Here is a 71,294-nt window from a genome sequence, read left to right on the forward strand (position 1 = left end):
TTTTGGTATTCCATCGGATTTTCGACAATTTTAGTTCTTCCTTTTTGATATGGATGCCTTTTATTTATTGCTTTTGCCTTGTTGAACTGACTAGATCTTCCATTATAATGTTAAATAAGAGTGATGAGAATGGATGTCCTTGACTTGATCCTGATCTTAGATAGAAAGCATTCAGTCTTTCATCATTGAGTAAAATGTTCCAGGTTTTTCATAGATGTCCTTTAACAGGTTGAAAAAGCTCTATTTGGGTCAGTTTTGGAATCTCATCAAATGTAGCAAGAAAGGCTGACAAACAAAGCACTGTTTTCCATCCTGACGGAGAAAGCAAGTGAGGGTGAAGTCTTAGATTCTGGAGACAATCCAAAATAAGAAAATGTCCCTAAATTTGTCATGCAAATAAAAGTGAGGAGTCACAGGATATTGTTCACTTTCATAGTTCAAGACAAAGTTAAATTTCCTCTGTTCGCTTTAAAATGAATGTGTTTTCTGCCACAGTGGCAAAGAACTAACAAATTAGCAGTTAAGTTTGTAAGAGATCCACGGAATATATTAAGACATTGCAGACGTTATCTGTTTTACCAAGGACTCAAAGAACAACTTGAACTTCTATGATTTGCCGGATTCACGGGCAGACTGTGGGCTGCCTTTCTGCTAGTTAGATTATTTTACACACGAAACTATCATGGAAAAATGATCAAACAAGCAGTAGTTTATGCACACAGAACTATTTGTCTAGAATTGAAGGTAAGCTCAAGACAGATGGAGAGTGGGACGCAAAGATCAACTTCGCTTCCACAAACAGCTGAGTGCTGAGTGACCCCTAAAATGAGCTAATACTGGGCAAGGATATTGTCCTAGACCTCAGAGTTCCCCTTTATCCTTGGATTGTGTTGTATAATGCAGCAGTGGGTTTGCTTTGTAAAAGAGAAACAGCGAAGTAAAAAAGGAGAAGACATCTGTTACTTCTAGTGAGTTAAGCCTTCTAAAAATATTTCCCTTTTAGTGACCACTTGTTATTTTGACCGTTTGATCTTTTGCTTTGGAAATAGGACCTTTGAAACTCTTCTACGTTCCTCCCTGTGTTTGTAAAATGATGATAATGCCTACACCACAGAAGAGACTCCATTTTACATCCAAAGCTTTTGAAGATAAGGGGTTGAAGTGACTGAAGGAGAAAACATTCCAATTATTCTTGCGAGGCCTAAAGAATTATGGTTTTTCATCTAAAAATTTATTTAGAATCATTCCACTGATCCTAAAGAAACATACTTTAAGTTTCTTTATTTTGAGACAGTCTCACTCTGTTGTCCAGGCTGGAGTGCAGTGGCACAATCTCAGCTCACTGCAGCCTCCGCCCCCTGGGATCAAGCGATTCTCCTGACTTAGTCTCCCAAGTAGCTGGGATTACAGATGCGTGCCACCATGCCTGGCTTATTTTTGTATTTTTAGTAGAGATAGGGTTCCACCATGTTGATTAGGCTAGCTCCAAGTCCTGACCTCAAGTGATCTGCCCGCTTCAGCCTCCTGAAGTGCTGAGATTACAGGCGTGAGCCATTGTGCCCAGCCTAAGTTTCAGTGATCCCCACAATCCATAACATGTTTAATGATTCAGTGAACTGTTGTTGATTCATCGAAAGGAAGGAAGACAGTCTCCCAGCAATCAGCCACTTTGCAATCAGTTTCACCTCAGTCACACTGGTGCCTGGACTAAGAGAAGAGCTCATGAGATTTTTTTTTTTTTTAATGCCCGCATGATTAAGGAGTCTTGGACGTATACATGGCTTTGCAGGAAACTGTTCTATGAAGTGATTGGACTGAAGTCTGTCATAGCATTAGGAGGCACAAGCTCCTTATCTTGGTGCTGCATCTTCCTCCTTCTCATCCTCCTCTTCCTCTTATTCCTTTTCTTTCCTTCCTTCCTTCCTTCCTTCCTTCTTTCCTTCCTTCTTTCCTTCCTTCCTTCTCCCTCCCTCCCTTTCCTTCCTTCCTTCCTTCCTCTTCCTCCTCCTCCCTCCCTCCCTTCTTTCCTTCCTTCCTTCCTTCCTCTTCCTCCTCCCCCTCCCTTCCTCCCTTCTTTCCTTCTTTCCTTCCTTCCTTCCTTCCTTCCTTCCTTCCTTCCTTCCTTCCTTCCTTCCTTCTGCCTTCCTTCTTTTCTCTCCCTCCTCCTCCTTCTTCTAATTAGCTTTCTTCTCCCTCTTCCTATTATAAAAATAAATTATGCTCATTGTAGAAAGTGACAATATAGTGTGACTATGTGCTCTTGCTCTGGAATGAAACTTGAGCTGAAAATCTGGTTCTATTGCTAACTAGCTGCATTACCTTGCAGAAGTCACTCATCTAATATGCCTGTGCCTCAGGTACCCAAGTGTTAATGGGTATACTAATGCTAGTTACTTCCCAATGTCGATGTTGCGTGGATTTTTTTTTTCTGAGACGAAGTCTTGCTCTGTCACCCCAGCTGGAGTGCAGTGGCGTGATCTCAGCTCACTGCAACCTCCGCCTCCCAGGCTCAAGCAATTCTCCCAACTCAGCCTCCCCAGTAGCTGGGATTACAGGCGCCCACCACTGCACCCGACTAATTTTTGTACTTTTAGTAGAGATGGGATTTCACCATGTTGGCTCGACCATGGCTGATCTCGAACTCCTGACCTCGTGATACTCCTGCCTTGGCCTCTCAAAGTGCTGGGATTACAGGTGTGAGCCACTGCACCTGGCCTGTTGTGTGGACTTAATAAGACATTCATGTACACACATTGTACAGTGCCTTGCACATAGGGAGAGCTCAAAATATGGTTTTATCAATAAAATCAGAAAATATAGATAACCAACATTATAGTTCAACTGCTGGGAAATAAACTTTACCTCCAGGTACATTTTTACATTGTAGTGTTTTCAAATGAATGCTACCAAGTTAATTAATCAATATTTACTTAGCCTAGCACTGTGGTATATAATGAGAGGCACATAGTTATAATTTAAGCCAACATTTCCTGACTGTCTCCTGTGCTAATAATTTTTCTAGTATTCATTCATTCATTCATTATTGACTTATCGGAAAAGTGGTTTGGGGCCGGGCATGGTGGTTTGCCTATAATCCCGGCACTTTGGGAGGCCAAGGTGGGTGGATTGCTTGAGGTCCAGAGTTCAAGACCAGCCTGACCAACATCGTGAAACCCCACTCTACTAAAAACACAAAAATTATCCAGGCCTGGTGGTGGGCGCCTGTAATCCCAGCTATTCAGGAGGCTGAGGCAGGAGAAAAAGAAAAGGAAAAAGAAAGAAAAGTGTTTTTTTGGTTATTTTGCATTTTCTTTGTGCCAGATAGTGTTCTAGGTATCAGAGGCACAACGGTGAACAACAACAATAATGGAAAAAACCTCAGAAATAAACAAACCAAAAAAATGCACTTATGAAGCTTACATTTGTATGAGAGAGAGGGGGAATAAACAGACTAGAGAAATTCATGTAATACATCAGATCGTGATAAATACGAAGCACAGGGGAGTAGGGGGGCGGCATGGGGAGAGTTGCGATTTGAAGATGGCCAGTGGCTTTTGAGCACAGACCCAAGGAAGTGGGGCAGCGAGCTCTGAGGCTGTTTGGGGAGGTCTATGTTTTGGGTGGAGGGAACAGCCAGCCCTGAGATCGAGGTGGGCCTGGCTTATTTGAGCAACAGCCAGGATGTCTGTGGCTGGAGAAATGTGTGAGCAGGAGAGAAGAGCTGAGGTCTGAGGCTGACGGTAGCCAGATCTAAGGAGCTTGCATGCCCTTGCAAGGCTTCTCTGCCCCATGTACACAACCTGATTGGTTTCTGGCCCGCTTTGACCTGTGAAATGTGACAGGAAGTGCCAAGTGTCCCTCTCAGGAAGAAGCTTTAAGAGCCAGCATGGGGCCAGGTGCAGTGGCTCACACCTGTAATCGCAGCACTTTGGGAGGCTGAGGTGGGAGGATCACTTGAGGTCAGGAGTTCTAGACCAGCCTGACCAACATGGCAAAACCTCATCTCTATTAAAATACAAAAAAAATTAGCTGCGTGATGTGGTGCAAGCTTGTAATCCCAGCTACTTGGGAGGCTGAGGCAGGAGAATTGCTTGGACCGGGAGGCAGAGGTTGCAGTGAGTTGAGATCATGCCACTGCACTCCAACCTGGGCAACAGAGTGAGACTCCGTCTCAAAAAAAAAAAAAAAAAAAAGAGTCAGTGTGGGCTTCTCCATCATTCCTTTCCCTCTGCCACACGGTCCTATAAAGAGGCCACCTTTTAGACCTGAGCTCTGAAGTGAAGAAACTATGGAACTAGATTTCAGGCTCCCTGATGGATATGCAGTGTGAGAAAAAGGCTTTCAGAGGGTTCTTTCTCTGTCCTGTGTCTGGATTGGGCTTGTCTTGAAGCTGTGTGTGTAAAGCACTTTACACAATTTTAAAATAGTTTTATTTTATTTTTTAAAAATTTGAAAAAAAATCACTCAGTCAGATTTTTACTAAGGCTTGTCTGAATAAGTGTGGGCTATTTCTAAACCCCAGAGGTGGGACTGACCAGATTGAAGTTATTGGTTAAAGATTTAGGTAGCTTTCCTGGGAGAAATAGGATAGAGGTTAGGTAAATATTAAGTGAGCACCCATCTTGAAAGTGTATATATATGTGTATATATACATATACATATGTATATATGTGTGTGTATATATGGAAAGTATATATGTATGTGTACATATACACGTATGTATATGTATATATGTATATGTACATACATGTATATATGTATATGTACATACATGTATATATGTATATGTACACATATATACATATATACACTTTTCATATATACACATATACATAGTTACATATACACGTATATACACATATACCTATATACATATAATATGTATACATATATACATATATACTTTCCATATATACACATATACATATGTATACATATATGTATTATTATAATATATGTATATGTATATGTACAATGTATAATATATAGTATATGTATTTTTATAATATGTATACATATGTATATGTGTATATATGGAAAGTATATATATACACACACACTTCTCTTTTTGAGAAAGAGTTGCCCAGGCTGGAGTGCAGTGGTGCAATCTCAGCTCACTGCAACCTCTGCTTCCCAGGTTCAAGTGATTCTCATGCCTCAGCCTCCCAAGTACCTGGGATTACAGGTGCGTGTCATCACACCCGGCAATTTTTTAAATTTATTTTATTTTAAAAAAATTTTAAGTAGAGACGGAGTTTCGCCGTGTTGGTCAGCCTGGTCTTGAACTCCTGACCTCAAATGATCCACCCGCCTTGGCATCCCAAAGTTCTGAGATTATAGGCGTGAGGCACCACAACTGCCTGGAAAGTATATTTTTGCTCCAAAGAGGTGTGGGATATTTAGATATTACCAGGGACTCATGGAAGAATGGTAATTGGTCCCTTAAGTAATATAAAGGGGTGTGAATCTTTTCTTTTAGAGAGAGGGAATGCCATTTGCCCTGATTACGCAACAGGATTTGGAGGAGAGTTGTTTAGAAGAGGAGATGAGCACAGAATAGGCAGCTTTTGCACCCCAAAGGGAAATGTATCATTTTACTTGCCACTTGAGAGTTTCCCTTGGCTTTGTCTTGTTGATGATGATGTCTGGTTTGGAAGTCAACCAACCTGAGCAGAGAGCCCTTCAGCTCAAGGCCATCAGGGGTTGGGATTCTGTCCCAAGGGCCCATTGGCCCTCTGGGCAGTCCCATTTCACTGGCCGAGCTTGTGGCAGAAGGGGCAAGCCGTGCAGGGCCTTTCCCTGTTTATCCCATTGGGGCACTTTGCTTTCCAGTGTCCTGGTTTTTTGTACCTCTGGCAGTTACCTGGACGAGTATCCTTAGGGCAAGTTGGAGAGTGCTGGAGAGCTTGTAAAGCAGCCAGTTGTTGAGGCTGCCTCTTGTCTCCACATTTCTCCTGTTTCTTAGCCCTGTCCTCCTATTCTGATCTGGGTTATAAAAGACAGAGGAGGCGAATCTGAGGACCTCCTGCACAGGGGTGTTGGGTTCCATGGCTGAGTTTTGTAATTTCCTTCCAGTTTAGGCCAAGCAGTATTACAAAGGAAAACTTTTTTTTTTTCCTTAAGGTTTGGGGGAATAAAACTTCTCCCAGTTTTGGGGATGCATCTGAGGGGTATGTCCTGTGGTATGGAGACACGATTACCCACCTGCGAAGAAAGAACAGAGGAGAAAAAGGAAAAAAGAAAGCATTCCCTCTACTTTCCTATTATCCTGAATGGGGCATCCTTCATTGTCCTTTGGGTTCCAGAATGAAGCAGTCTTATCATGTATCCTTGGTCCCAACTCATCACAATTACCCACTTGAGAATAGAGGAGATACTGGAGTGAAGAGTGGGTTCTCTGTTTATCCTTGAGGTTCCAGAGTGAACTGGTTCTACTGCGTACCCCTAACTTTGCCTTCATCTCTGTCCTAATGGTAATCTGTTAGCCTGGGAGCAACCTCCATCTCTGTCCTATGGGTCTCTTGTGCCTGCGGCCGTGGACCAGCCTGCTTCTTGTCTCCAAGACCTTATAATGACTCTCACTCAGAGCATTTTTAGCAAAAAAATGATTATTTCTTTCTTTCTTTCTTTTTCTTTCTTTTTTTTTTTTTGAGAGAGAGAGTCTGGCTCTGTCACCCAGGCTGGAGTGCAGTCGCAGGATCTCAGCTCACTGTAACCTCGGCCTCCTGGGTTCAAGCGATTCTCCTGCCTCAGCTTCCCAAGTAGCTGGGATTACAGCTATGTGCCATCATGCCCAGCTAATTTTCGTATTTTTAGTAGAGATGGGATTTTGCCAAGTTGGCCAGGCTGGTCTTGAACTCCTGAGCTCAGCTGATCCGCCTGCTTCAGCCTCCCAGAGTGCTGGGATTACAGACGTGGGCCACCGTGCCCAGCCAAAATGATTATTTCTTTTCTCAGTTGCTTAGTTCCCATGTTCTTTAAGGAGACAAGAAGCCTGTTTTTCAGCTCACTGCCGCAAAGGGGCTGGACTTCCCTCCCTGCAAGCTTCAAATATGACCTTGCAGGTCTTGATGCTAATTGAGAAGGGCGTGGAAGTCATTAGAGAAGTGGAGGCTCCAGGAGGAAGTGGGAGGAAGTGAGAGGAACACTCGTGGAAAGCCTTCATATGCTTGCAAAAAGAGCAGCCCTTGGATTCGAGAGGGCAATGTTCATTTGCTATCTTGACATAAAGCAGCAACCTCTGGAGGAGTTGGGGCTTGGGGTAAGAACTCACAAATGGCAAAAGCAGAATTTTGCCTCCTCCCAAAGTGGTGTTAACTCAAAAAACAAAACAAAACAAAGCAAAAAAGCCAGTAAGTGGGATCCTTAAAGGGCCAGAATAAGGCCTCACGGAGGCGGACAAACTGCTTCAAAAGCCACCAGAAAACTTGGCCCCGAGGCATAACAGGAACGAAAAGCATATGGTAAGTCATAAGGAGCTGGCAGGACCAGAGTTAGTGTCTATCCTGGTCATGTGCCAGCAGACAGGGGAAGAGTTGGAGGTCATCCAAGCTATTAGGTTAAAATCAAGTATAAATCTCAGGGTATATCCTCAAGGAAGCCTGTGTCTTTGCTGCCGTGCAAGAACCGCAAGCACACGAATAACAGAGAGCGTGTGTTTAAGAAATCGTGTGGTATTCGAAGTGAAAGCCAAGTGGCCAACTTGCCCCTGAGGCCGATGGTTCATTCGGCGGGTGCCCAAGGCCTCTTTTCAGAAGACACAGAGAAAACAGGAGAACAGGCATTGCGGGTTCTTGGGAAAGAGCCGATCTTACATGAAAAAGCAGAGGACACCCCGGAAATTGCACGGTTTGAGGCTTTAGCTCTACCACCCTCATGAGCCTCTTGTCCAGGAGGGTCATTAGTGCCTTAGTTCTACTTGGTGCAGACCCCAAGTTCCTTCCCACCGCTGTGAGCCAGCCGTCGGGGTGAGCTGAAAATCAGCCATGGGAGCAGAGCCACTGTGGCCGAGAGGAATTGTTCTGGGCATTGGTTAGAAAGCAGGAGAGTGAAAGGGAGAAGAAAACTGTACAGGGCTTGAACGCCTGCAGCCGAAGAAGGTATAGAGGTCTCTAACCACTAGGGAACACATGTGAGCTATGCAGCACCAAAGTATGTTAGCGCTTGGGAATGTATCCAAGTCACACAGCACCCAAGTATGCTACTGGCGGTGAATGTGTATCAGTATGAGCGTGCAGCAACCTCAATTCCTGCCTCCTCAGAAGAAAGAATTTGACTGACGGGCATAAGGCAGAAGGAGAGACTGAGGCAAGTTTTTTAAACTTTAGACTCCATCCAGGTCCCTGCAAAGGATATGATCTCATTCCTTTTTTATGGCTGCATAGTATTCCATGATGTATAGGTATCACATTTTCTTCATCCAGTCTATCATTGATGGGTGTACAGGTTAATTCCATGTCTTTGCTATTGTGAATAGTGCTGCAATGAACATACATGTGCATGTATCTTTATGATAGAATGATTTATATTCCTTTAGGTATATACCCAGTAACGGGATTGCTGGTCAAATACTATTTCTGCCTCTATGTCTTTGAGAAATCACCACATAGACACATGGTGGCAGGGAACAACACACATTGGGGCCTGTCAGAGAAGTGGGGGTCGGGGGAGGGAGAGCACCAAGAAGAATAACTCATAGATGCTGGGCTTAATACCAAGGTGAGGGGATGATCTGTGCAGCAAACCACCATGGCACACGTTTACCTATGTAACAAACCTACACATCCTGCACATGTACCCCTGAACTTAAAAGTTGGAGAAAAAAGAAAGCTTTAGAGCAGGAACAAAACGAAGGAAAATACATTTGGAAGAGGGCCAAGCAGGCAACTTGAAAGGCAAGTGCTATGTAATATTTTTTTAAAAGTTAAGTTGTTCATATCAAAAAACTAAATAGGGAGAAGGTCATGGAATAGCTGACTCCCCGCCTACCCACACTTTCTTACTTTTCTGCAGCCAAGCCTCGGAGTGGCCACTCCCTGTGCTGTAGCAATCGCTTCCCATTTTGTCTCCTTGCCAAACTATTCTTTGCACTGATGCCAAAGATATTTTTCAACATGCAATTTTTTTTTTGACACAGAGTCTTGCTCTGTCGCCTAAGCTGGAGTGCAGTGGCATGATCTTGGCTCACTGCAACCTCCACCTCCCAGGTTCAAGTGATTCTCCTGCTTCGGCCTCCAAGTAGCTGGGATTACAGGTGCATGCCACCATACTCAGCTAATTTTTGTAGTTTTAGTAGAGATGGGCTTTCACCATCTTAGCCAGGCTGGTCTGGAACTCCTGACCTCATGATCTGCCTGCCTCGGCCTCCCAAATGCTGGGATTACAGGTGTGAGCCACCGTGCCTGGCCCAACATACAAATTTAATGGTATCTATTTCCTACTTAACGCTCTTGAGTGGAAAAGCATGAAAATAAATGGAGAATGTGGCAACATCGTACATCAAAAATTTTGAGAGACAATTCTTCACAGCGTTATAAATAGTTTCTAGGTGGGAGAATTATGGATGATTTTAATTTTATTTTTTGTATTTTTCTATATTGAACATATTTAAAAATATGTAATAAAAAATGCCCTTTACTGACTGCCTGTTCTAGTTGCCACAGATTAAAGATGGCCAAAGAGCTTTAACACTCTTTCCATTGACGGACTGGGTTTAATTCCCTTCCCTTGAATCTAGGCTGGCCTAAGTAATTTGTTTGAATAAGAAAATATGGGCCAGGTGTGGTGGCTCATGCCTGTAATCCCAGCACTTTGGGAGGCTGAAGTGGATGGATCACTTCAGATTAGGAGCTCGAGACCAGCCTGGCCAGCATAGCAAAGCCGCTTCTTTACTAAAAAAATGCAAAAATTAGCCAGGTGTGGTGGTGGGAGCCTGTAATCCCCGCTACTTGGGAGGCTGAGGTATGAGAATAGCTTGAACCCAGGCATTAGAGGTTGCAGTGAGAAAGATAGCGCCACTGCACTCTAGCCTGGGAGATAGAGGGGGACTTTGTCTCAAAAAATAAATAAAATAAAATAGCAGGAGTGCTGTGCGGGGACTTCAAGGGTAGGTTATAAAAAGCCATGCAGCTTTTGCCTGGCTCTCATGGAACATTCTGTCTGGGAGCCCTGACCACTGTGGAAAAGTTGGATACCCTGAGTCTTCCATAATGTAAGTGCCTGGCAAACGGTGTCAGCTGGGCCTGGTATATTAATCTTCCCCACCAAGCAGAAGCCGCTTGGAATCCTTCAGACCAGCCCATCCTCCAGGTGAATGCCACCCCTGACCTCAGTGGACACCACATAGAACAGAAGAATCCCCCAAGCTGGGCTTGCCAAATGTCCTGCTCCACAAAATGAGATATAATTATTGTTTTAAGCCTTATGTTAACTTGTTAGATAGCCATAGATAATTGGAATTCTATTAAACAAAGGAAGGCTTCTCAGGAGGGCTAAGATTCTCCTAGATCTGGCCTCTGTCTACCTTCCCTTCCTACTGTACTCTTCTTTATCTCTCAGGCTCTTCTTTTTGGGACCGGGTCTTGCTCTGCTTCCCAGGCTCGAGTGTAGAGTATTTTAGCCTCAAAATCCTAGGCCTGAGTGGTCCTCTTGCTTCAGTCTCCCAAGTAGCTAAGACTACAGGTATGTGCCACCATGCCTGCTGAATTTTTTAAAAAGTTTTTTTTGTAGAGATGGGGTCTCGCTATGTTGTCCAGGCTGGTTTCAAACTCCTGGCCTCAAGTGATCCTCCCACCTTGGCCTCCCAAAGTGCTAGAGTTACAGGTGAAAGCCATCACACCTGGCCCCAGCCTTTTTCTAGGTTCCTGAACCAACTATGGTCTTTACCTTGGTGCCATTGTCTATGCCAGCTTCTTTTTCTTATTTATTCCATTTGCCTGGACTGACGTTCCCGTCCTTACTCCATTCCTCTGTCCTCACCAGTCTGTCACACCACCATCTTCCTGGTAAATTCTTGTTGAGCTTTCAAAATTTACCTCTGATGGTGCTTCTGGAAAGACCTCTTTGCATACAGGGTTCTATATCTTCTCTGTGCTAATGTTTCTATTGCACGTGCTTCTCTTATTATATTCATTTACTCATCAAGTACATTGTAGCACATTTGTTCTCATGTCTATTTCTTCTGCTTATCTGTGTATTAGTTTCCTTTTGATGCTATAACAAATTGCAAAAAACTTAGTGCTTTAAAACCATACAAATTTATTATCTGGAATTCTGAACCTTAGAAATCCTAAATGGGTCTCATTAGGCTGAAAGCAAGGTGTTGACAGGGCTGCATCCTTTTCTGAAGGCTCTGGGGGACAATCTGTTTTCTTGCCTTTTATAGCTTCTAGAGGCAGACCACATTTCTTGGCTTTTGGTCCCTCTCTGTCTTGTCTTGTCTTGTCTTGTCTTGTCTTGTCTTTCTCTCTCTCTCTCTCTCTCTCTCTCTCTCTCTCTTTCCTTCTTTCTTTCTGTCTTTCTTTCTTTTTTTTTGATGGAGTCTTGCTCTGCCACCCAGGCTGGAGTGCAGTGGAACCATTTCGGCTCACTGCCACCTCCACCTCCTGGTTTCAAGCAATTCTCCTGCCTCATTCTCTTGAGTAGCTGGAATTACAGGTGTGTACCACCATGCCTGGCTAATTTTTGTATTTTTTGTAGAGACGTGGTTTCACCATGTTGGCCAGGCGAGCCTCGAACTCCTGACTTCAAATGATTTACCTGCCTCGGCCTCCCAAAGCACTGCGATTTCAAAGTGCTGTGGCGTGAGCCGCTGCGCCCAGCCCTCTCTGCATTTTCAAAGCCAGCAATGGCCAGATGAGTCTTTCTAATGCTGCATCACTCTGATACTAGCTTTCTATCTTCGTCTTCCACATGGAAGGACCCTTGTGATTACACCGGCCACATCCAGATAATCCAGGACAATCTCTCTATTTTAAGATCATCTGATTAGTAACCTTAAATTCATCTACAATATTAATTCCCATTTGCCATGTATTGTAACACTTTCACAGGTTTCAGGGAGTAGGACATGGACATTCCTGCGGGGGGTCATCATCTGGCTGACTGCGGCAGTCTGTGAGCTCCTATGGTAAAAAGACTGTGACCTCTGTATTGCTCTCCCTGAATGCAGAGCAGAAACCTGCTATGTAGTATATGAGGAAGACATGATCTTTGTTCAAATGGAGTTTATATTCTAAAAGAAGGGGTAAACAATTTTTGATCTACTACCTGTTTCTGTACAGCTCGTAAGCTTAATGTTTTACTTTTTTTTTTTTTTTTTTTTGAGACAGGGTCTCATTTTGTCACCCAGGCTAGAGTACAGTGGTGCAAACACAGCTCACTGCAGTTGACCTCTCAGGCCCAAGAGATCCTCCTGTCTCAGTCCCACAAACAGCTGGGACTATAAGCACACACCACCATGTCTGGCTCATTTTTATATTTTTTGTGGAGACAGGGTTTTTCCATGCTGCCCAGGCTGGTCTCGAACTCCTGAGCTCAAGTGATCTGCCTGTTCAGGCCTCCCAAATTTCTGGGATTACAGGTGTGAGCCACTGCGCCTGGCTGTATGTTTTTCAGTGGCTAAACAAGCTTGAATGGAGAATGATATTTTCTGACATAAAAATTAGATGAAATTTAAAGTGTCCATAAGTCAAGTTTTATTGGAACACAGCCATGCCCATTTATTTATTTGTTGTCTATGTTGCTTTCACACTATAGTGGTGAAGACCTTATGGCCACAAAGTCTAAAATAATTACTCATTTGACCCTTGATAGAAAAAAATTGCTAGTCCCTGCTCTAGAGGGAACTCTAGAACTTTCTGTGAGAGTGGGATTATGCTATATCTGGACTGTCCAATATGGTAGCCACTAGCTACAGCTGGCACTTGAAATGAGGCTAGTATCCCTAAGGAAAGGACTTTTAAGCTTTATTTGATTACAATTAATTTAGATTTGAAGAGCTACCTGTGGCTAGTGGCTACTGTACTGACAGCCCTAGGAGATGAGATGATGATTATGAAGATGCTGATAAAAATATGATAATTTGCCATGTGCCAAATGCCGTGCTAAGAGAACAAGGGTGATGCTCTTAAAATTCTCATTTTAGGCCGGGCACGGTGGCTCAAGCCTGTAATCCCAGCACTTTGGGAGGTCGAGACGGGCGGATCACAAGGTCAGGAGATCGAGACCATCCTGGCTAACACGGTGAAACCCCGTCTCTACTAAAATACAAAACTAGCCGGGCGAGGTGGCGGGCGCCTGTAGTCCCAGCTACTCGGGAGGCTGAGGCAGGAGAATGGCGTAAACCCGGGAGGCGGAGCTTGCAGTGAGCTGAGATCCGGCCACTGCACTCCAGTCCGGGTGACAGAGCGAGACTCCGCCTCAAAAAAAAAAAAAAAAAAAAAAAATTCTCATTTTACAGATGAAAAAACCTGAAGCTTAGATGGATCAAGTATGTTGCCCAAGGTTACACAGCCAGAGCGGGGCAAGCTGGAACCCAGGGAGGTTGACTCCTGAACTGTTGCTCTAACATTAGGCTGTGCTGCCTCACGAAAGACAAGATGCACAGACATTGAATTGTAACATGTGAGAGAATGTAATGAGTGCTATGAAAGAAGCAACAGCAAGGCAGAGAAATAATTAAGGGGAAAAATTTCTGACTAGGGAGGGAAAAGACACCTTCTTATGTCATGGGTGCCAAACTACTTAAGATGGGCTTTAAAATTTGGGCAGGATTTTGACTGACACTTACATGTTTGTAAGCTAGGTGGATGCAACCACCTAAACAGACGTGTGATGGGGGAAGTAGAGGAGGGGTTAAGGGATTGGAAAGCAGTCCACTTTGAAAATTCATGCCAGACTTTTGCTAGCAAAGGGCCCCAAGTTTTCTTGGCAGCTGGTGCACTTCCTCTTTTCTCTCCATAACAACCACGTAAATGACCTTGCCTTCCTTTTCACTTTGACTGGAAGTTTAGCTTCAAACTTGAGCTTAACTTGAGCAAGAGCAGAGAACCACACAGCTTGAATATTTGAGTTTCTTCTCCTTTCCTCCCCAAAAGTTCAATTTCTGCTCTAATGAGTGCTTTCTCTGGTCTTAATATTTGTTTTTATCCATATTTTAACATCATTTCATTACATGTTTATTTCTTGCAATGCCCCCGGGCCCATAAATTCACACGTATTTGTGAATACGTGTGGGTATAAATGACGGAATAGGTTCCGGTTGCAGGAGGATGTGAATGCAGGGAGATAAGTTTGAAAAGATAAGTTGGTGTCAGGCACTGGGTACAGTCAGGGTCAAGGAAGCTAGTGGGTGCTCCTGCCCTTGAGAAATAGTCTGAACCAGTTAAGTGCCATCCCCATGCCCTTATCTCCTGTAGCCTTAGCTGCAATGCTGGCAGCTCCCCACTCAGTTCTTGGAAACCTGGCAATTGGCCCTAGTTCCATCCCACGCCACTGCCCGCTTGCTTCCTCTGCTAGCTCTGATGTCTGTCTGTTGGCATCTTCTTGGAGTATTAACTCCCAAACATCCTCAGTTTCAGTCTTGTTATTGGCATCGGGGGACGCACCGGCATCCTACAACCTCGCCAAAGCACAGGCCGTTCAGATCCGTCCCCTCTTTGAAGGTCTTCGGTAGCTCTCAGGTGGAAGTCCAAGTGCAGTAGCTTTGCTTAGGGTCCTCGTTCACACCCCAGCGCTGCCTCTTCCTCACTACATGACTTGGGCAAGTTGCTTAACTTCTGTATGCCGGAGTTTCCTTGTCTGTAAAATAGGAATAACAGTAGCACCTACCTCAAAAGGTGCTGTGAGGGTAGGCTGTGGGAATCTATGTGAAACATGACAGCGGTTCCTAGCACAAAAGATCTCTCCATGTGTTGTTGTCACTGTCATGAGCTCTTCCGACTCACCTCTTGCCAATGCCCTTCACACAGTTTCTGGCTTCACATCCAATGGAACTACTTGTAGTTTCCTAAATTTGAGTTTTCTAAATTCAGATGAACCTGAATTTGCTCATCTTTGGGTGTTTTGCACATTTCCTCTGCTGGAAAGTGTTCCTTCTCCCTCTTAACCTATTCTTCCTCATTCTTCTTATATCAGAGAGCAGGGGTGTCATGGAGGTAGAAGGGAGGAAAAGAGGAAGAGAGAGAGAGAGAGAGAGGGAGAGAGAGGAGGGATATAAGTAAGCAAGACAAACTCAGCAACAAGGGATGAGAAAATATTCAGAAATTGGGTGCTGAATTGCATTCCAGAATCCAAATCTAGGAGCAGGCAGGGCCGGGACAGCAAGCCAGGCTTCTGTGCAGATGGGCTGTCCATCAGGGTTGCTTACTACGGCTTACTAATGACCATTATTAACACCATTGCATGTAAAATGCTTATTTCAAGGTAGAAAATGCACGTTGGGTTTTTCAGAATAGGTGTTCGAATTTCTTCTACAATTTTCTTCAGTATACAGAGGAGAATTGCTTGTGTTGGTCCTCTACATTTGAGATCGCCACTGTGCTGTAATGAGTTATAAGTGGTGGCCAGTGATCACAGCTCCTTGCTGTGGGCTGCCACCCCAGCCGGTGGTGTGGGTGAATCAGGGTTGGTCAAAGTGTGGCCAGCCAGCCCAGGCTCTCCATGCAGTTATGACTTTTGACTAACTGACCATGGTCACTCTTTCATGGCCTTCCCTTCTTGGATGACATGAAGAGCATACATTAACTAACAGGTCACTTCCTAATCATCCAAACAGGAACCTAGAGATTTTATAATGTTCTTTTCCAGGACAGGATATGGGACTTATATCATCCAAAGTTCTTATTTGCAAACAAAGAAACATAACCTAGACGATCTAAGTAGAATCAGAATTTATTGATTTATATACTGGATGACTCACAGAACTTCTGAGAAGGTATAAGAACAAGGCTTGGGGGCTGTATCAATTGGAAACAGTTCTCAAAATCACACTGAGATGGTTTGGCTATGTCTCCACCCAAATCTCATCTTGAATTGTAGCTCCCATAATTCCCACGTGTGTGGGAGGGACCAGGTGGGAGATAATTGAATCATGGGGGTGGTTTCCTGTATACTATTCTTCAGGTAGTGAATAAGTCTCATGAGATCTGATGGTTTTATAAGGGGAACCCCCTTTTGCTTTGTTCTCATTTTCTCTCTTGTCTGCCTCCATGTAAGACATGCCTTTTGCCTTCTGCCATGATTGTGAGGCCTCCCAGCCACATGGAGCTGTAAGTCCATGAAACTTCTTTTCCTTTGTAAATCACTTGGTCTTCAGTATGTCTTTTTTTTTTTTTTTTTTTTTTTTTGTGATGGGGTTTTGCTCTTGTTGCCCAGGCTGGAGTGCAAAGGCGTGATTTTGGCTCACTGCAATGTACACCTCCCGGGTTCAAGCGATTCTCCTGCCTCAGCCTCCTGAGTAGCTGGGATTACAGGTGCCCACCACCATGCCCGGCTAATTTTTAAAATATTTTTAGTAGAGATGGGGTTTTACCATGTTGGTTAGGCTGGTCTTAAACTCCTGATCTCAGGTTATCCACCCTCCTCGGCCTCCCACAGTGCTGAGATTACAGGTGTGAGCCACTGCGCCTGGCGTCAGGTATGACTTTATCAGTAGCATGAAAATGGACAAATATATACACTGTGAAAGTGCTCAGGTAAGGACACTATCGAGGATTCGTTCCCTGAGATGGGAGTAGAAAAGCAGTTAATGGAAACAACACAGTCTTCACATTCTGTATATTTTCCCTGTGCCTTTTGATATAAGTTCCAAATGAACATTTAGCAGCATGACAGCTTCTTGATTATTTATTCTCTCATTTCTTACTGGTTGGCCAATGCACATAGGTCCAGGTGGAGAGAGCTCGGAGCATACTCCTCCTCGACGGTGGATCAGAAGTGTCATCTTGGTTTCCAGTATCCTGCCTGAGCTGTGAATTGCCCTGACTCTTCATTTCTCACTCTGACTCTCTGCAGCATCTGTCTGCTTCTCAGAACACTTGCTTCCCTTGGCTTCCGTGACCTCCTTCCTCTCCAGGTTTGCCACCTGCTGTCTAAATGTTCCTTCTGGGCTCCCTTCCTCCCTTTAACCTCTCACTGTTAACCTTACTTATGGTTCTATGTTCAGCTGCCTTTCTTCTTCCCACTTCTCTCTCAATAGCCTGTCCCAGAAGGGGTTGCATTCACTCCTATGGCTTTGTAATCAATAAGTTGATGATTTCAAAACCCTCAGCATTCTCTCTCTCTCTCTCTCTTTTTGAGACATGGTCTTCCTGTGTTGCCCAGGCTGGAGTGCAGTGGTATAATCATGGCGCACTGCAGCCTTCAACTCCTGGGCTCAAGCCATCCTCCCACCTCAGCCTCCCATGTAGCTAAGACTACAGGTGTGCATAACCATGCCTGGCTAATTTTTAAATTTTTTGTAGAGAGGGTCATCTCACTATCTTGCCCAGGCTGGTCTCAAACTCCTAGCCTCAAGTGATCCTCCCTCCTCAGCTTCCCAAAGTGCTGGGATTACAAGCATGAGCCACCATGCCCAGACCTCAACTCTCTTAAATTTCCAACCAGCAAGGAAGCAACTAGATGGCTCTTTGTGGATGTTCAACAGCCCTTCAAACTGAACACATTCCAAATGGAACCCTGCTTCTTCTCCTGTGTTCTCTGATTCAGTGAATAGAATCAGAGAATCTATTCATTGTCTGAGTTAGAAATCTAGGTATCATCTTTGAGTCCTTCCTGTCTCCTCCTTATCCTTCACATTAATTCCTAGGTTCTCTCACTCTTATTTTCTTAATATCTCTCAAATCTGCCCAGCTTCATTCACCTGCATCAAAATCTTTTACTTTTAGCTATCGCCATCCCTTACTTGGATCATTGCAACAGACTCCTGAGAAGTGTTCAGGCTCCAGGCTCCAGAGAGCCCTCGCAGTCCCTACTCCTGTCCTTGCTTCATTAGAATCCAAATGATAAAATGTATATTTGGTCACATCTCCTCCCTGCATGAGACCATTCAGTGAACCCCCATGGCTATAAGAAAATTTAAACTTCTAAGTCAGGGGTTGGTAAACTATGGCTCATGGGTTGAGTCACCTGTTTTCATGCAGCATGAAAGCTAATAATAGTTTTTACATTTTTAAATTATCGAAAAAAAATCAAAGAATGTGACACATGAAAATTATATGGACCTTATCCAAAATATACAAAGAACTCTTAAGCTCAGCAAGAAAACAAACAACTCAATTAAAAAATGGCTAAAATGGGGCCGGGTGCAGTGGCTCATGTCTGTAATCCCAGCACTTTGGAAGGTTGAGGTGAGTGGATCACCTGTGGTCAGGAGTTCAAGACCAGCCTGACCAACATAGTGAAACCCCTGTCTCTACTAAAAATATAAAGATTAGCCGAGTGTGGTGGCAGGCGTCTGAAATCGCAGCTGCTCTGGAGGCTGAGGCAGGAGAATCTCTTGAACCTGGGAGGTAGAGGTTGCAGTGAGCTGAGATTGCACCATTGAACTCCTGCCTGGGCAACAAGAGCGAAACTTCGTCTCGGGGGAAAAAAAATTTGAATCTGGTTCTGAGCTAAAGTTAAGTAAATTCTTAGCTAAGAAAAAATTGGAAATCCATCATCTATATTAGCAACAGATTCTCAGAGTAAATTCTTAACTTCTATGATTTACGATAATTGAGCTGGACTTGATCATACAAGTTAGTCTAATAATGTATTGTACCAAAATGTATACTTTATTGGGTAGAGTCAGAAGCGTTCATGCTCACAAGCTTTGGGAAAGTGAAACATAAAATCATTTTGGATTAAAAAAGAAATGGCCAAAAGACCTAAACAGACACCATCTCAGAGAAGACTCACAGATGGCAAATAAGCACATAAAAAGATGCTTACCAGCATATGCCATTAGGGAACTGTAAATTAAAACAAGGAGGAACCACTACACATTCAACAGGATGCCTACAATCCAAAGCACTGACAAATGCTGGCAAGGATGAAGAGCTACAGGAGCTCTCATTCATTACTGGTGGGAATGAAAGATGGTACAGCTACTTTAGAATCTAGTTTGACAATTTTTTTTTTTTTTTTTTTTTACAAAGCAAAAGGTACTTTTACCATGTGATCCAGAAATTGAACTTCTTGCTATTTACTCAGAGAAGTTGCACATGGATATTTATAGCCGCTTTATTCATAGTTGCCAACACTTGGAAGCAAACAAGATGTCCTTTAGTAAATATGAATAACCAAACTGTGGTACATCTATACAGTGGAATATTATTCAGTAATAAAAAGAAATGAGCTATCCAATCACAAAAAGACATGGAGGAATCTTAATTGCATGTTACTAAGTGAAGCAGCCAGTTACAAAGGCTACATAGTGTATGCTTCCAACTATATGGCATTCTGCAGAAAGCAAACATATGGAGACAGAATATATAAGGAGCTCAAACAACTATACAGGAAAAAATCTAATAATCCAATTTAAATATGGGCAAAAGATCTGAATAGACATTTCTCAAAAGAAGACATACAAATGGCAAACAGGCATATGACAAGATGTTCAACATCACTGATCATCAGAGAAATGCAAATCAAAACTCCAATGAGGTAGCATCTCACCCCAGTTAAAATGACTTTTATCCAAAAGACAGGCAATAACAAATGCTGGCAAGCATGTGGAGAAAAGGGAACTTTTGTACTCTGTTGTTGGGAATGTAAATTAGTACAACCATTATGAAGAACAGTTTGGAGGTTCCTCAAAAAGCTAATAATAAAGCTACCATATTATCCAGCAATTCCACTGCTAGGTATATACCCCAAAGAAAGGAAATCAGTGTATCGAAGAGATATCTGCACTCCCATATTTATTGTAGCACTATTCACAATAGCCACGATTTGGAAGCAACCCAAATGTCTGCCAATAGTTGAATGGATACAGAAATGTGGTACAAGGCTGGGCGCGGTGGCTCACACCTGTAATCCCAGCACTTTGGGAGGCCAAGGCAGGCAGATCATTTGAGGTCAGGAGTTTGAGACCAGCCAGACCAACATGATGAAACCCCGTCTCTACTAAAAATACACACACACACACACACACACACACACACACACACACACACACACATTTAGCTGGGCATGGTGGTGCACACCTGTAATCTCAGCTACTCGGGAGGCTGAGACATGAGAATCACTTGAACCCAGGAGGTGGAGGTTGCAGTGAGCTGAGATTGCGCCACTGCACTCCAGCCTGGGTGACAGAGTGAGGTTCTGCCTCAAAAAAAGACATGTGGTACAAATACACAATGGAGTACTCTTTAGCCATAAAAAAGAATGAGATGCTGTCATCTGCAACAACATGGAAACAACTGGAGGTCATTTTGTTAAGTGAAGTAGGCCAAGCACAGAAAGACAAACTTCACATGTTCTCACTTACTTGTGGGAGCTAATAATTAGAACAAGCGGATTGATGGAGATAGAGAGCAGAAGGATTGTTACCAGAGGCTGGGAAGGGTAGTGGTGGAGGGGATGTAAGGATGGTTAATGGGTAAAAAGTAGTTAGAAAGGATGAGTAAGACCTAGTATTTGATAGCACAATAGTAAAAAATAATTTAATTGTACATTTAAAAATAATTAAGAGTATAATTGGACTGTTTGTAATGTAAAGGATAAATGCTTTGAGGTGATGGATACTCCAGTTAACCTAATGTGATTATTACCCATTGTATGCCTGTATCAAAATATCCCATATACCCCATAAATATATACACCTACTATGTACCCACAAACATAAAAAATAGAGAGAAAAGCATAGGGAGACAGTATAGAAAATCAGTGGTTGGACAGGCGTGGTGGCTCTCACCTGTAATCCCAGTAATTTGGGAGGCCAAGGCATGCTTTCTTGAGCCCAGAAGTTTGAGACTAGCCTGGGCGACATGGCAAAACCCTGTTTCTACCCCCCAAAATACAAAAACTAGCTGGGCATGGTGGTGTGCACCTGTAGTCCCAGCTACTTGGGAGGCTGAGGTGGGAGGATGGCTTGAGCTTGGAGGTTGCAGTGAGGCAAGATTGTGCCACTGCACTCCGGCTTGGGTGGCAAAGCCAGACTCTGTCTCAAAAAATATATATGTATATAATAAAATAAAATGAAAATCAGTGGTTACCAGGGCCTTAGGGGAAGGAGAGAGGGATAAACAGTGGACCACAGGGGATATTTATGGCAGTGAATCTCTTCTACAGGATGCTATAATGGTAGATGTAAATGTAATTACACATTTATCAAAATTCATAGAATATACAACAGAAAGAGTGAACTCTAATGTAAACTATGGACTTCAGTTAATAATAATGTATCAGGCCAGGTGAGGTGGCTCACGCTTGTCATCCTAGCACTTTGGGAGGCCCAGGTGGATGGATTGCTTGAGCTCAGGAGTTTGAGACCAGCCTGCGCAACATAGTGAGACCTGGTCTCTACAAAAAATACAAAAATTGGCTGCGTGTGGTGGCGTGTGCCTGTAGTCTCAGCTACTTGGGAAGCTGGGATAGGAGACTGGCTTGAGCCCGGGAGATGGGAGGTTGCAGTGAGCTGAGATTGAAATTGTGCCACTGCACTCCAGCCTAGGTAACAGAGCCAGATCCTGTTTCACACACACACAAGTATCAATATTGGCTCTGCAAGTGTAACAAATGTACCACACGAATGCAAGATGTCAATACAAGGGAAAACCACGTATGGAGGGATGATGAGGTGGTATCTGGGAACTCTCTGTACTTTCTGCAATTATTTTGCAAACCTAAAATTGCTAAAACAAAAAGTCTATTAATTAGGATAATTATATCAATTTCAAATTCAGTGGTCATAAATTTTTATTGGAAGACACCCATGCCCATTCATTTACATATTGCCTATGGCCACTTTTGTGCTACAATAACCAAACTGAGAAGTTGCCACAGTGACCAGATGGCTTACAACATCTAAAGCATTTACTATCTGCCCCTCCCCGCTACCACAGACCATTGATTATTCCTCCAGCCTCACACCATCTACCATCTTATCCTTAGGCCATCTCGAAAAATATTTTCCTTAGAAATCCATGCTCTCTTACCCATCAGTTCCTCTACCTGAAATACCAGGCAGGACTAACTGGGTACCATCATGTCCCAGACACCTTTTTTGGCTGGCTTTTTCTGATCACCTATGCCTGAGTTAGATGGCCTTTCAATGTACCCCCCAACCCCATCCCCATAATTTGGCCTTTCTATTGAAAGAACTCATGTTATTGCTGGTCCCTTCAGACTGTGAACTTTTTTTTTTTTTGAGATTGAGTCTTGTTCTATCACCCAGGCTGGAGTGCAGTGGCCCGATTTCAGCTCACAGCAACTTTCGCCTCCCTGGTTCAAGTGATTCTTCTGCCTCAGCCTCCAGAGTAGCTGGGACTACAGGCGTGCACCACCACATCCGGCTAATTTTTGTATTTTAGTAGAGAGGGGTTTCACCATATTGGCCAGGCTGGTCTCAAACTCCTGACCTCGTGATCTGCCTGCTTCGGCCTCCCAAAGTGCTGGGATTACAGGTGTGAGCCACTGTGCCAGGCCCAGACTGTGAACTTTTAAGTTTGAGGTCATGGCTTATTTATCTCTGCATCCCTGTTACCTAGTACCTGTTAGTATCCACTAGCATGGATGATCAGGAATCATTTTATAAGGTATTCTAAACTTGGAGTCCATAGATGAATGGGCTTTAGGATCTGTGACCCCCTTGAAATGGGATGAAAAAGGCTGTGTGTGTAAGTTTGTTTGGGCTTATTTCCTGGGGAGAAAGCCCATTGTTTTCATGAGCTTCTCAAAGGGAACCATGACCAGCCTCCAACAAAGAACAAAATGAAGAATTCCCGGAAGAGTATAGGTACATGGTCAGTATAGTGCCAACCTGGATAAATTAACAAGATTTGCTGACTTTGTCAGATGGACAAAAACAAAGAAAGTTACTAATCCTAGTCAACAATCATACCATCCATGACACAAAGATCTGTGTGACAATAGCAAAGACATGGAATCAACCCAAATGTCCATCAATGATAGACTGAATAAAGAAAATGTGGTACATATACACCATGGAATACTATGCAGTCATAAAAAGGAATGAGATCATGTCCTTTGCAGGGATGTGGATGGAGCTGGAAGCCAGGAACAGAAAACCAAACACCTTATGTTCTCACTTATAAGTAGGAGCTGAACAATGAGAACACACGGACACAGGGAGCAGAACATCACACATTGGGGCCTGTTGGGGTGGCGGGGAGGGGGAGCATCAGCTAATGCGTACGGAGCTTAATACCTAGGTGATGAGCTGAGAGGTACAGCAAACCACCATGGCACACATTTATCTATCTAACAAACCTGCACATTCTTCTGCACATGTATCCCAGAACTTAAATTAACAAACGAACAAACATACATACATCTGAAAAAAAGAAAACCACTATCTTTTCATATTAAAAAAAGAGATCTGTGTGGGTGACTGACTCATCCTTGTTTTTTAAAGCCTCAAATCCATAACAAAAGGTCAGCGTTGTTTAAAAACAGCTTAGACCTAGGAGATGAGTATTCAAAGGAAGAACATTTTAGAAGAGATTCATACAAATATCTGGACTTCACTGAATACATGCTTGTGATAGTTAATTTTGTGTCAACTTGGGTAGGCCATGCTACCCAGTTATTGGTCAAATACAAGTCTAGATGTTGCTGTGAAGGTATTTTTTTTTTGTACATGTGATTATCATTGAAGTCAATAGACATTGAGTAAAGCAGATTACCCTCTTTAATGTCTGTGGGCCTCACTCAGTTGAAGGTCTTAAGAGAAAAGACTGAGGTTCCCTGAGGAAGAAGGAGTTCTGCCTTGGACTTGAGACTGCAGCATCAACTCTTCCTTGGGTCTAGGCTGCTGATCTGCCCTGCAGACTTTGCACTGTATATACCCAAAGAAATACAAATCATTGTATCATAAAGACACATGCATGCTTATGTTCATTGCAGCACTATTCACAATAGCAAAGACATGGAATCAACCTAAATGCCCATCAATGACAGTCCGGATAAAGAAAATGTGGTCCATATACACCATGGAATACTATGCAGAGATAAAAAGAATAAAATCATGTCTTTTGCAGCAACATAGATGCAGCTGGAGGCCATTATCCTACGTGAATTAACACAGGAACAGAAAACTACCACATGTTCTCACTTATAAGTGGGAGCCAAACATTGGTTACTCAAGGACATAAAGATGGAAGCAGTAGACACTTGGGACTACTAGAAGGGGGAGTCAGGGAGCAAGGGTTTAAAAATTATTGGGTACTATGCTCACTACCTGGGTGTTAGGATCACTTGTACCCAAAACCTTAGCATCACACAATATACCCTGGTAACAAACCTGCACATGTATCCCCTGAATCTAAAATACAAGTTGAGTAAATAAGTAAATATGCTATTTTTGATGAAGATATGTTTTAGATTAAGATATTTTTACTTGGAACACTTTAGTGTTAGACCGAAGTTTGCCACCTTTCTGGTTTCTTGGTTAATATTTTCAATTAATGCTCAAGATAAACACCCCTCGTTAGTTTAAATGAGCATTTGCCAGTGAGAAAAGTAGGAAGACATTTTGGCATTTGGGTGTTTGCTGGAATTAATTACATCTGAACCCACAACTTTGGGTCTCCTAGGAAGTATAAATACTCAGTACCATTGTCCACCATAAGTAGGAGGTGATGGACTTGAAATTGGAAATATGTGGATCTGTGTTTAGCCATTGGAAACTTTAGGTACGAGAACCACCAAGAAATGGACCACCAGAGTATTCCTTCCTTTCATGTTTTAGCTTTCTTAGTTCTATTTCTACTTATCACTCGTATTTATTTTGCTTTTACGGTTTTTGGTATTGTTTCACAAACATTGTAACAGCAATTGTGAAATTCCTTTCTCTTTTTTTGAGTGGGAAGGTCTTGCTGTGTGGCCAGGGCTGTAGTGCAGTGGTGCGATCATGGCTCACTGCAGCCTTGACCTCCTGGGCTAAAGCAATCCTCCCAGTACATGCATGGGTCACCACATCTGGCTAATTTTTAAATTTTTTTGTTTTTTGTAGAGACAGCAGTCTCACTGTGTTGCCCAGGCTGGTCTTGAACTCCTGGGCCCAAGCAAGCCTGCAGCCTGGGCCTCCTAAAGTGCTGGGATTACAGATGTTAGCCACCACTTGAAGAGGAAAATTTACTTATAATCCCACTACTCTAGAAACGTATTTTTAAACTGAGTTTCTCAAGGACACAGGCCAAAGGAAAGGCTGACAGACCTTTGAATCAAGGGCAGAAGGCCTCTGGAGAAGGGAAACCATACAGAAACTACAGTGGAACATCGTCATTTCTGAAAGGTAATTTATGAATACCAACAAGTTGGTATTCTCACAGCGGCACAGTGGTACTGAAAGAACATTTGCACCATTTGGAAAGCACTGAGGCTATTTAGTTTTTCGGAACAGCTGTCTCACTGAACTCTCCCTGGGCTCAACTGTCTACTGCTCATTTCCCTTTATGTCTCCTAAAGCCCCAGCATATGAGGATTTGGCACCTAGAACAAGGTTGAGTGTGACTGACACAGGAAACGGCCCGTGGCTGGACTGGCGCCTGCATGCAGCTGAATGGGGACACACAGCCAGGCCTCAGCAAGGAAGCAGCTGTCACTCAAAGCGCTCAGCTCAATGTCACCAGCTTGCTTGTTTCCTTATTCTTAGTGTCTTAACTGCACTTAGAAGGTAACACTAATGGTGGGATATAGTGTCACTCTGACTTAACCTTGTACTTTGGGTAGCTCTGCAGGAAGAGGGAGAAATGGGAAGTAAATTAACATTCATTTAATATATCCCACACTGTACTGAACACTATATATATGGAGAGAGAGAGAGAGAGAGAGAGAGAGAGAGAGAGAGAGAGAGAGATATCCTGCAATGGAGAGTGATTAAAGTCAGTGCCTGAGTTTAAGCCACGCTAGCTGTGTGGCCTTGCGCAAGTCACTTAACTTCTCCATGTCTCATGTTTTTTTCTGTAACAATAACAATATTACCTATGTTAAGAGTTATTATAAAGATAAAATTATTTAAGTGTAAAGCCCTTAGTTCAATGCTTGGAACACAGTAAGCGCTATATGTGTTTGCTGTTATTACCCTTATTAGTGAACTTTAACACAGTCCTGTTCATCCTTTTATGACCGAGGAACTGACACTCATGGAGATTAAGTCAATTACCGGACATGGCAGAGCCTGAAACCAAACTCAGATTTACCTGACTGCAATATTTTCTTCCCATAACATGACGGGGCCTGCTCAATGGTATCAAATTTCCTCTACTGCTTGCCAGCGTAGGGTTCAGTTTATCAACTCTTCTTTGTACTGTCAAGAGTGAAATCCTATACGACTGTGGCTCTGTCTTTAATCCCCAATTCCGATCATCCCTGGAGAAGGGCCAATGGTCAACATTTGGGGAGTCAGTGAAAGGAGTAACTTCAATCCTCCATTCCCCCTGTAGACCTGATTGCCCTTTTGATGTCGCCTATGTGTCCCTGACTATCAGAAGGCAGTGAGTAACATCACTAAATAAATCATCTGACAGACAGTACCCTTGGAGTCCTGGTGGATTTGGGGGAGCAGTCGGCCTCCGAGGGCAGCGCTGTCCAATAGGAATATAATGGGAGCCATCTGTGTAACTTTAAAAATTTTAATAGCTACATTAAGAATTAAAAAACAAAGGTTACATTAACTTTAATAATATTTTACTTAATATATCAAAATATTATCATTCCAATCTGGAATCAATATAAACATTATTGAGATACTTTTTTGTATTGTGTTGTTCATAATTTACTTTAAACATACCATAGAGCCCTTGAAGTATACACCATGTTACTACAACAGCTCCTAGACACTTGCATGTGTATTTTGCTTTTTTGTATTGTGTTGAATTCATTATGAATTTTAAGCACACAGCCCTAGAAATATATACAATGCTACTAAAGCAGCCCCCAGCCAAACACTTGGATATGTGTCCTTGATGGGCCTTCTTTATTCAGTTAGCGACTTCATGTGTCTAAAACTGTACCCTGTCTCCCTTTTCTTCCTCCTGAGACTGATACTCTGATGGGAGAAAAAAAATGGCTGAAAGAGTAAAGTCGCTTTTCCTCCGAATTTCCCCCATTAGTGCAGCCTGTACGGACAGCTGCGATTTCTTGTTGGGTCACAGGGCGTTTGTGACAATCTGCACGCTCTGCATTTCTCCCCCTGTGAGGTCAGGAGTAATGGGCGAGGGGGCGCACTTCAGGTTCTAGAAGGACCCGGGCAAAGTCCTTTCCCGAGCCTGGTTTCCACAGGGACGGTGTGGCCTGCACAGACGACAGCACCCCCGGCGGGGAGAGAGGCCTTGTCGGCCCAGCGGGGACTCGGCAGGGCTCAGGTTTCCTGGACCGGATGACGGACCTGAGCCCGGGTCACGGACGGCGCTGGCCGGGCACAGGATGCGCAGCTCGGAGAGCGCATCCCGGGCATCCGCCCGCGCTTGGCGCCGCGGCGCAGCTGCTGCAGATCCGCGGGGGCAGCCACCTCCTCCGGGGGCTGGCAACCGCAGGACTCTCCCCGCCCCGGCCCGGAGCCCTCCCCTGCAGGGGCCGCGGGGCGGAGTCGCCCACCTGTCATCCGAGACGCCCCACGTGGGTGGGCCGGGGAGGGGGCGGAAAGGAGGGAGAAAAGGCAGAGGCGTCGAGGGAGGCAGGAGGGAAAGTGGGGTGGACAGAGGAGCGGAGGGACTAGAGGGAAGCTCACAGTAGCTGCGCGGAGAGGGAGCGAAGAGCAGAAGGAGAAACAGAGGCGACCCAAGACACCCAGAGAGGGACAGGTAAGGAGGGGCAGGTAAGCAGGAAGGAGGAGAAAACCGGGCTAGGGAGAGTGCGGAAAGGAGAAGTGGCGGGCGTGAGAAACTGCTGTGGATAAGCGACGAGTAAGATGGAAAGAATGGCGGAAGGCGAAACACTGCAGAGTGAGGGTCCTCCCAAGAGCAACGGGGGAGGAACTGGGGCTGTTGCGCCCTTAAGGTTGCTAAGGCGACGGCTCTGGCCAGAGCGAGGCGCATTGACGTCAGCAGCCGAACGCTGATTGGCTGCGGCCAGGCCGTTTCCGGTGGAGCTGTCGCCTAGCCGCTATCGCAGAGTGGAGCGGGGCTGGGAGCAAAGCGCTGAGGGAGCTCGGTACGCCGCCACCTCGCACCCGCAGCCTCGCGCCCGCCGCCGCCCGTCCCCAGGTGAGTGGGGTCAGTCGGGGGCTCAGGCTAGGTGAGCTTCGTCGCTTCGCCGCCCGTTTGGGGGAGCTGGACCGATCCAAGATGGCGTCACGGGGAGCGACCTGCGGGGGGACGGCCGCACCCCCCTGCCCCTCCCCGACCCGGCGGGCGCCTCCCCTCAGGCTTCACGCCCCCAGCTCCGAGTCTGCATCCCCAAGGCCATCTGGGCGTCCGCTTTGGTACGGGGCTTCCCAGCCGCCCAGCTCCCGCGCGCTGCCCCCACCCCACGGCGCCTGGAGCCCTGGGCCCTCCGCGGCCCTCCCCGGCCGCTTTCGCCCCCGCGCGCCGCGGCCTCCTCGCTCACCCTCCCCCATTTCCTGAAGGACAACGGCTCTATTTTGCTGGGGTCCGCCATCGTTTCGTCTGCCGGTCCTGGCTCTTATTGTAAGCCGGCAGTTTTTCTCTCCACTCTAACGACTGCTAGTCATTGCTGGCAGTAGCCTTTCCTCTCCATAGCGAGGTGATCTTTCCCCGAGCACGACGGTCTTAGTCGGGCTCCTGAATTTCCTTTTGTCCCGTTTCACCTCCCTCGCTTTCCCGATTTTTCCACCTAAGGCCTCCTCGCCACCACTGTGGCCTTCCGACTGGCGTAGTTTGAAGTCTCGGCTTCCCTTCTTCATTTTGTGGTCATGACCGTGGCCTACGTGAAGTGAAGGGCATTTTCCTGCCCTTCCTCTAGAAAATACACGGTACCTATTAACCCCTTCAGGGCAGAGCTTGTGGTGACGACCGTCTTACTCCTTGAGAGAGTCCCAAGAGATCCGTCTTTTCAGTAGAGCAAGGAAAGCAAACACTTCCTCAAGATGACCCCAGGGAAGCCGTAACTTGGCAGGTCTAAGGGGGTGCGGTCTGAATCAGGAACAGTTTCTCAAAAGTGTTTTTATTTCCTAGAATGTAATCCTTTCGAAGCAATTTTGTCACAACTGAATTTTCAGAAGAATGAATCTGGATGTTTTGTTTTGCATAGAGGCAATGCAGCGAGAGTTTTAAAGCAGTTAAATAATTGTGTGTGGGGAGGGAAGGCTAGGTTGTTGGGCTTTTACAAATAAGTACACATAGAGAATCCAGGTAACTCAATTAAAAATATTGAGACTGTGAAATCTGGTTATTCAGGGATTTACATGGTGACTGCATTAATCTTGGGACATTTCTGTTCGTATACTGGCTGTCTTTTTGGTTTTTGTAATACATTAGTTGTTTCAAACAAAAACAGTTTCACTCCTTAGGCCCAGTTCTCTCATCTCTATCAGCCAAAGACCTGATCTTAGAATGATTGATCAGTTGAATATTGTTGAAATATGACTGTGTTTTGAAGCATGAAAGATCTGATTTATGATTGTTCTTGGTGGTCTTCAAGTATTATTTGAAATGCAGACAATTGTACTGAAGTGGATTTTCAGTTCATAGGATTGCCTGACCTGGAGAAGTGGCATGTATAAATCTATCCCAATTTTTTTGTTGTTGCCTGTTTACTTCTAAAGTAGCAGCATGATTCTTTTTCCATGGCTTCTAATTTATGTGCTTGTCTTGGAGCCACAAACTTTCTAATAGTTTGTTAATTAGTCTACTTGTTATTGACCTTTATGGTGAAAGTTGTCAAAACAAAATGAGTGACAGTGTAGCACTTTAGAATAGCTCTTTACTCTGGTATTTCTTTCTATAAATTCTTTTAAATGTACAGTTTCATCTCAATAGTTTACAATGCATTATAATTGGAAAAGTCTGATTAGTATTTAATTCAGTTGCTGAGTGGAGGGAACCACACTCTTGTCTTCTACTCTTAAGTGCTTAGTAGTTAGGAGTTGGAAGAAAAACAGTATATGACCCTATTGTTAAGTTACTAAATTTTTAATTCCAGGGTAGGGTTAGCTGCACGTTATTATCTCTGTTTGCTTTACTTTACGTAAAGGTACCATAATTTGAATCCTCTAAAATCCATTAAATGCAATTTATCTGTTAAATGTAATCCATTAAATGCAATTTATCTATTGATTCTTCATGAAGTTTGAAACTTAAGTGTTTTAACATTCACCTGTCCAGATGAAGAAAATATTTTGACAATTTTCTGTCCAAATGTTTTACAGTTTACGTGGTAAGGATTCTTCCCTCCCCCAACTTAGGATTTTCCTTCTTTTACCAGTAGTGTATTATCATTTAGGGGTGGAATCTGGCAAACGATTCTGGAATAAAAGGTTGCTTTTAAAACCCACCTGAATTTTCTTGCGTGTTTTTAAAAATTTTGATTACGCTAGTAGTTGGCTAATCAGATCCTCACTCCAGTGGTTTGCTCTGTGACATTAGGACACTCCCATGGGATAGAAGTTCGGTATAGGGAATGTCAGATGTTCTTCATTGTGCTGACTTGCTTTCACTTAGAGTTGACTTGTGTGCCCTGGTAATTTTCTGTCCTGTTTACCGTTTACCTACTTCCCACATCATCATGATTTCTTTTGCCAAGGAGAACTGAATGAAATTCCCTTAAGGGCCTGACTTCAGCACCCGCCTTTGCGGAGGATAGTGGCTCATACTTCCTCCCAGGAGCTGAGGTTATGGACTCTCGCTGTTGCCTACAGAGCAGAGATCCTGCAGCAGGAACTAAATGAAACATTTACTTGGAATAATGCTATTTCTGTACATATTTTATTCCCTAGTCCCCACTTCCCTGTTTAAAAACAAAATCTACTCAGAAAAAAATCCCTATGAATCAGTTGCCTAATGAATTTAGCAAGTTAAATGCCAGGTTGGCATTTTGCTTTATAGTTTATACAAGCATATGTGTGTTTTTTTCTCGCAGGGAACCATGGAGTCTGGCAGTACTGCCGCCAGCGAGGAGGCACGCAGCCTTCGAGAATGTGAACTCTACGTCCAGAAGCATAACATTCAAGCACTGCTCAAAGATTCTATTGTGCAGTTGTGCACTGCTCGACCTGAGAGACCCATGGCATTCCTCAGGGAATACTTTGAGAGGTTGGAGAAGGTAAAAATAAATGTAGGGAGATGATGAGGTGATTGTGACAGTTGTTAAATTTAATAACTGGAATGTTACTAATTTGTATTTTTTGGAAGAAAAGAAATCTGACTAAATAAAAAGTCTAAAACAATTTCAAATAAGAAATACAAGTAAGGCATTTGTAATAATTTAAAAATTCTTAATTAGTAGAATTTATCAGAAAATGAACCTGTATGCTAACTGTACTTGGCTAACAAAGGGTTTCCACACAATTCTTTGTGACTTTTTAAATTAGTGCATAAAACTATAACAGATAAAACTGTTCAGAAGTAGTATAGCAGTTCTATGAATAAGAAATTCTGTAGTACTTGAAGGCAGTTAATGCTTCTCCCTTTTTGAACAAAGCAAGTAAGTATAATAAATCTTATCCCACTTTTAAAACTAGTGTAATGAAACATAAATCTAGTTTGTGATTGATATATCAGAAATTTTCAATTAGATTCAGTCTATTTTAGTGTAGAGTATATCTGATGAATTACTGTAGAGTAGAAGATACTGAGATTGATGGTCCTCAAACATTTTACTCCATATTATTGTCAGGACTTGTTGCCCCTTGAAAAAAATTAATCCAGTTTTTCTTTTTTGTTCTTCCTCCTTGCATGTAGGTCATTGTGACCTACATATATGGCATATGTTTTTCTAAAGAAAGTGATAATTTTACATCAGGGATAATTGAAGCAAATGAATGCTTCAATTGAATGCTTCAATTCATCTCCCTCAAGAAATGAATGAAAAAGTCTAGATCACCAAATATTTTCAATAGTGTATGTGATTTGCTTCTGTAAATCAGTGAGATAAACTTACAGATTTTCTCTTGCATGTGGAAGTTAAGAGGTGGTTCATAATGATTATGAATCAATTGAGGGACATTTCTTTGGTGTATGATTATCTAATTGTATAATAGAAATAATTTGCGTTATTTTCCATTGGTTTTTATTCATCAGCATAGGTTATTAGTTTCTTATAATCAGTGTAAGTTATTAGTAAAAGAATATATACTAAGCTTTAAAAAGTATTTGGGTAGCTCAATGATCAGGTATTTTCTATTTTCTTTAAAAACTGATTGTTAAAATTTGTATTTAGTACCATGATCAGAATAATTAAAAAAAAAAAAAAAAAAACCTAGTTACTGTGAATGTTGCTTTGCCGTCTTGAAATTATAGTGGATATTCTGGCTTTCTCTTATTTATGCAATTTCCAAATCGTGGAAGTATTATAGAGCCAGGCCATAGATGTACCTTGTTTTGAAGTCAAGTGCGTTCCTGGAGATCCGGTTTTGAAATGGGTCACTGTAAGGTGATCCCTCTTCTTTGGACATCAATAGAAACCATCAAATGAGGGGATTAACTTGGTGAGACATTAAGTGTGTATCTTTTTATAGGGAGTGTTGAATGTGTGATGCTAGTTTCAAAGCTTGTAGTTGCCACAGTACTGTTTAAGGACTAACAAAGGTGGAAAGCAGTGAATAATTATTAAAATGGTTTCTTTGCAGATGGGATTTTAGATTTAATGTGTTTCAGCTTCTTTACCTTTTAATAAGTAAAGTCACAGTTCAGCGTGGTTTTTACTATAATTCAAGGGTCTTTGTTCACATGTATACATTCTTTCCAGGGTTGAATATAGATAACCTGGATCTTTAAGTAACTAGATTTTCAACTTTTTAGTGGGTCAGTGTTCTGTGTGTTAGGTGTTAATTTGTATGTTAGTCTATTAGTCCGTTCTCATGCTGCTAAAAAGACATACTGAGACTGGGTAATTCATAAAGGAAAGAGGTTTAATTGACTCACAATTCGGCATGGCTGGGGAGGCCTCAGGAAACTTACAATCATGGCAGAAGGGGAAGCAAACCCGTCCTCTTCACATGGCAGCAGCAAGGAGAAGTACAGAGCAAAATGGGAAAAGTCCCTTATAAAACCATCAGCTATTGTGAGGACTCAGTATAACGATAACAGCATGAGGGTAATCCGCCCCCCCCCCCCCGCCATGATTAAATTACCTCCCACCGGGTTCCTCTCAGGACCCATAGGGATTATGGGAACTACAAGAGAGATTTGGGTGTGGACACAGCCAAACAATATCATTCCACCCCTGGCCCCTCCCAAATCTCATGTTTTCACATTTTGAAACAAAGTCATGCCTTTCCAACAGTCCCTCAAATCTTCATTCATTCCAGCATTAACTCAAAAGTTCAAGCCCAAAGTCTCATCTGAGGTAAGGCAAGTCCCTTCCACCTATGAGCCTGTAAAATCAGAAGCAAGTTAGTTACTTCCTGGGGGCATTGGGTAGATACAACCTTTCCAAATGGGAGAACTTGGTCAAAACAAAGGGACTGTAGACCCCGTGCAAATCCAAAATCCAGTGAGGCAGTAATTAAATCCTAAAGTTCCAAAATGATCTCCTTTGACTCCATGTGTCACATTCAGGGCACACCGATGCAAGAGGTGGGCTCCTGTGGCCTTGGGCAGCTCCGCCTCTGTGGCTTTGCAGGGTATAGCCCCTCTCATGGCTGCTTCCATGGGCAGGCGTTGAGTGTCCGCTGCTTTTCCAGGTGCATGGTGCAATCTGTTGGTGGATCTACCATTCTGGAGTCTGGAGGATGGTGGCCCTCTTCTCATAGCTCCACTAGGCGGTGCCCCAGTGGGGACTCGGTGTGGGGGCTCCAAACGATCCCACATTTCCCTTCTGCACTGCCCTAGCAGAGGTTCCCCAGGAGGGCCATGCCCCTGCAGCAAACTTCTGTCTGGGCATCCAGGCAATTCTGTACATCTTCTGAAATCTAGGGGGAGGATCCCAAGCCTCAGTTCTTGACTTCTGTGCACNGCTCCGCCTCTGTGGCTTTGCAGGGTATAGCCCCTCTCATGGCTGCTTCCATGGGCAGGCGTTGAGTGTCCGCTGCTTTTCCAGGTGCATGGTGCAATCTGTTGGTGGATCTACCATTCTGGAGTCTGGAGGATGGTGGCCCTCTTCTCATAGCTCCACTAGGCGGTGCCCCAGTGGGGACTCGGTGTGGGGGCTCCAAACGATCCCACATTTCCCTTCTGCACTGCCCTAGCAGAGGTTCCCCAGGAGGGCCATGCCCCTGCAGCAAACTTCTGTCTGGGCATCCAGGCAATTCTGTACATCTTCTGAAATCTAGGGGGAGGATCCCAAGCCTCAGTTCTTGACTTCTGTGCACCCACAGGCCCAGCACCACGTGTGCAAGGCTTGGGGCTTGCACTCTCTGAAGTGATGACCAGAGCTGTACCTTGGCCTGTTTTAGCCAAGACTGGAGCTGAAGCAGCTGGAATGCAGGGTACCATGTCCTGAGGCTTCATAGTACAGGAGCCCCAGGGCATGGCCCAGGAAACCTTTTTCCCCTCCTAGGCCTCTGGGCCTATGATGGGAGGGGCTGTCCTGAAGGTCTGTGACATGCCCTGGAGACATTTTCCCCAGTGTCTTGGTGATTAACATTTTGCTCCTTGTTATGTGAATTTCTGCAACAGGCTTGAATTTCTCCCCAAAAAATGGGGTTTTCTTTTCTATTGCTTTGTCAGGCTGCAGATTTTTCAAACTCTGCTTCCTCTTGAATGCTTTGCCGCTTAGAAATTTCTTCCACTAGATACCCTAGATCATCTCTCTCAAGTTCAAAGTTCTATAGATTTCTAGGGCAGGGCCAAAATGCTGCCAGTCTCTTTGCATAGCAAGAGTCACCTTTACTCCAGTTCTCAACAAGTTCCTCATCTCTAGCTGAGACCACCTCAGTCTGGACTTCATTGTCCATATCACTGTCAACATTTTGGTCAAAGCCGTACAACAAGTCTCTAGAAGTTCCAACCTTTCCCACATCTTCCTGTCTTCTGAGCCCTCCAAGTCTCTAGGAATTTCCAAACTTTCCCACATTTTCCTGTCTTCTTAGCCCTCCAGACTGTTCCACCCTCTTACTGTTACCCAGTTCCAAAGTTGCTTCTATATTTTTGGGTATCCTTGTAGCAGCACACCACCCTCTGTGGTACCAGTTTACTGTATTAGTCTGTTCTCATGCTGCTAATAAAGACATACCCAAGACTGGGTAATTTATAAAGGAAAGTGGTTTGACTCACAGTTCCGCATGGCTGCGTAGGCCTCAGGAAACTACAATCATGGCAGAAGGGGAAGCAAACATTCTTCTTCACGTGGCAGCAGCAAGGAGAAGGGTCAAGCAAAAGGGGGAAAAGCCCCTCAAAAGCATCAGATCTCATGAGAGCTCACTATCACAAGAACAGCAGGGAGGTAACCACCCCTGTGATTAAAATACCTCCCACTGGGTCCCTCCCACAACACGTGGGGATTATGGGAACTACAAGATGAGATTTGGGTGGGGACACAGCCAAACCATATCAGTCTGAAAATACAGTCATATACTCATCACCTTCTTCCTCACTACTGGGGGTTTGTGTTTCTGTTTCCTTCAACTATTCCGTAAGAAATGTACCAAAAATTCTGACAGTTGGTCTTTTGAAAGCTTCTGCATTTTAATTCAGTCATCTGGAATTTGAGTCTTCTTTTACTCTTGTATTTATTAGAACCTTAAATAAGAGGAACTAAAATAACTGTGACCTTGTGTCTGGTGTGTCAGGTACTGTGTGAAGCACTTTATATACATACATACTTGTTATTTCAAATGTGTGAGGTAGGTGATTATCAGCATTTTACAGACATAGCAGTAAAACAGAGAAATTAAGTAATGTGGCTGTGGTCATAGACTGTAGTCTGCTTTTGTTGGAGCAACATACAACCCCCAAATTTCAGTGGTTACTACAACAGACCAGTTATGTGCAGTTCTTCTGGTATCAGCCTGTCTTGTGTTCTGGCACCACATATCTTGTTCTGGGGCTGAGCAGAAGGAGCAGCCCTATATAGGGCATGCTGTTCTCAAAGCAGAGGGAGGGCAGAAGCTCAAGGTGGACAGAGCCAAACCACACAGGCAAGCATGGTATGGCATGTCTACTTACATTCCATGGCCAGAGCAAGTCCTGTAGCCAAGCCTTAAGTCAGTGGGGTGAGAAGTATACTTTACCCACAGGGAAGAGTGACAGAAGCAGGGAGGGAACAAATAATCGTGAAAACATAGTAAGTTAGTAGTGGGGACAGAATTTGAACCTAAGAGTCAAGAAGATAGTGCAGAATTTAATGCAAAACCGAAGGCAGAATTTGAACCTCAGAGTTAAGAACATAGTTAACCACTGAGTAGAGTGGGAGGTTTTTTCTAATTTTTAATTTTGTATTGATATATAACATTTGTATGTTTTTATGGAGTACATGTGATATTTTACATGCATAAAATGTGTAATGATCAAGTCAAGGTATTTAGGTTATTCATCACCTCACTTAAAGAGCTGAGGAGGAAGGAGACTGACAGCAGGATGACAACAGCAAGAGAAAAGATATAAAAATATATCATAGTATATACTAGAAAACTCATGATCTGAGTAATGGCTCTGAGTCGTCAGATTAGGTTATGTTCAGATTGCTGTTTTAAAAGACTCACTAGACTCCATGAGACAATGCTGAAATCAAAATACTTTTGTTACTTCACAATTAATCTAAAATTCAGTGAAGTAGAATATAGTCCCAAATGAAATGATGTTTGTGAATTTTCCTGAAATTTTGTGAAATGTCACTGACAAATTTGGGGGGACGAATTTGTGTTTTCATTTTATACTCTTAAACTGTGTGTTGTGGTGTGTGTGTGTGTGTTTAGTAGTATTATTTTGAGATGGAGTCTTGCTCTGTCACCTAGGCTGAACTGTAGTGGTGCAGTCTTGGCTCACTGCAACGTCTGCCTCCTGGGTTCAAGAGATTCTCCTGCCTCAGCCTTCTGAGTAGCTGGGACTACAGGTGCCTGCCACTATGCCCAGCTAACTTTTGTATTTTTAGTAGAGATGGGGTTTTGCCATAATGGCCAGTCTGGTCTTGAACTCCTGACCTTGTGATCTGCCTGCCTTGGCCTCCCAAAGTGCTGAGATTATAGGCGTGAGCCACCATGCGCGGCCTATTTTTTGAGACAGGATCTCACTCTATTGCCCAGGCCTGAGTACAGTGGTGGGATCATGGCTCACTGCAGTCTCTACTTTCCAGGCTCAGGTGATCCTCCTGCCTCAGCATGCCAAGTGGCTGGGACTACAGGTGCGTGCCACCACACCCAACTAATTTTTATGTTTTTTTGTAGAGATGAGGTTTTATAATGTTGCCCAGGCGGGTCTCAAACTCCTGGACTCAAGTGATCTGCCCCCTTTGGCCTCCCAAAGTGTTGGGATTATAGGCCTGAAACACTGTACCCAGTCATGTACTCTTAAACTTTAAACTTGGAGGTGACTTGAGTTTTATAGCCCTGTGTTAATATGAAATGAGAAACCCTTACTGGTTATTGGAAGAAGCAGAATTAACATGAAATAAGTTTTTTAAAAACCGTATTTTAAAAAGTAGTTTACATATTCACATGTTTCAAAGTTGTGCAAGTACAAAAGGACATAATAATGAAAGGTCTCCCTCCCATGCCATTGCTTTTCTTGAATGCTGCCAATGTTCTGGAGATTAATATATGGACACTTACAGACACATTTATATATAAAAGAGAAGTAATGGGTCAAATGAATGAGAAAGTAGAAGGTAACACATTTTATTTTTTCCCTTTTACTTCAGTCATAACAACTAATTCTTTAGATCTGAGAGGAATTTGTTTTTAAGGCTCTAGATATGAAAAAAGAATGCTTAATAGTTTATCTTAAGTTTTATTTGAATTGGTCCAATAAGTAGTTTTAAAACCTAGTAAACTCTTTTGTCTTTTAACTTCAAGTTTAAACCTTGATTACAAAGAATGATCCTAGCTCTGCTGGGAGAAGTATTATTGATAATGATCTTATTTAAATTCATGATTACCATCACATCATTTCATTATTTGTTTTTATCTGGGATCAAACTAGAATGTGAATTCCACAGGCTCGGGACCCTCTCCTATTTGTTTTTGTATTCCTGTTGCCTAGCATAGGTCTTGGCATGGCAGATCCAGAAAATGGCTTATTGAGTTGATGAAGTAACTCGGTAATCTAGACATTCTTGGATCACTATGTTGGGCTTGAATTGTTTTTCCTGATAACATTTCGTTTGGCAGGAGGGTCTCTTGCTATCTGCAGTAGCATCCAAAAAAACCCAATTTTCAGGATTTTGTCTTGCAGTGTGTTACTGTTGTGTGCATCACAGATCATTGTTGTCAAGACATTAATGAATATCTGATTTGTTACTCACATGTGAGTGCTAATGGCTTGTACCAGTGGCTTTTGCCCATTAATAAAGGATAGCATCTATTATCATCTGAGGTACATTCTCTTGAGAGTGTTTCTTTTCAAGTGCTACTATTGTTTTTCCCTTTTGGAATCGGTCTTTTCTTCTTAACTTACATTGTTAATGGAAGAAGAGATTGGAAGTGACTATCTTCCATATCTTGCAGTAGTCTATTGACTATTGCAATAGACTATCATTGGAACGCGAGAATGCCAGCTTTACATGCTGAAGGATCTCATTTTGCAAACTTGTAATTTCTTTCAGGAGGAGGCAAAACAGATTCAGAATCTGCAGAAAGCAGGCACTCGTACAGACTCAAGGGAGGATGAGATCTCTCCTCCTCCACCCAACCCAGTGGTTAAAGGTCGGAGGCGACGAGGTGCTATCAGCGCTGAGGTCTACACAGAGGAAGATGCCACATCATATGTTAGAAAGGTAGTTTTGATATTTGAATATCAGGGAGATGCTTTTGGGACCCATTTGGTGGTCATCTAGTCTCCTTTGATGAGTGAATTGTGAAATACAAAACGGGGTGGAACTTCATCCATCCTGTACAGTTCTTGGGTACTGGAAAACAGGTTTCTGTAATAGCATGCTGTCAGAGGAAATAACTAATAGTGATTATAAACCAGTGAATAATTGCGTTTTGGGGTTTGTTATTTCCTTGCTGTTGTTGTTTTGCAGTAGAAGGAGGTGGGCTTTTTTTCTTGAATTATGATGTCCGTTTTTTGCTATCCTGTTAAATGTTGTGACTTTTAACCTTTTATTCTACGAGCCTCATTTGTCCTATATTCTCCTCTTCCTCAGAGCCAGGCTGCTATTTTAGTTATGCTGTTAACCTTAAATGGGAACAGAATTGTCGCACTTGAGGCTTGTGAAACTAACAGATCACAGACTTTAAAATGACTAATTATTATAAAATGCTTAGTTTTGCCTCAGAATAATGACCTTGGTCAAGGTGTTTTGGTTTGCTTCTTTAGTTGTTCACTGGGAACCAGGTACCAGACTTTATATTTAGGCCTGGCTGTAGGCAAGGGGATTAATTAGTCAATATTTGTTGAGTAGTTTATGGATCAAAGATAGTACAAGTGTGTTGTAGTGAAAATATTTAACTCGAAGCAGTCTTGTTTAAATACCATAATGTGGCTTGACATTTAATTGAAATGCAGGTTGCAAACATGAAATGTTTTTGGTTTATGGAATTGTCATTTGACCTTCAATTCTTTTCTAGGTTATACCAAAAGATTACAAGACGATGGCTGCTTTAGCCAAAGCCATTGAGAAGAATGTGCTGTTTTCACATCTTGATGATAATGAGAGAAGGTAGGAACAGGCTCTTTCTTAACACTAGTTTTCAAGTAAGGGTGTGATCCCAAATTATTTTCAACACTTGTTGCAAGTTTTAGAACTCTTAATGATTGTTCACCAGATGACAATCAGGGGTCTTTAATTCTAAGCTTAATGTTTGAAACTCATGGAAGAGACATGTGAAATGTAACACGAGGCCTTCTCTCTCTTGCAGTGATATTTTTGATGCCATGTTTTCGGTCTCCTTTATCGCAGGAGAGACTGTGATTCAGCAAGGTAAGGGCTTCTGGAGCATGCAGTATTGTTATGGGAGAGGAGGCGAGACTGGAGGATTTTTTTGGTTTTGTTTTATTGAAGTTTGTTTTCCTCCTTTGATCCCTACCACTGTTTTTTTTTTTTTTTTTTTTTTTTTTTTTTTCTGTTATGCTATTGGATTTTTCCTGGTTTGCTTTGTTAAATTAAAGTTTTCTGAGATGGACAGAACACTTTTGTTGGGAACTAATATTTTCGATACAGTTTTGTTTATAATTTAAAGGAAATGCCTATATTGTCTTATCTTGAATGTCATATAAAATTTCAGAATCATATATATCTCTCATATCCTTTATATTGATTATTAATCACTTTTAAAGTAAGAAATAAATGAAACACCTACATTCTTCATTGTATAGCTCTGTCTCTTAAGAAGGTTCTAGGACTTACATAGATTTCTTACTTTGCCTACATAGATTAACATGGATCTAACTTTTTGACTATCTTCCTCTTTTTATTTTCTTATTTATTCGTGACATTTTATGAATTGTTATATATTTCCATTTTGTGGCAACCTGATGATTTGCTATTAACTATTTGAGTTGTTTCTAATGTCCTTGTTATAGATACCATAGTAGTTAATAACTTTGTACACATATGTAGCTTTTAACAGTTTTTTTCAGAGATGGTATTCACCATGGGATGACTAAAAAAATTTTTGATTAATTCTGTGACTTTTAAAATATATTGCTTGATTTTTTTTCCCTGAAAGATTGTGTTACTTTGTAACACAGTCTTCTCTCACAGTACCACTATAAAATAAGTTTATTATTTTGTATTAATTTTGATAGTTCGTTTCTTTCGTTTGGAATATGCTTCTAACATTTTTACCCTCTTTTAGGTGATGAAGGGGATAACTTCTATGTGATTGATCAAGGAGAGACGGATGTAAGATTTACTCATATAAAAAATATGTTGATCTTAAAAGCCAATGTATTAATTGCTTCTGAGCAATAAGAATAGTGATTTTGAAGGATCATTACATCCCTTGTATGTCAGATTTTATTAATGCCTTTTGCCAGATATTTTCATGACACAGAGAAACTTTTTAAAGGTAATTTTCTGTTCACAACTTTAGCTGGAGTGGTGGTTAAGAAGTGTGTATAGCCGAGTGCAGTGACCCGTGCCTATAATCCCAGCACTTCGGGAGATGGAGGCAAGAGGATTGCTTGAGCCCAGGAGTTCAAGACCAGCCTGGGCAACAAAGTGAAGCCTCTTGTCTTTAAGAAAAAAAAAAAAAAAAAAACCACAAACGATTCTAGACCCAGGCATTAGCTAGCAAACTTAATACAGCTTTCTTATTCACAGATGAAATGGGGACAATAATAGCATTGATGTTTTAGGATTATTAGAAAATTCAGTGACCTAATGCAAGTAAAATGATTAGCATAGTGCTCAGCATGGTTCTCTAAGTATCCATGACTGGTATTAGTGCTTAGCCAACCTTTTTCCCTTACATCCTTACAGAGTGCTTTTTTCTTATCAGATAATTAAATCAGGTAAATTTTAGACACTCAATTTAACTCATCAGAAATCAGCCAATCTTCTCTGTTGTATACTGCAAACATAATATATTCTATTTTTTAAAACAAAGTTTAGGATTGTGACCTTTTTAAAAGGTTGAGGGTTTCTAACATTTATGTGTTTGTATCTAGAAAAAAAACTTTTTTGATGTCACTTGCACTTTAGGTCTATGTCAACAATGAATGGGCAACCAGTGTTGGGGAAGGAGGGAGCTTTGGAGAACTTGCTTTGATTTATGGAACACCTAGAGCAGCCACTGTCAAAGCAAAGACAAATGTGAAATTGTGGGGCATCGACCGAGACAGCTATAGAAGAATCCTCATGGTAAGAGACCATGCTGTTTGAGAGTGTGATTTAGAATTCTCATCTATGTAACTAATGTTTGAATATTACCAAATTAAAAAGAGAATCTTTCTTTCTTTTAATGAGCAAATCTTTCTTTCTTTTAATGAGCAAATACTTTGCATTAAGCCCAGCTTAGCATTGTTCATTATGCCATTTTAGGCAGTGATATTTTAGAACAAAACCTTGGGAAACAAGATCTGGTATATTTGTGCTGGTCATCTCATGTTGGGAAATCTATCCATTTACTGGTAGGCACATCTTAATTTACCTGATTATACCCATTACAGTATGATAGGTGCTGCTTTTAAGTGCTTAAAGTTATTTGGGGCCATTCAGAAATAATCAGCTTCCCTAACCTGTGAAAGTGGATTATCAGTAATGCGTATGTATGACACGTCCCCTCTAGTTAAAGGAATAAACAGAATACTAAAACCGCTAGAACGTTCTGGTGATACAGTCAGATTTTTTGAGAACCTTGTGATAAATTTATAGGATAGCTTTGGATGTTTAAGTCCCAGTCAGTGCATTGGTCATTTTCAGTGGTTTTCTTAAATTTGTGCAGTGTCCCTCTGACCATTTGAAAATGTGCAGTCTCATGTACTTTGAACTTTTTCTGCATTTGGGATATATGGATAGATGAGATTAGATTGTCTTGTCCTTTGTAGCAACATAGATAGAGCCGGAGGCCATTTTTCTAAGCAAAGTAACACAGGAACAGAAAACCAAACTGCATGTTCTCACTTATAATTGGGCACTAAACAATGAGAACACATGGATACTAGAAGGGGAACAACAAACACTGGGGCCTACTTGAGGGTGGAGGGTGGGAAGAGGGAGAGGATCAGGAAAAATAACTTTTGTGTACTTTGCTTATTACCTGGGCCACAAAATTACATGAACACCACACCCCTGTGACACCCAGTTTACCTATATAACCTGCACATGTACCCCTGAACCTTAAAAAAACACAAACGCTTATGGCAAAGATAAGTCTAAATTTTAGAAAGATTCGTTTTGAAGTGATACGACAGTCTACTGGGGAAGAAATTGACCATACAGTCGGTTCTGCATTTCCTCTGCAGGAATACTGTTAGTGAAAGGAAACGTAGAATGTTTACAGCTTTATCTCATTGCCAAAGAAGGAAGAGTGAGGACCTGGAACTATTGGTTTGAAATAAAATATTTTACTTTCTCATAGTGGGCCTGAAAGGAAATTAGGGCCTCACAGTGCATTGGCTTTGTGGACGGGAATTAGGAACTGTAGATATGGGGTGAAATATCTATGTAGCTGATTAGGGGAGGGTATGGTCCTTTTTTATGGAATAAAGACATGTCAGTTGTATAGGTGAGAAGCCAGAACTAATGGAGGAATCCGCATTTAAATATCAGCATTGAACAGGAAGAACACTAGGATTATTGGGATGTAAATGAAGACCTAGATCACTTTTGTGAGAAAATATTTTCAGAGATAAATTGGGTTGGCAGTGGCGCAAAATCACTTTGAGAGTAAACGTGGAAATTGGGCCTGGTATAAAGTGTGTGGAAAAATATCTTGAGTGACAGGCTCAGGTATAAACCGGTATTTCGACTGTATTTGGAAGTTGGGAAATGCTTTGTGAAATATGTCAACATACTGGTTACAAATGCTAGGAATTGAGCATTAATATTGGCAGAAAATAAAAATCACAAGAAATGTTGTTCATTACCTGTAAAATAAAAACGAATTAGTTAAAATTAAACTTTCTTTATTAAAAAAAGTAGCAGCAACAAGCTTTGACTTTCTGGTTTTAAAATTTACTTGAAACTTAATATTTATTATTCCATAGCATTATGTGGTGATAATTACACGTCTTGGGGATATCACTTTTGTTATTTTTATTTTTAGGGAAGCACACTGAGAAAGCGGAAGATGTATGAGGAATTCCTCAGTAAAGTCTCTATTCTAGGTGAGTTGTGAAGTGTGTTGACTTTGCTAGTATATGAGATACCCCTGAATTAGAATTGGTTGGACTTGGGAAAAGCCTTCTGAAAGTATAATTGCTTCTCATTCCCCCTGAAAAGACGGAAGGGCTGAAAGTCCTTCTGACTGTGGACATTCACAGTTACTTCCTCTGTGACTTCTGTCTCTCTTGTTCCATCATTGAGTTGATTGGTTCAGAAAAGTGAGTACTTCCAAGAATACATTTCCTCTGTGGAAAGATTAGGTATCATTTGCTGGCATCCTCTGCAAACATGCCAAAAGTTTGTTGAAATTTCGAGTAAACCAGATTAATTGAAGATATTCTTTTGTGCTTTTGTTATGTGGACTTGGAGATGTTAGAACCTGTTCTTCACGAAGGGGATTGGGGATTTTATAAGGTAACAGGCTTCGGCCATTGTTTATTGCAGTGAATTTTTCGCCCCTTATTTGTCTTTTCTTTGAATTGGTTACATTTGCTTTGTGTTTTGGATTGTAGTTTGGCTTTTGGGAATAGAAGTTATTTTCTAGTTCTTATTTCATAAAGTAAACCAAAGATTTAAGTAGATTAAATTATTTCTACGAAACTTTGGAATGATATGGGTGGGGATACTATGACTTTTGAGTATTGTAGTTGTAGGTTTGATATGCATTGATGGCAATCTTCAGGAATACTTAAGGATTACATTTTCTTATTCCCTTGCCATTGGGTACAGTTGGTATAAATTAACCTAGCCACTGGGCTACTGAAGGTAAGGATCTAAGGGCTATCTGCAGGCAGTATGAGAATCCTGCTCAGACTAGAGGTAATTGAAGACAGGTACTGTGTTTAATCTGAGACGCTACTAGAATGTTGAATGGGCATGGCTATTTGGTTGAATCTCTTTATACTTTCTTTTTACCTTTATAACAGCATCAAGTAATACGGAGCAATTATGTTGATTCTTGTCTTTCAGAGTCTCTGGACAAGTGGGAACGTCTTACGGTAGCTGATGCATTGGAACCAGTGCAGTTTGAAGATGGGCAGAAGATTGTGGTGCAGGGAGAACCAGGGGATGAGTTCTTCATTATTTTAGAGGTAAAGAACTCAGAATTTGATACTTTAAAAAGTTGTACACTCTAAGAGGGAAAGAGTGGGCTAATTCTGAACTATAGCTTTAGTTTTTAAGAATATCTGACAATTGTATTTTAAAATTACCTCTTACTTTGAAATGCTGCTGTTTGGTTTTCTGCCAGGTCACTACATTTTTAAATGAGTTTGAGTCAGAATTCTTGAAGGGCCATAGACATGAATAGCCAAATTCTAAAAACCATTTAACATAACAAACTGATGATTCTGCACTATCCTTGTTAAAATGCAAGTGTTTGGGCTATCTGGCAAATAAGGATGAAAGGTAATTATTTAAATTTGAAAAATCACTGTGTTTGTATATCTCCACATTCCATGGGAATGTATAGCAGATACTCTTGCTTGTCAAGCAGATCCAAAGGGCAGATTTTTATGAATGTGGCTCCATAGTTGCTAATTGATTTTATTTAAATCAGGAGTCAGGAGACTGTAAAGGGCCAGGTGGTAAGTAAGTGAAGCTTTGTGGACCATAAGGTTTCATTCGCAAAGACTCACCTCTTGTCATAGTGCAAAAGCAGCCACAAATAATGTGCCAATGAATGTGTGTGGTATTCCAGTAAAGTTTTATTTGCGAAAGAGATGGTGAGCTTGGATTTAGCTCTTCATCTACAGTTTGCTAACCCAGGTCTGCACCCTTTAAGCACCTTAGCTTGGTAAGAAGAACCCCGCTAGCAGGAGATGCTGGTAAAAATAGAAATTGAAGATCATGTGGTGACTAATTTTAAAGTCATTTTTTATCATATGCACATATTTGCAAGGTAGCTAAAATTGCATAGGATGTTTAAGATGCCACCCTGGGTTTGAGAGTGTTTGTTTGTTGAGTTTTTTGGTGATTTTATTATAGGGGTCAGCTGCTGTGCTACAACGTCGGTCAGAAAATGAAGAGTTTGTTGAAGTGGGAAGATTGGGGCCTTCTGATTATTTTGGTATGTATGAATTCCCTCACAATAAATACATGGTTTCTTTAAGTCACCGCTCAGTGAGATATTGTAGTCTTCCGTAATTTTGTCTTCTGAATTTTATTTTCTAATTGCAGTCTTTTTTTGGCTCAGAGAGACGGTGTGAGATTTTGATCTTTACTCATTTAATGAAATTACTGATTGTCTCATATCTATTGTCTTCTTTCTCAGAAGTGCACTGCTTTAAGGAAATGTTTTTCATAGAAGTTAGCCTGTTCTTGCCCTTCTTCTTTTCCTTTCTCCAGGTGAAATTGCACTACTGATGAATCGTCCTCGTGCTGCCACAGTCGTTGCTCGTGGCCCCTTGAAGTGCGTTAAGCTGGACCGACCTAGATTTGAACGTGTTCTTGGCCCATGCTCAGACATCCTCAAACGAAACATCCAGCAGTACAACAGTTTTGTGTCACTGTCTGTCTGAAATCTGCCTCCTGTGCCTCCCTTTTCTCCTCTCCCCAATCCATGCTTCACTCATGCAGACTGCTTTATTTTCCCTACTTGCAGCGCCAAGTGGCCACTGGCATCGCAGCTTCCTGTCTGTTTATATATTGAAAGTTGCTTTTATTGCACCATTTTCAATTTGGAGCATTAACTGAATGCTCATACACAGTTAAATAAATAGAAAGAGTTCTATGGAGACTTTGCTGTTACTGCTTCTCTTTGTGCAGTGTTAGTATTCACCCTGGGCAGTGAGTGCCATGCTTTTTGGTGAGGGCAGATCCCAGCACCTATTGAATTACCGTAGAGTAATGATGTAACAGTGCAAGATTTTTTTTTTAAGTGACATAATTTTCCAGTTCTAAGCACATTTAGACTGTGGCCATATATGCTGTATTTGTTCGTAGAATAAATGGTTTCTCATCCAGCTCTAAAGATTAGGGAAAATGGATATAGAAAATCTTAGTATAGTAGAAAGACATCTGCCTGTGATTAAACTAGTTTAAGGGTGGAAAATGCCCATTTTGCTAATTATCAGTGGGATATGATTGGTTCAATTTTTTTTTTTCCAGAATTTTTGTTTGCCAAGCTAATCTGCCTGGTTTTATTTATATCTTGTTATTAATGTTTCTTCTCCAATTCTGAAATACTTTTAAGTGTGGCTATCTATACCTGCCTTTTAAGTTTGAAACTAACTCATAGACTACAAATATTGGTTAGTATTTAACTACATCTGCCTCGGCTCACAAATTCCGATTAGACCTTTATCCAGCTAGTGCCAAATAATTGATCAGATGCTGAATTGAGAATAAGAATTTGAGGTCTGCTAATTTAGAGCTTTTGGTTAAAGTATGTCCTTCAGCTGACTCCAGTATAATCTCCTCTGCTTATTAAACTGATTCCAGGAGATTGGATTTGCTATGACTAGATACAGATGGAGCAAATGTCCTAACCGAGAAAAGAAGTAATGCTGCTAAAGGGAGAAATGGCAGGCAGACAAAGTTCAGTGTCGGGAATTTTCCCCGTGAGATTCACTGGGGCATGAGATTTTGGAAGAAGTTTTTTACTTTGGTTTAGTCTTTTTTTCCTTTTTATTTCAGAATTTCTGGTGGGTTGATGGTAGGGTATAATGTGTCTGTGTTGTTTCAAATTGGTCTAAAAGGCTATCCTGCTGAAAGTTCTGCTTTCCTATCTAGCATTTATTTCTCTGGCAAACTTTTCTTTCTTTCCTTTCGTTTTTAAAGTAAACTTGTGTATTGAGTCTTAACTGTATTTCAGTATTTTCCAGCCTTACGTGTTACATTATTCCAATGATACCCAACAGTTTATTTTTATTATTTTTTTAAACAAACTTTCACAGTTCTGTAATGTAGGCACTTTTATTTTCGTTGTGATTTATATATAAGGTAATGTAGGGTTATATTTGGGAGTGACTGCAAGCATTTTTCCATCTGTGTGCAACTAACTGACTCTGATTATTGATCCCCTCTCCTGCCCTTTCCTAGGTAATTTAAATTGGTCATGGTAGATTTTTTTCATACATTTGAAAAACTTCTAGGTTGTTACCAAGTATGAAGTATAAATCTGGGGAAGAGGCTTTATGTACATTTTAGGGTGGGTAAGAAAACCACCTTGTTACAAATTTGTTTAATTTCCAAGAATAATCTATATTAAATGAGGGTTGTTCGATCTGTACTTTGGGGGGTGTGTTAGGCTAGACCTTGTTGTATATTGTAAAAGAATTAAAGAATGGAAAATTAGTATGGTTCTTACGAAGCCTAAAGCTTGATGTTTAAATGCCAAAATGTACTTCAGTGAGTTACTTAGAATGCCATAAAATTGCAGTTTCATGTATGTATATAATGATGCTCATGTATATTTAGATACATATAATGCTTTCTAAGTGAGTTTTACTCTTAAATCATTTGGCTTGCTGTTTACTCCCTTCTGTAGTTTTTGAAAAGATAAGTCTACATTAAACAATGATCACATCTAAAGCTTTATCTTTGTGTAATCTAAGTATATGTGAGAAATCAGAATTGGCATAATTTGTCTTAGTTGATATTCAAGTCTTTTAAAAGTCATTATTCCTGGGCTTGGTAAGTGAATTTATGAGATTTACTGCTCTAGAAAGTATAGATGGCCAAAGGACCGTTTTGTATTGCTTCCTGATTACCAGTCTGATTATACCATGTGTGCTAATATACTTTTTTTGTTATAGATTGTCTTAATGGTAGGTCAAGTAATAAAAGAGATGAAATAATTTAAATTCTTAAATGGGTCAGTTTTTCGTCCCTTTCTCCTTTCCGTCTTTCTCTCTCTGTCCTTCCCTTAAAGTCTACTCTGATGGGCAAAAATGAAAAGGGAAAGTGAATTATGGGATCAGTGTTTTGAAAGAGCAATGTTTATTTTCAGTGCTTTTCAGTTTGTCAAAGAGTGGATCTCAAAATATTGCTTAAAGGGTAATTGAGATGTAGCAGATTTATTTACTTAGTCATGGAAGGAAAAAATTCAGTCAGAAGCTAAAGATTTCCTTTTGATTGAAGATAGATTGGTTCTGTGGCCTTGGAACTTTCCCAGACTTAATGGAGAAACATCATCTCTGGATTAGCCTACTCTTTGGTTTAAATTTAATACATACATTAATGCTACTTGGGATACTTTTATATTTTGCATAAAAAACCTTATTTCTGATGCTGTTTCCTTAGGTTTCTGAGGAGTGAGATGATTGAGTTGTATTCATTAGTAGTGTGTTGGTATGTTTTCACATCCAGCGAAGCTGGAGATATGTTGTATGTTAGAAGAGCGTTCTTTAATTTGTGCTGCTTTGAACATGTGCATCTTTTCTAGATTCAGTAATCCCTTCCCCCCCATCCTCTGGATTTTGAAACCTTTAGAGTCACAATAGAATATAAATAAAGAAAATTTCTCTGGGTTGACGGTAGTCATGGTTATAGTTGAAGTCTCTCTAAGCAGTAGTCCAAGTAGACTCTTTTTTTTGTTTATTTTTTAATGATTTAAATATTGACATTTAAAAATTGAAGTAGCATGTCAGTTTTCTTAATTCTTACTTTATCTCCAACCACAAATAATAGCTGAACCTTTTGTACTTATGTTAGGCCCTGGCAGTGTATGTTTAGATGGGCTAAGACAACATCAAGAAGCAATGGCTAGATAACCATTTAATTTGTCCCCTAAGGTATGTTTTTGTCTATCTAAGACAGTGTCACTCTGTCACCCAGGCTGGAGTGAAGTGGCATGATCACTGCAGCCTCTCCACCTCCCAGGTTCAAGTGATTCTTGTACCTCAGCCTCTGGAATAGCTGGGACTAGAGATGTGCGCCATCACTCCCAGCTAGTTTTTTGTATTTTTAGTAGATGGAGGTGGGTTTCGCCATGTAGTCCACATTGGTCTCGAACTCCTAAGTGCAGTCTGCCCACCTTGGTCTTCCAAAGTGCTAGCATTACAGGTATGAGCCACTGTGCCTGTCCCCCAAAGATATTTATTATAATAGCTATCAGTAAAGGCTGTAGCTGTGTGAATTTAAATCTCTTCCTTCTTATGCTGTGAGATTTTTACATAGAAAGCAACATTGTTATGCACATGTACCACTACAATTTGTTTCTTGACATAAGTTCAGAGCTGTGACTTCATCCTGACTACACCTAAAACCAAAACCACTGAGTAAGATTTTTTCATTTTGTGAAAGTTCTGCCAGTTTTGCTTAAGTAGCTGTGTGATTTTAAAGGTTGCCACTAGATGGAGAGCTTTTTAAAATCTTTGTTAATCTTAAATGAGTTAACCGTTGATCCTCATCATTCATGGATTCTGTATTTGTAATTTGCCTACTTGCTAAACTTTGTTTGTAACCCCCAAAATCAAGTCACAGGGCTTTTGCAGACAAGAGCAGAGCAGTGGAAAGTTTGAGCCTCCCAACACGCATGTTCCCAACTGAAGTGGAACAAAGGGATGCTCAGCCTTGTTTCATCTCTCATACTGTGAATAAGTATCCTTTTCTTGGGTCTTTTTATGCCCCCCCTTTTTTGTTGCATTTTTGTATTTTTTTGTTGGTGATTTCACTATTTAAAAAGCCACTAAGTGTAGTGATGAAGTGCTGAGTAGTGTTCCTAAGTGCAAGAAGGCTGTGTTGTGCCATATGTAGAAAATATGTATATTGGATGTTTTCTTTTAGGCTGTTGGCCTTGAGTACAATGTTAATGAATCAGTATATATTAAATATTAAGTATCTTTAACATGCCTTAACATAAAACACACACAGCAAGATTATGTATTGATTGGTTGATGAAAATGTAACTAGAGACTCCCAGCAACCTAACCCTGTATTTCTCATAGGAGCAATGTTCAGTATTTGCCAATGCAATGTTTATGGTGACTTATGGAACATAACACTAACTCGTAAGAGAATGACTATTTTTTTTGTAATCTTCAAACTCAAATTGTCTTCCTGACTTTTGAGAAGGCTAAAATGAATTCTTCCAAATGCCTCTTTCCATCAGTTTACATGCTGTACAGTTCCCTTTCTTTCATTTTTTAGTTTGCTGTCAGTAGTAACTTGAAAAGTTCTCAGAGTCAAGAGAATTTTTATTTCATGGGACATTAATAGTTCAAAATGAACATGTTGGAAGAACTTGAGTAAGAATGAAATTGGCTTTCTGAATGAAGTTGGTTTTCTGATATTTTTGAGAAATGAGTCTTAATTTTGTTTAATCAAAAAGTAATGGAAGGCTGAAGGATAAGTGAATAATAAGGTAAGTATACAGGTATACCACATAACATGGTGAAATTCAAGCCTATCGCTTTGAGTTTGTAGAGTGCAGCAAAATTTGTATATAGGCCATTGGAAAACCAGTCCTTCGTTATAGGAGGGGGCGGGTTTTGAGATGGAGCTGTAGCCTACTTTCCTGAGAGTCTGTTATTTGGAAGTCCCAAACCATTTTGTGCTATTCTTTGAACGTTTTTACCCAGATATTTTCCCATTCCTGTGTGTGATCTCCTGGTTCTTCATCCAAAGGGAAGAAAGAACTTGAAGCAGGAGAGACAGTGGATGAAATGGGGAGCCCTGTGCTGCAGTAGGGCCACAACAGTTAAGGAAATCTTTGGGATTAAGGTTTCTCTGTTAAAGAGTTGATTTAAAAAAAAAAAAATTTTTTTTTTTTTGTATTTTTTGTAGAGACAGGGTTTTGCCATGTTACCCAGGCTGGTCTCGAGCTCCTGAGCCCAAGCGATCTGCCTACCTAGGCCCAAAATGCTAGGATTACAGGTGTGAGCCCATGTCTAGCTGATTTTTTGTTTTTTTTAACAACAAAAAAATACATAACTTCATAAATCGGGTGAGATACCGTTGGGTTTTTTGTTACAGTGAAAAGAACACTTTGGAATAGGTCTGAACCACTAAATTGTGTGATTTGGCTTAGTCTCTCTGAGCCTTAAAAGTTCTTCCGTGCACATTGGAGGTTAGGGGGTTATATCTATGAGAGGATTGGAAGCCTGTGTGTTGCTTCTGTAACGTTGGTGAAGCGCCTCACATGGTCAGATCTCAGTGAATGGTAGTGATTTTATAGAGACACAAAGTTCAGGGGCAGCATACTAGTAATGTGGGGGTACCAAGGAGTCAGAAATGTTATTTTTCTTGTCGAGGCTATGTTTGCTCACACTGCAGAAAGCTTGGAGGCATTTCTGGTTCTTGACCTTGTACTCTCTTTAGTGACAGCTCCATTCTACCCCTCTCATGCTTACAGTGTTTGGACCTCTGGCCTTTACTGGAAAAGTTGATTTGGTGAAATCGGGCATTTTTACTTGTTGACTGACGAGTGGCTCCCTGGAATGAAGACCTTCCTTTGTGTTTTTGGTCATTAATTATGGAATAAGCAACAAAGCCTCCTATTAAAAGGAGTTTCAGATACCAACAGGCCAGTGGGGAGAAGGCAGAGGAGACAAGGAGTCCCTACTGCACTTACTTTTAAGGGAGGCTTCAATAAAAAACCTGACTTAGTCTTTGTTGAGCCAGCCGCCACAGGGAGGGGCATCTAGAGGGCCTCACCTTTCCACATAGTCCCTTTCTCCTTTTGGGGATGGGCCAGGGACAGTCCTGGGGTCTTAGGGAAGAAGATTGTGGTTGGTGGGCTGTGGTCAGCCTTGGCTGTTTCCTGTCTTATTCCAGGCTTTTGTCCCTGCTAGGCCTGTTACCATGCCATCCTGACCTGGGAGGACTTTCCTTTTTTTTCCTTCACTGTCATTATTTATTTTGTTACTGGCTGGTAAGTTTGACATATTTGATGTTATTTCAGTTGTAATACTCTTCAGATTGGAACACTCCTTTTCTGATATTGTGAGCAAATCCCTATTTTATTTTTGTCACTTGTAATAATCTTCTAAGAAGTTACTCTATTACTCGGCTGTAGGGATTACTTATTCAGATGGGGCCAGTGACTAGAATGTGAGTCAAAAGTGTGAGGTCTAATTTGAACCTGTCTGAGAGTTACTATTGCCTGCCTTGGCCCAAAGTGCAGATTTTTAGTCAGCTTGTGATAGGCCAGGTGTTTTGTCTGGACCGGGAGTTATCTTTGAGTTGTAGATAGAATAAGGATCCTGAGAACAGTCAGGTCTCCACTTGATGTCTTTTTATTTGACTTGTTACTGTTAGTACTCTCCTGGGATCAAAGCTGCCAAGCCTGACCCATACCCAGATTTCCCAGTGCACTCAGGAGGTCGTCTGTGGCCTTGATGAAGCCAGTGCTTTTTGGGAAAAACGGAGCAAGGCAATGCATGACAGAAGCAGTGCACCGGAGTAAAGATCAAGTTCTGTGGACCCCACTTGCTGTTTGAGAAAATATCCTGCTTCCTTCCTAGCTGACTTGACCTCCAGCATTAACAGGTGGAGGTGAAGAAGCAGGGTCTGCACTCAAGTCTGCTGCTCTGGCTCCAGGTGTATTTTCTGAAACTGGACTCTTCCAGCCCTTAGCTTGTCAAGTTAGCCTGCCCAGAGTCTGGGGCTGATTGTTCCACTGGGCCATCGGCTATGACACTCTGCTCTCCATGGGCCACTATGCACCCCTCCACTGTCCTTAGGATGGTTTGGAGCCTTCGATCTAAGGCAAGGAGGTGGGGTTCAGTGAGGACAGGGCGGAGCTGGTCTTCTAGCAGTGATTCTCGCATCACATCGCTGAGTCTGTAGTCGGGTTGGGCCAGCAGCTGCAGGTGCAAAAGTGTTTTCTTTTTTATCCTGAAAAATAGGAACCAAATAAGCAACCATAAAGAAAATAACTTGCCTGAACTTCACTTCTTTCCCCACAAATAGCTGTTGTAGCTGATACTCTTGGTGCCTCTCCCCGTGTCTTCTCAGGCACATTTTAATAGAAACCAGGTAAAAGGAATAAATGGAAGGCAAAATCCAATATCTTGCAGTCCTTTGCCCAATTGCCATTTGCTCAAGAGCCTGCATAGCCATTTGTGCTCTGATAACGGTGATGCCGGGCTATGTGCATTTTCTGTGACAACGCGAAGGGAATCAAAACCGAAGTGACACTTAGATTTTTCAAGGAGATTTAAAGCTAATGGGAGAAGTCTCTAGTAGGTGAAATGATGAGCTATTTGCCATCTCAAAAGCCCTCAGTACTGCCAGCCTTTAAGTTGTTTCTTGCTAACTTTATTTGTGTGTGTCAGATTTTAAAATCACAGATGAAAATGTGGTGGGGACCCATCTTTAGGATTTCAGTTTCTTTTTATGTGGGAATCTGACTTGGACTCTGATGCGTAAGCAGCTTAATTGACTTCTGTCATAAACAGGTACTGCTTATCCAGTCCTGCTCAGGAGGCAGGGAAGGGAGGCCAGAGGGAAGCATGTTTAACCTAAGACGTAGATGAAGAATACGCATGCTCTGCTCCAAATTTTCCAGCCGGAAACAAATGAGATGTTTTTGCTAGGTGTGAATATCATATTTATAATTAGTTCTGGATACTGCCCCTGAGCAGGTGGTCTATTTTACAAGCCTGGTTGAAACACCGGAGAAGTATGGGAGTAAGTTAGACATTCTCTAGAGAAATGGTGGCCAAGCAAGGGCCTTCGTGCCTTCTTCCAGTCTGCACAGGTTTACAGGACTTGAATCGGGTTTTGCTTAGATGGTAATCAAGTAGTAATATTTATGAGCTGATATGAATGCTGGGCAAAGCAGAGGTCTGATTAGTAATATCAGAACCCAGCAGACTGCAAAAATAGGTGATGATCTGAGTGGGTCGCCGATTAAAGTTGGCACTTGAAAGGTTTAAAGGATTAAATCCTAATTCATCCTATGTGGAAGGATGAAAAAGACAAATGTGGGGGAAATTTTGATAGTTGTAGTACAGTCATGAATCGCTTAGTGATGGGGATATGTTCTGAGAAATGTTTCCTTAAGCGAAGGTTTTGTCACGGTGTGAACATCATAGAGTGTACTCACTCACACAGACCTAGATGGTGTAGCCTCCTGCACTCTTAGGCTATAGGATATTGCTTGTAGGCTACAAACCTTTACAACACAGTGGTGAATAGCTGTGTATATAAACAGAAAAGATAGTAAAACTGTAAAATGCAGTAAAAATACCATATTATTAATACAATCTTATGAGACCACCATCATATATGCAGTCTGTCATTGGCTGAGATGTCATGCAGTGTACAAATGTGTAAGAAATAAGGCAGTTCATGTCGTTCTACCCACTTATGTCCTAGACCAGTGAAAACTGATGAAGCCCTTCAGACCTCGGCTGCAAGCAGCATGAAGGGTCACAGCTATTCCTTGCCCATATTATCTGCTGCAGGAAAACTTACATGCAGCACTGGGAGAGAGGCGAGAGGATGGAGATTTCATCATGGGAGTGTCGTCCGAACCTAGGAGGAGAAACAGGCTTTTGTGGGTGGCTGGCAGCATCCTTCGCATTCCCCTGAGGCTTCCTCTCCCCTCTCAGTATTTTGTGAATCAGAGATTGGGGTAAAATGCCAGGGATCATGGCAGCTGCCTTTCCAGCCCCTCTCCGCAGTCAGATCACAAAAGCCTCTGTACAGAGATACTGGAGCTAAACAATCCTTCATTCACTAGCTGCAGAGGGCCAGCCACTGAGGATGCACCTTGCTCTCGAAAACCTCACCCTATTTCACTAGAGGGCACACGAGTGCTCTCTGGCTGGAGGAGAATCAAGTGGTACTTGCAAAGGTAGAGAAAGAAGGAAATGGAAGAAGCAGGACTAGAAGGAGACAAGGCACGTGGTAGTGGAGGCCCTCATTTGCAGGGCATCTGTTTCCCCCAAGCAGCTGGCTGCACAGAGCAGCACATCTGGGAGAGGGGAAGTGTTGAACACACGTGGGGACACTCACCCTCTGGCGTTGTCAAGGTGAATAAGGAACCCATCATCCCCAAACTTGGTGAACATCTCATAATGGTGCCGGTCCATATTTCCTGTGAAGGAGGGGAGGACTCAGAACCAGGACCAGCAAGCCAGGGAATCAGGTGCTCCTGACCTGAGTTCTCTCCAGGGAATGGAGGCCTGTCGTCACTTGAGAGGCAGGGGTCTGAACAAGCTGGGTCTCGCACTATCATTTCCCCAGGGCCATCAGTGAAGCAGTCGCAGGAGAGAGAAGGAAGCGAAATGAGCAAACCCTAAATGGACTGGTTTCAAGTCGAAGGCTTTCATCCCTGCTCCTGCCCCTACCCTCGCCTTTGGCCAGGGATTTGAATGTGCAGAAAGTCACCTTTGCACCTTGTGTACGTATTGATACTGGCTTTCCTCAGCCCAGAGATCCTCAGCTGAGCCTGGTTATAGTAAACAGACACAGCTAAACTTCTGAAAGGCACGATGATGAGCCGGCTGACTTGCTTTGGACCTAAGCTCCTGTGTGGTGGCCACCTTCATGTGTCTCCTCTCCCTAGAAGTCCCTGTGGGCCTGGAAGGTGGAATTACTAGTCTTGTGTATCCGTGGCCTCGCCTGAGGCCCTCCCTGCTACGTTTTTGTTGTGTACTTTCTTCCTTTCCTACCTGGTGTCCCGTCACTTGGTGAAGTGAACATACAACTTCCAATCTGATGCCCACTCAGGCCCTGCCTTATGAGTGACTACCCCTTCAGCTTCTTCCAGTTCTTTGAAGAGAGGCAAGCCTGTTAACCTTCTGTCCTCTGGGACCTCTGCCACTTCTGAGGCTGTGGGAGGTGCAGAGTTACTCAGTCCTCATGAGCCAGGTTGTAAGTTTGTGCACAAGGTCACAGGGAACCCCTGCCACACAGCAGAGCCCACTTCCGCTGGGGGCCTGCGTGTGGGGACCTACCTATCAGGAAGTCGAAGATGGCCATGTCGATGACGTTGAGGAGCCGCTGGCTGCTGTTGTACGGGTAGATCTGTTTCACTGTGTCACAGTAAAGGGCATTGACCTCCCACCTGAGGGGGAGAAGAAGTCCTGGGGCTGGAAAAGCCAAGATGGCAGGGTGTTGGGGGGTCTCCCGACACCTCCCCCCGCCCTCCAACCCTGCCTCCCTGATCCTGCGCTGGGCCGGTGGCAGCTTCTCATATTCAGAAAGACCCTGGGCAAGGACATGCATATTCCATATGGTGAGAAGGTTCTGGGTCCTTTCACTCTGGTGGACACTAAGCCCATGGTTGGGACACTGCATGCCAGAGGGGAGATGTCGGGGCAGGCAGGAAAGGAGGGGGCAGTGACCCTCACCCGCTTCCTCGTCCCTTCCTCCACAGTCCCTCTTACCAAGCCTCTTGGACCCTGGCCCTCCAGGGCTCCTGCACCACTCAGCACCTCCATGGGCTATTCCTGCCCTTTCTCTCTCACACGGTTTTCTGCCTACAATGCTCCGATACCCATTTTCATCCGAGGGCTCTTCTCAGCCTTCACAGAGTCCCTCAGGATCTGTCATGTCCTCCAGAAATTCTGCCTGGTTACTTCTCTCCCCACTACAATCATGATGGCTTGATTGATGGATCGATTCACTCAGCTAGTGTGGAGTACATGCTGCGTGCCAGGGAGGGTGCTAGGTCCTGGGGATACAGCATGAGGTCCTTGGCCTCCCAGGGCTTGCTCAGGGGAACCAGGTATCCCTCCCATGGGATTCTGGTGTGCACTCTGGTTATAGCAAGTGCTGTGCTGTGTTTTCATGATCTGGCTACGTGTCTGTCCTCCCCACTAGACCAAGGAGCTTCCTAAGGGGAGAGTCTGAGTCGTCCATTTCTGTATCCATAGCACCTAGTGTTGGGTACATGGAAGGTTCTTTAGAACTGAATAAATGAACTAAAGGGAGATAACAGACCCAGGCCTGCTGATCCCAGGATCAATATGAAATGGGGCAAAGGAGTATTGAGGCAGCTTTTCAGATTCCAAAGCCAAGCTAGTGACAAGTCCCTGGTACAGGATCTGTGGCTACTCTCAAGGACTGGGCTGTATGGCTTGGGGACCAACTCACTCCTCTTTTCCTGCCAGTGTGTAGGAGCGGATCCAGGGGTTGGGCACAGACAGCCTGGGGGCCAGGTTGAGGGACGGCAGGAAGGCAGAGAGGGAACCCTCCAGCAGGTGTGGGTTGCCACAGACAGCATACTCCGTCTTGCACATGTATGGACACTTGGCAAAGAAGCACATGTTGCTGGCTGGAGGATGGGGAGGAGAGAGGAGAAGGAGTAAGAGGAGGGCTCTGGAGGCATGACATCTTCCTGCCCTAGGAAATCCACCGGGAGGGAAGGGAAATCCTGAACTCAGAGGTTGGGAAGAGACAGAAGGAGGAAACACTGACTTTTCCAGAAGTGAGGGTGTGAATGCTACTAAGCTGAACCTCCTGGGTACCTGCTTTCAAATGTCCCAACCTCACTGCATTCTATCTTTATGAGTAGAACACTCTTTATTACCCTGGGTGGATAACCTCTGGTTCCGGGGAGGCCAGCATTGTAGGGTCAATGCCCACACAAACTAGGGAGCATCTCACACACAGCCTTTCCTATCCACAGTTCATCTTGTGTTATGGTCAGGCAGACGACAGTGGGAGTGTCTTACAATTTCATACGCCCATCCCAGTAATGGATAGTGCTAGCGGCAGGGTGTCAGGCCACTGATGAATGGAGGGGTAGACACTCTGGCTTACCATGTACTCAGACCCGGAATATCACTCGGGCCAGTACTTTACCTGGAGAGACAAAGAAAACACTCTGCAGGATTTCATTCTTGGTGACCTCTAGGATTTCCTTGGTGACATTCACTAGCCTCCCCACTGTTGGCGGCACCCGTCGGAAGTCCAGAATCCTGCAAGAGAGGAAGCTGTGTTCCATCTGAGCGATGATCAGGGAGTGAGGAGGAGGGGTTTTGTTCCCCGGCCAGTGCACATTAGGAATTAGTTGGTGTACCCAAGAGGGTGGCCAGTGAGGTAGGTCTCTGGCCTTTAAACCTAGGTCTAAAGGAGTGGAGATGGAGTAGAAAATGAATCCTTAGTCTATCAAGCCTCCTGGGAAAACCTTCCCACCATCCCATCTGTGTTCTTGGTCAGTGCTTCTCATATTTCAGTGTTCCTGTGAGTCACCTGGCAATCTTGTTCAAATACAGGCTCTGACTGAGTGGCTCTAGGGTGGGGCTGACGTTATTTCTACAAAGCTTCTTGGAAGTGCCCATGACGCTACAGACCACACTTTGGGTAGCAATGACTGAGCAAATAGAGGAACTGGAATGTTTAGGAATGTGCTTTCACCTAATATAACAGTGAGACTCTTTGGATAAATAGGGGTGGGTGCATTCTCCTCGCTCTCAGATCAGGAAACTAGAGCAACTGGCCCAAGCAGCATGGCGGGAAACGTGTTCTTTATAAATTGTTCTTTTCATTGTAAATCATTCTTTAATGAATGTTCATTACATTTATTAAACAGCCTTGTGTTTTTCAATCTAGGGGGTTGCATGGGACATTTTGGGTTCAAAGACACCACGATGAGGCACGAAGAAGATAAAAAGCCAGAAGGAAGAAATGCCAGGGAGTTCCCACCTGAGGGTCTGTCTAGTCACCCCTCCCAGAGGATTGGTCCTCATAGGCAATACCATCTCCATGGGGCCAGACCCTACCTGTCCAGATGGAAAGCTGCGATCTCAGCATTGTGTCTCTGAAAGTCAATGAAGTAGAAGAAGTCCACGGGTGTCTCCTCATCTCGCTGCTGTCTGGAAGGAAGGAAGGAATCACGCCCTGGACTCAGACTTCAGCTTGGAGCCTGAGAAGAGAGCTGATGAGCATGACCAGTGAGAAAGGAAGACAGGCTTTTATGCTTTTCATGTACACACAGACGATGGCACGGCTTGGCCAGGAGAAGACATGCAAAGTGGGAGGAGACGGGCTTCTTGCAAGATGTCTTGCAGGCACCAGCAATACCAAGTTTCCTACTTAAGAAGCTTTGGTGACAGTGGCTGATTATTTTCAAAACCCAGCAGTTGAGAGGGAAGAAATAGACATTCTTCTGCAGGTATAAACAGAAGAGAGAGGAATGGTTAGAACCAGAGGTGATATAGACCCAGATGTCCAAGGATGAAGAAAGGTGGGGGTATGAGCCAGGAATTGGTAATGGAAAAGTGGCCCAGAAATGCAATTTAGTATGCTGGGGTTGAAGAACAGAAAAGTTCTGGGTCTTAGGGGATATGGGGAAATACGTGGGCCATCATCCCCTCAGAGAAACACAGCTGGATCATGAGGGCTGAGGGCGGCTGGTGCAGAGGATATTGATTTATATACATTAAATCTTTAATGAATTCCTGAAAAGCGCCAGGCTGCCTGAGAGTGGTGGGGCCTGCTGGGTGTGTACATTCAGGAAAGTGCTTTCTAATCATTAAGGGCATCGTGGTGTGAGTTCTGGCCTCTAGGCTGACTTTGCCTTGATGCTAATAAACATGGAAGACTGATGATCTTTGAATAATTTTATAATCCACTGTGTGGGGCTGTTAAAATGACTGCAAAGCAATTTAAATGTAAATAAACGTAACGTTGCAGAAAGCTATAAATAAGAAACACTGGCAATTCAAACCGTGATGTGCATTTTGCCAAAAAACACAAGTGAGTCCTGGAAACCACAGTGAGGTGCTGCCAAAAGTACAGATTCTATTTTAAAAGGTGCAGCCACAGTTACAGCACAGCCCTCCGTGCTCAGGCCTGACCAGCTTCTCATCATTGTCACTGGATGTCCAGGCTAGCAAGGACAATCCATCTTCCCAGTCTTGTTTTAATTTCTGAGTCCCACCTATAGGAACATATCATCTCTTAGACACCCTTTAGGGTCTTCTAAAACATTTTCTCATTTTCGTATGACATGAGATAGAAGTGATTTTAAATTTGAAGGTTGTTTTTACTTTATATCAATGCTTCTCCTACTTTGAGAAGCACAAATGCACGTCTCATTGCACATTATATTGTATACATTGCATTTTATAAATATAAATCTTTATGTTCCTAATGTGTATTTTCCAAAGATAACGTTCTACACTCTCTCTTTAATCAGGAAAAACATGGTGTTCACCTTAAATTACTTACAGAAAATAAAACCACATAATTTTCAAGAAATACATTTTAAAATGATATTATTTTAGATTTTGGACTGAATTTTATAAAATGTAGATTACGCTGAGTTGTGGTATAAAAATAGGTAAAGTTGGTCCTATCACTGAATGTTGGGGGGTTTTGCGTTACATTTGGGAAAAAAGCTGGTTAATTTGAACAATTTTTGTATAGACACACCTCAGAGTTATTGCAGGTTTGCTTCTAGACCACCGCAGTGAGGCAACTATGGTAATAAAGTCATTCACGCACATTTTTTGATTTCCCACCCAATGCATATAAAAGTTATGTTTTTATTATACTGGAGTCTTAAATATGCAATAGCATTATGTCTGAAAAATGTATACATCTTAATGGAAAAACACTTTATTGCTAAAAAATGTTAAGGCTCATCTGAGCCTTCAGCAAGTCAAAATCTTTTTGCTGACTGGGGTGGTGGTTGCTGAAGGTTGTTGAGGCTGTGACAACTTTTAAAAATAAGACAACAATGAAGTCTGCTGCATCGATTCACGAAAGATTTATCTGTGGCACGCAATGCTGTTTGATAGCATTTTACTCACAGTAGAACTTCTGTCAAAATTGAAGTCAATCCTCTCAAACCCTGCAGCTCCTTTATCAACTAAGTTTGCCTAATATTTTAAATCCTCTGCGGCCTGTTGGGAACAGGCCCCCCAAAATCTGGCCATAAACTGGCCCCAAAACTGTCCATAAACAAAATCTCTGCAGCACTGTGGCCATAACACCCACACTGGAAGGTTGTGGGTTTACTGGAAGTAGGGCAAGGAACACCTGGCCCACCCAGTGCGGAAAACCGCTTAAAGGCATTCTTAAACCACAAACAATAGCATGAGCGATCTGTGCCTTAAGGACATGCTCCTACTGCAGATAACCAGCCCAACCCATCCCTTTATTTCAGCCCATTCCTTCGTTTCCCATAAGGGATACTTTTAGTTAATCTAATATCTATAGAAACAATGCTAATGACTGGCTTGCTGTTAATAAATATGTGGGTAAATTTCTGTTCAGGGCTTTCAGCTCTGAAAGGCTGTGAGACCCCTGATTTCCCACTTCACACCTCTATATTTCTGTGTGTGTGTGTCTTTAATTCCTCTAGAGTCTTAAATATGCAATAGCATTATGTCTGAAAAATGTATACATCTTAATGGAAAAACACTTTATTGCTAAAAAGTGTTAAGGCCGCTGGGTTAGGGTCTCCCCAACCGAGGTGGTCGCAGCCGTGGCCATTTCAACAATGTTCACAGCGTCTTCACCCGAAGTAGATTCTATCTCAAGAAACCACTTTCTTTGCTTATCCATAAGAAGCCACTCCTTATCGGTAGGGCATAGTGGCTTACGCTTGTAATCCAAGCACTTTGGGAGGCTGAGGTGGACGGATCACAAGGTCAGGAGATCAAGACTATCCTGGCTAATGTGAAATCCCGTCTCTACTAAAAATACAAAAAAATTAGGCATGGTGGCGAATGCCTGTACTCGGGAGGTTGAGGCAGGAAAATTGTTTGAACCCAGGAGGCAGAGGTTGCAGTGAGCCAAGATCATGCCACTGCATTACAGCCTGAGAAACAGAGTGAGACTCTGTCTCAAAAACAAAACAAAACAAAAAAAAGAAGCAACTTCTTATCTGTTCAAGTTTGATCATGCAATTGCAACAATTCAGTCACATTTTCAGGCTCCACTTCTAATTCTAGTTCTTTTATTTCCACATCTGCAGTTACCTTCTCCACTGAAGTCTTGAACCCCTCAAAGTCATCCATGAGGATTGAGATCAATCTTCTTTTAAACTCCTGTTAATGTTGATATTTCTACCTCTTTCCACGTATCATCATGAATTTTCTTAATGGCATCTAGAATGGTGAATCCTTTCCAGAAGGTTTTCAAATGACCTTGTCCAGGTTCATCAGAGGAATCACTAACTGTGGCAGCTATAGCCTTATGAAATATATTTCTTAAATTGTAAGACTTGAAAGTTAGAATGACTGCTTGATTTGGGGGCTGCAGAATGGATGTTGTGTTAGCAGGCATGAAAACAACATTAATCTCCTTGGACATCTCCAGCAGAGCTCTTGAGTGACTAGGTGCATTACCATTGAGCAGTAATATTTTGAAAGGAATCTTTTTTTTCCCCCTTGAGCAGTAAGGTCTCAACAGTGGGCTTAAAATATTCAGTAAACCATAGTGTTAACAGATGTGTGGTCATCCAGGCTTTCTTGCTCCATTTATAGAGCACAGGCAGAGTAAATTTAGCATCATTCTTGAGGGCCTGAGGATTTTTTGAATGGTAATTGAGTATTGGCTTCAACATAAGTCCCCAGCAACATTATCACCTAACAAGAGAGTAAGCCTGTCCTTTGAATCTTTGAAGCCAGGCATTGACATTTCTTCTCTAGCTATGGGGAAAGTCCTACATGGTATTTTCCTGCAATAGAAGGCTGTTTCATCTACACTGAAAATCTATTGTTAGTGTAGCTCCGTTCATCAATGATCTTAACTAGATCTTCCGGATAACTTGCTGCAGCTTCTCCATCACCACTTACTGCTTCACCTAGCACTTTTATGTTATGGAGATGGCTTTTTTTTCCTTAAGCCTCATGAACCAACCTCTGCTATCTTCCAACTTTTCTTTTGCAGCTTTCTCACCTGTCTCAGCCTTCATTGAAGAGAGTTAGAACCCTGCACTGGATTAAGCTTTGGTTTAAGGGAATGCTGTGGCTGGTTTAATCTTCTACCCAGATAACTTAAACTTGCTCCATATCAGCAATGAGGTTGTTCTGCTTTCTTATCATTCGTGTGTTCAGTGGAGCAGTGCTTTCAGTTTCCTTCGATAACTTTTCCTTTGCATTCACAACTTGCCTAACTGGCACAAAAAGCTTAGCTTTCAGCTTATTGGCTTTCAACATGCCTTCCTCACTAGCCTCCTGAATCATTTCTTGCTTTCCATTTAAAGTGAGAGATGTGACACTCCTTTCATGTGAACACTTAGAGGCCCATGTTGGGTTACTAATTGGCCTAATTTCAATATTGTGTGTCTTAGGGAATAGGGAGGCCCGAGGACAGGGAGAGAGATTGGGAGGATAACCAGTTGTTGGAGCAGTCAGAACACCCATTTAGGCCAGGCGCAGTGGCTCACACCTGTAATTCTAGCACTTTGGAAGGCCAAGGTAGGCAATTACTTGAGGCCAGGAGTTTGAGACCAGCCTGGCCAACACAGTGAAACCCCATCTCTACTAAAAATAGAAAAAATTAGCTAGGCATGGTGGCACATGCCTATAATCCCAGCACTTTGGGAGGCTGAGGCGGGCAGATCACCTGAGGTCAGGAGTTCAAGACCAGCCTGGCCAACATGGTGAAACCCCATCTCTACTAAAAATGCAAAAATTAGCCAGGTGTGGTGGCCGGTGCCCATAGTCCCAGTTATTTGGAAGACTGAGGCAAGAGAATCGCTTGAACTCAGGAGACAGAGGTTGCAGTGAGCTGAGATTGAACCATTGCACTCCAACCTGGGCAACAGAGTGAGACTCTGTCTCAAAAAAAAAAAAAAAAAAAAAACAGTTTGAAATATTGTGAGAATTACCAAATGTGACACAGAGACATGACGTGGGCACATGCTGTTGGGAAAATGGCACCGATAGACTTGCTTGATGCAGGGTTGCCGCAAGCCTTCAATTTGTAAAAAACAATATCTGCAAAGTGCAATAAAGTAAAATGCAGATACAGCGAGCTATGCTTGTATTTTGTTGTTGTTGTTGTTTGAGATGGAGTTTCGCTCTTGTTGCCCAGGTTGGAGGGTAGTGGTGCGATCTTGGCTCACTGCAACCTCCGCCTCCCAGGTTCAAGCCATTTTTCTGCCTCAGCCTCTCGAGTAGCTGGGATTACAGGCACCTGTCACCATGCCTGGCTAATTATTTTGTATTTTTAGTAGAAACAGGGTTTCACCATGTTAGCCAGGCTGGTCTCGAACTCCTGACTGCATATGCCTGTATTTGTTTTAACTGACCAGGCAGAGAAGAAGTTTTAGGCTGTGAGTTATGTTACTTTATTTTCGTGCAAAAGAAACACTGCAGTTCAAGACCAGCCTGGCCAACATGGTGAAACCCCATCTCTACTAAAAGTACAAAATTAGCTGGGTGTGGTGGTGCACACCTATAATCCCAGCTACTCCGGAGGCTGAGGCAGGAGAATTGCTTGAACCCAGGAGGCCGAGGTTGCAGTGAGCTGAGATGGCGCCACTGCACTCCAGGCTGGGCGACAAGAGTGAAACTCCATCTCAGAACAAAAAAAGGAAAAAAGAAGAAATTAGGGACATCCTATTGTGCCACATAAAAATTTTGCTCGGAGAACAGAATCTATGTCCCTGGTGATTTGTGGTGCATTTGAAGATTTATCATTACTTTTATGCTTCTCATTAACACCTCCTGTTTCTCTATCAGTGTTCCTTAGGTTGCCTCTCTCTAACTGGCGCTGTCTTTTGAGTATATATTATATGTGCTTGACTAACTGTAACAATAATTTAAACTCTGTAACAACCAGAACCTCACCCGTGGCTCTTGTGTTCAGCTGAGCATTGTGCCAAAGAATCACATGTCTACTTGTGGAACCTCTGCTAATTGCCATGTGTATTTGCGTTTATAGCTCTCATTTCAAAGGAATGCAATGTATTTATTTACGTATTTTAGTACTCTATATGCCTGAATACAAGCTGAGGTCTCTCCTGAAACTGTCCTTTGGAAAGGAGTCTCTATATTCAAATCCTGTCATAGTTAATCACTTAATTTTGTTTGGGACAGATACATTAACCTGGAATGACTTGACTTTGTGCTGGTTTTACTGCCTGGTGTAACTGGTTACAACAGGTTGTTAGTAGTGATGGGGGAGGGGAGCGGGGAAATAATTTAATATTGATTTAACATTCACCCCAAACTTGACTCTAAGTGATGATGAAACCAATGCCCAAAATTTTTGACAAGTAAAATCTATAGTGGGAGAAAAAAGCAATATTTCTAAATCTATATACTGTTTTATATGACGGGATTTTTAAATGAATATAAATATAAGCAGACATTCAATTGTTTCATGTACATTTCTGGAAAGTTTTAAGTTGATCTAACAACTAGGATTTTGGATCTTTCACATAGGAAAATGGGGAACTCTTTCTTTTTTTTTTTTTTTTTTTGTTTGTTTTTGAGATAGAGTCTCCCTCTGTTGCCCAGGCTGGAGTACAGTGGTGCAATCTTAGCTCACCGCAACCTCCTCCTCCTGGGCTAAGACATTCTTCTGCCTCAGCCTCTTGAGTAGCTGGGACTACATGCACGCACCACCACGCCTGGATAATTTTTGTATTTTTGGTAGAGATGGGGTTTCGCCATGTTGGCCAGGCTGGTCTCAAAGTCCTGACCTCAGGTGATCCACCTGCCTTGGCCTCCCAAAGTGCTGGGATTACAGGTGTGAGCCATCGTGCCCAGCAGAGGAACTCTTTATACAGCGGTGGTTCTCAAGGTTGCCTGGGCCTTGGGCAGGGGTGTCCACTGGACTCCCTGAGGATGGGACTGAGGGATAAAGATTTTTAAAGGCTCCTGCATGAATCTAACATGCAGCTGATCCACTCCAACCCCTTCTTTAAGGAGGTGCTTTTGCCAAAGCAGTTGGGACTAAAACTCTATTCAGTGCTTATTCAAGTAGGCCCTGCCCTAAGAACCATCTACTGGGGCATTCAATGGGCCTCCCCTTGAATGGCTGAGGGTTTGGAATCTGCCAGTCTGATTGCATTCCACTGGAAGAAGCACATTCTGGAGGAAAGGATGACTTGGGTAACGGGGTCCCTCTTGGGGTGATTTTCTTTTCTGCAGGTCATCTCATCATTTCAAGAAGGAACATTCCCCTGAGCTAAGGCACTGGGGCCCAACTCTAGGAGACCCCAACCTGGGGGTTGCAGATCCTTTGGGGGCCAGAAACCCAAACTCACACCAAGCTCTGTTTAAGGACTAAAATACATATTATGTCACCCATCTATATGTTTTACAAATTTTTCAAGGTATGTAGTTACTGTTGTTATGAATAAAATATAAATGAATGTAAACATGGAATTGACTTCCTAGTAGTCTTTCTTGATTGTCTAAGTTTTCAGTGGAAACGAGTGTTGTGTACAGGTCTGTAAACTGTTTGATGTCAAAAAGAGAGTGCTATCCCTGCAAAAAAGTGGGGATCAATTAAAGTGGTGGAGTGTGAACTTAGCAATCCAGATGCCTGGGTTTGAATCCCGGGTCCACTGTTTGCAGCTGCAAGATTGGGATGAGATGGTCTCTTTCAGCCTCAGTATCTTTATCTGTAAAGTGGACATTATAAGAGTATCTGGCTCATAAACTTGCCCATGATCCAAGGACACAACTTAGGTCATTGTGTGGCATAGATGCTAGTAAGGGCCTGATAAAGAGAAGCTCTTAGTATTTTCAGTTATTATTATTCTGATCACCCCAAACAGTTCTGTGCTTGTGCAGATTAGAGAATCTCTGAATAACTGGCAGAAAGACTTGAGATCACTTTTATTAGTTTTTGGTCCAAATCTTCCCAGGGCCACCCCAACCGGGTGTGGAAAGGAGGAAGGCAGTCACTTACCTCATGGGTTTGAACATGGCCTTCCCAAAATCCGAGAACCTCAGCACCAGCTTGAGGTGGACCCCACTGGGTTTCACAACTGTGAAAGGCAGAAGAGTGAGTTAACCATGCTTCCGGGCCTCAGCCCAGGCTTGTGACTCTGTTCCTCCAATAAGCCCAGCTGACTTCTCTTTCCTCTTATGTAATGAGACCCTAAAGACTAGGATGTGCTCTCCATAACCTGCAGGGTAAACGCCATGGTGTCAGGCCATAGTGACGGAGTCCAGGGGCTCAAGACAGTACTTTTTACTTTGGGAGGTGAAGGCAGGAGGATCGCTTGAGCCCAGGAGTTTGAGACCAGCCTGGGCAACATAGCGAGACCCCTATTTTGAAAAAAAAAAAAAAAAAAAGGTACATTTTCTGCTGACCATGGGAAAAGAGCAACAAATACAGTGAAGACATTTACTGAAAACCCCAAAGAATGTTTTCCTAAGAATGAACCCTTTCCTCTTTGTGTTTCAACTACATCTTCGGAGATTCGACTTATGGCCACTGTTATATTAGACTACTGGGTTTATGCCTCTTTCTACTTAAGACTGTACACCTGGGCTGGGACCAGAGCTTGGCAAGTGAGTGCTTCCTAGGTGCAGGGAGTGCTACTTCCTTAAATGTTGCATCCTGGGCACCTCACTTGCCTTACCCTCTCCCTGGTCCTGGAGGGTCAGGACAATATCTCACTCACCTTGTGTTCTATAAAATGGTCAATGGCAGGTGCTTAACTGAAGAAAAAGGAAGCCTGGGGCCCTGTACACCTTTATTTTCAAACCTTAGTGATATGGTTAGGCTTTGTGTCCCTACCCAAATCTCATCTCAAATTGTAATCCCCTTGTCTCAAATCTCATCTCAAATTGTTGAGGGAGGGATGTGGTGAGAGGTGACTGGATCATGGGGCAGTTTCCCCTCTGCCGTTCTTATGATAGTGAGTTCTCGTGAGATCTCACGGTTTTATAAGGGGCTCTTCCCCATTTGCATCTTCTCTCTCCTGCCACCATGTGAGATGTGCCTTGCTTCCCCTTCCCCTTCTGCCATGATTGTAAATTTCCAGAGACCTCCTAGCCATGCTTCCTGTTAAGCCTGCAGAACTGTGAGTCAATTAAACCTCTTCCTTTACAAATTACCCAGTCTCAGGCATTTCTTAACAGCAGTACAAATGAACTAATACATTTCGTCATGCCTCATCAGATGTAGTCACATGTAGACATTTCTGATGTGTGTTCCACACACTGAAGTAAAGGGACAGGGCCACTCACAGCTGGTGATGACTGGCCTGAGGGTTTTAGGGTCCAGACCCACCTATAACCAGGTCACAGCACTCCTGGAGGGGAGCTCTGCCACTCTCATTCCTAGCTTTTTGATTCCATTAATCACTTATCTTGTGAGTTTCAACTCTGGCTATATTAGAATCACCTGGGCCTCATCGTCTGACCTCGAATCAAAACCCCTGGGGGTGGAGGCCGGGCATGAGCACTTTTTAAAGCTCTCCCAGTGATTCTAATACATACGTGTGTGTGTGTGTGTGTGTGTGTATACATATATATATATATATATTTTAGCTGGAGTCTCACTCTGTTGCCTAGGCTGGAGTGCAGTGGCATGATCTCAGTTCACTGCAACCTCCACCTCCTCGGTTCAAGCGATTCTCTTGACTCAGCCTCCCGAGTAGCTGGGATTACAGGTGGGCACCACCATGCCTGTCTAACTTTTTATATTTTTGGTAGAGATGGGTTTTCACTGTGTTGGCCAGGCTGGTCTCAAACTCCTGACATCAAGGGATCCACCTGCCTCGGACTCCCAAAGTGCTGGGATTACAGGCGTGCGCCACTGCGCCCAGCTGATTCTAATATTTTGTCAGTAGTGGGAACCATTGCATTTGAATTTGAAAGCAACTCCGATCACTTGAGGATTTTGTGAAAACTCAGATTCGGATTCGGAAAGAGAGTGAGACCCTGCATTTCTGATGAGCTCCTCAGTGATGCTGATGATGTGATGATGCTTTTCCTGGGCCACGCATTGCCCAGCGGGGCCTACACAACCCTTCTTCTTAAGTGCCTTTTCTTGTTGTGGGTGGATGGGGAGAAATGTTGAGTTCTCAGAGGTTACACAGAGAGCCACACTCCTTCCACTCTTGCCCAAGGTTGCCACTGGAGTGGATTTTGGGGTTTGCACAGATGTGAAGGTGAAGAGGCTGGGTGGGGGCGGGGCCAGGTCACTTACTCTGGGTGCAGTCACACGCCCCCAGCAAGGCTTTCTCATCCTGACTGTAATCTGCAAAGGAGGAGAAGGGCAATGAGAACTTCCAGTCTTATTCCTGGGAGAGCCTACAACATGGGGGTCCCTTGACTCTGGTTCAGAGCACCAGAGGGGAGACTGTGATGTAGCCTGTGGCCCTTGACCACTCTGTGGGAGATCTCTTGGAGCCCAGGAGGCTGCAGCCTCCTTCCCTGCTCTGTCCCAGACCCCTGCTTTCTAGCCCTTCAGTGGACACTCCAGCAATACCTGGCTGGGAGACTGAGTCTGCTTTTAATTTGCTAATAATTCGCTGTGTCATTTTGATTGTCTCAGTGCTTGACAGCACAGACTTGGTATCAGCAGACCTGTGTTTGAATCCCAGCTCCACCCCCTAGGTCCTTGGCCAAGTTACTCAACCTTTCTGAGTCTCAGTTTCCCTATCTGTAAAATGGCAGTGGTAATATCCATGCCACAAGGTCTTTGGGTGAAAGAGAATGCGTCGCCTGCTTCAAAAGCAGCACTCAATAAATGGTAGTGATCACCTTCCTTTAGGTGTACCAGACAACAACATACCTCCTCATGGGATCAGGACGAGATTCTCTTTCAGAGGGAAAAAGATCGATGTGTATGTTCCTTTTCTGTCTCTCAGGTGTCAGTGTCAAGCCTTTAATGTTCCACTCTGGAGCCTGGCCTGGGATGCGTTACCCAGACTCTCTGGGAGAAAGTCAGTCCCCCTTGCCTGATCCCATGAACCTTACCAGCACTGATGGTGGGAAAGTGCCTCATATCTTGCAGAAGTTTGCTGACAACAGGACTGGACCGGGAGTAGAGCCCATGGCGGTTAATACCCAGGTGGAACTGGACCCAACTGGCCTCGAGTCGGAGCTGCAGTGGGGGGTCCAGGGAGGTGAGGTTCATCTGCTCTCTGTACATCTTGTGTCGCCTGAAAGAGCCAGATAGTTGTTCATTAGAGGAACAAGAACGCAAAGACACACCAAGATACCTTGTCTGCAGTTTTCATGCATCCTTTCATTTATTCCACAAGTGTATTAAGCATCTAATGAGGGGTAGGCTTTAAGCTGTGCTTAGGATATCATGGGAAGCAAAACACCTGTGGGGTCCTTTCTTTTTTTTTTTTTTTTTTTTTTTTT

The 71,294-nt window shown here is 42.8% G+C and overlaps 2 protein-coding genes across 5 annotated transcripts in view; one reads left to right on the top strand and one right to left on the bottom strand.

Moving 5' to 3' along the window:
- Nucleotides 1–27,427: 27,427 nt before the first annotated feature.
- On the top strand, nt 27,428–48,964 carry PRKAR1A (protein kinase cAMP-dependent type I regulatory subunit alpha). Of its 4 annotated transcripts, none has more exons than XM_017863543.1 (11): nt 27,428–27,968; nt 31,204–31,386; nt 38,983–39,153; nt 39,950–40,041; nt 40,241–40,302; nt 41,180–41,226; nt 42,028–42,186; nt 44,093–44,153; nt 45,121–45,242; nt 46,138–46,219; nt 46,498–48,964. In XM_017863543.1, exons 2-11 carry the CDS (start codon nt 31,210–31,212, stop codon nt 46,668–46,670), a joined length of 1,146 nt encoding a protein of 381 aa, XP_017719032.1. In that variant the 5' UTR covers nt 27,428–27,968; nt 31,204–31,209; the 3' UTR covers nt 46,671–48,964. The 4 variants fall into 4 exon arrangements, with proteins under 4 accessions (XP_017719032.1, XP_017719049.1, XP_017719021.1 ...); XM_017863560.1 differs by having other exon boundaries at nt 27,852–27,982; XM_017863532.1 differs by lacking the exon at nt 27,428–27,968 and adding an exon at nt 28,206–28,370.
- A 4,066-nt stretch (nt 48,965–53,030) lies between these two features.
- FAM20A (FAM20A golgi associated secretory pathway pseudokinase) overlaps nt 53,031–71,294 on the bottom strand; it is a 67,302-nt gene continuing 49,038 nt past the window's right edge. Inside the window, exons 2-11 of the mRNA XM_017863571.1 lie at nt 70,902–71,086; nt 70,129–70,179; nt 67,876–67,954; nt 59,775–59,867; nt 58,855–58,970; nt 58,144–58,324; nt 57,003–57,112; nt 56,059–56,140; nt 55,516–55,575; nt 53,031–53,931 (exon numbers count right to left, since the gene is read on the bottom strand). Coding sequence (XP_017719060.1) covers nt 53,667–53,931; nt 55,516–55,575; nt 56,059–56,140; nt 57,003–57,112; nt 58,144–58,324; nt 58,855–58,970; nt 59,775–59,867; nt 67,876–67,954; nt 70,129–70,179; nt 70,902–71,086 — 1,222 coding nt within the window. The 3' untranslated portion in view covers nt 53,031–53,666. The remainder of the gene's footprint in view (nt 53,932–55,515; nt 55,576–56,058; nt 56,141–57,002; nt 57,113–58,143; nt 58,325–58,854; nt 58,971–59,774; nt 59,868–67,875; nt 67,955–70,128; nt 70,180–70,901; nt 71,087–71,294) is intronic.

Source organism: Rhinopithecus bieti, unplaced genomic scaffold, assembly GCF_001698545.2.
Source record: "Rhinopithecus bieti isolate Rb0 unplaced genomic scaffold, ASM169854v2 scaffold_2349, whole genome shotgun sequence".
Classification (NCBI taxonomy): Eukaryota; Metazoa; Chordata; class Mammalia; order Primates; family Cercopithecidae; genus Rhinopithecus; species Rhinopithecus bieti.

Bases quoted from the DNA above. Each gene is read 5' to 3' on its own strand.
- PRKAR1A (XM_017863543.1), top strand. From the start codon at position 31,210: ATGGAGTCTGGCAGTACTGCCGCCAGCGAGGAGGCACGCAGCCTTCGA. The intron at 31,387-38,982 runs GTAAAAATAAAT...AATTTCTTTCAG, and splicing joins ACTTTGAGAGGTTGGAGAAG to GAGGAGGCAAAACAGATTCA. The intron at 39,154-39,949 runs GTAGTTTTGATA...ATTCTTTTCTAG, and splicing joins CCACATCATATGTTAGAAAG to GTTATACCAAAAGATTACAA.